This window comes from Equus quagga, chromosome 9 (genome assembly GCF_021613505.1).
Source record: "Equus quagga isolate Etosha38 chromosome 9, UCLA_HA_Equagga_1.0, whole genome shotgun sequence".
NCBI lineage: Eukaryota > Metazoa > Chordata > Mammalia > Perissodactyla > Equidae > Equus > Equus quagga.
This window is the reverse complement of record NC_060275.1, coordinates 14,150,699-14,222,787: the sequence shown is the minus strand read 5'-3', so window position 1 is coordinate 14,222,787 and position 72,089 is coordinate 14,150,699. Positions and strand designations below refer to the sequence as shown.

Below are 72,089 nucleotides of genomic sequence, written 5' to 3'. Positions count from 1 at the left end.
TTATTCTTTGCATTTGACACCCCAAAATAATGCAACAGCAAAGTTGACTATATTACAGAGACTGGTCTTGTCAGGACACAGCTCTGCACATCTCTGGTAAGTAAAGTACACATTAGTTCAGGTCTTCGTCAGCCTATAAACCAGTGATTCCCAACCTTGGCTGCACATCATCATCTCCTGGGGTGATAAAAATTCTGATGCCTGGCTCCCACCCCAGAGATGCTTAGTTGTCTGGGGACGGGGCTTGGGCATAGACACTTTTTAAAAAAGTTCCCCAGGAGATTTTAATGTGCATCCAAGGTAGAGAACCAGTGCTCTGAACAATTCTTTCCAGAGGATCCTGGATGCCATTAGTGATGAAGTCCCTCTCATGGTCTGTCCCTGGTCATAATTCATTTAACTGGGCCATCTGACGCAGCCCTTTGGTCCTGGACTGAGCTCCCGCTTTTAGTCTTATTTTGTTGTCTGGTTAATTTAGATCTCTTTATGCTTGGGTCCCCCAAAGAATTTGTAAGGGATTTTGGAGAAGATAGAATTCAAACTCTATTCCTCTATGTCTAAGATGCACACTTTCTGAGCTACAGTTCACAACCCAATTGCTGACAACTTCAATTGCATCATTTCATGGCCATAAATGAAAGAAGAAGGAAATTCAATGCTTAGTTTTGTCATAAACTTTGCCTGCTAATTTTTTTATTAGGGGAATCGTCATTGAGAAACCAAAAGTTGTCTCACAGGAAATGCAAATGATGATGAGTAGGCAGAGGGAGAGACAGAGCTATAAATTAAAAATCTCAACTAAGCACGTTACACATGCTTTCTGGCTCCTTGCCCAGCCACGTCGTCTCTCCAAAGCCAGGTAAGTTTTTCCTTCAGCTCCAACTTAAGACTTCAGTGTTTTGAGAACATGGATGCTTGTTGATTTGAAAGAAGTGTTCTTATTGTGCATGACTTTCCTTGGGATGGTTTTATTTAATTCAGTGCCTACATGGCTATGACAATGTATCTTCTTCATCTTGTTTGAAGTAAATGAATTCATTTTATCTGTAAGTTAACCTGCAAAGAATCCCTGAAAGGAAACCCGAGGTTGAAATGGGAGTTTTAACAGAAGATGTGAGATGCCTCAGCAAGGATGAGCCCTTGATAGCAAAAAGCCCTCAAAGTATGTAGCCTTTCAAAAAATTTTATTTTGCATTAATCTCATTCTTGTTTGAGGATTTTTCTAGTTGTAATATAGCAGATGACGAAGATAATATAAAATGTGTTCTATTTGTTTATTTTTGGTAAATATTCATTGCTCTTTAAAAATTAATTTTTTGTGAGATAAAAAAATTAATATGAACTCTGTGTATGTTGCCACCTACAAACATAGGTTCTTTACTCGCCGCACAAGAGGGGCCAAATAAAAACTGGAACGCCAGGCTTATGGCAAGGAAAGAGTTTTCATTTGGGATGATATCAGCTGGGAGATGAGAGTGAGCCCTCAAATTTGTCTCCTTTCATTTCATCTCCCTGAAAGATGAGAGGCCAGGGGTTTTAGAGGTTTGTGAGGAATGTGGCTGCTTGTAGATAGGGGGGAGTCAGAGGCCTTGCTGGTTGGAGCTTTCCCACCAGCCTGTGTTCAGCCTTGGGAGGCTGCTTGCAGGAAGGAGGAGGAGATGGTAAGGAGTCCAGGTGGACGACCTTGGCTGTCTGTCTCTGTAGCGGAGAGTGGATTCTGGAGCCAGGGAGCCAGGGAGTAAGCAGGGAATGAGTGCTTTGGTTTTAAACCTGTATATGCTGGGTTTAATGTAGCGGAAATGACATCAGGGCTGGCATGATGTACAAGCCTGCAACAATATAGAAAAGTATAAAGAAGAAATGCTTTTACCCCGACTTAGCAATCCAAAGCCAGAGATATGTCATTGCCCATTAGCGAAAATTCAGCCCAGGGTCAAGTTTTCATGCAGTTAGGAATTGGGATTTAAGAGAATTAATCTATCTTACCACTCCCTGCACTGGATTTGAATCAATTGAGAAGTTGAAAATATCAGAGAAAAATGTGACTGTTGGCTTTACTATCGTGAGGGCTCCATTGGAGAACACTGCTTGCACCTGAGGCCAATAGGGATTCCTAGCCTGCCCCTTGCCTGGTCATGAGCCTAGCAGCTGGACAAGCCCAATATTGCATAGCCAGAGATGGGCCTGCCTGAGGGAGCTTAGCGTAGGGAGGAGATGGCCTGCAGGCAGATGCAGGAAGGTTCTGATAGAGAACAAGAGAGAAGAAAACCATTTGAGGCATTAACCCTGCTCCCAGGTGAAATGAGAACTGAGAACCACTGGATGATGTCAGAATGATTATCTCTGTCAAGAGAGGGTCAAGAGAAGGGTTGAGAAGTGGGCAGCAGTGGCCTTTCACCAACAGGGTGAAAATCTCTATTTTCTGGATCAATGCAGGAAGAAGAAGAGAAGCAGGAAGGGTTCCTGTGAATAAAGCAATTCAAATGAGTGACAAGTGCTTGTCTTGTTTTGATTGTTGTTGCTGTTCTAGAGCTCACTAGAATCATCATGGATTCACTTGGTGCAGCAACCATTCAGTTTGCCATTGATCTTTTCAAAGAGCTGAATATAACAAAGGATGGCAACATCTTCTTTTCCCCTGCGAGCATCTCAGCTGCCATCGGCATGCTCCTCCTAGGGGCCCGAGGAGCCACCGCCACCCAGCTACAGAAGGTAAGATGGGCTTCCCTTGCTTTCCAGACAGAGAGTCATCTCCGGGGGCAGCCTTCTAGCATTACCTTGAGAATATGCTCCTCTTGACCGATGGGCCAGGAAACAGAGAAAGCATATGAAGACATGGAACAATTTCAGGTCTATTGGGGAAGTCCTCTTCCCTCTCCAAATACCGCCATGCCTTCTGCTCCCTGGTGCTTGAAATTGCTAAGAGCAGGGGCTGGGTGAGTGGCCTTGTCCAAAGCCATCAACCTCCTAATTAAGGATGAAGCATGAAGAAGAAAAACTACTGGGAGATGTTGCATAATCCCCACTAGGGTATAAATGACACATCAAAGATGAAGATCTGAATGGATAAACCAATGTAGGCTCCTCTGAAGAGATCAGTGGGCAACCCAGACTTTTTCATGGTTTTGCAAGGAGAGAAATGTTACCTGTGTACCACTGAGGTTTCTTTAAAAAACATCCAATTTCCTCTGAGTGATCCTGTGTGAGGTTGTCTCTGCTCTGATCACTGCCATAATATTTTTTGTCCCTTGCAGGTGCTTTGCTCTGAAAAAGACATAGAAAGCTCAAGAACCAAAGCTGAAGAAAAAGAGGTGGGACACATGTCTTACAACCTTCAGTATGGTTGCTTTGTAGAAATGGGCTCACTGGGGGGATGTGCAGAAGAGGTAATACTTCACGCTTATTTTCAAGCAGTCACTGCAGTCAAATAAAGTTGGTAGGATTATACAATAATAATAAACCCTTAATGTTAAGAAGAAGAAGAGACATTAACTTTAATGTGCACCAACCACTATGATATATGCTGGTACAGGCTAATAGACTGAAAGTCCCTATATCAGAGTAGATGAGTTTTGAAATTAAACAGATTTGGGTTCAAATCCTGGCTCAGCTATGCTACTTTGGACAATTTATTCATCTTCTTTGAGCCCCTGTAAAGTGTCCAGTGGAGTGTCTGGAATGCACCAGTAAGTCACCCAGTGGTTGTCATGGTAGTCTTAGGTGATATTATTCCTACATTTCATTTTTATTTTAAGTGCCCTCTGCTGATGTTCCACTTTAAAAAATACTAGCACAGGACCAATGACTTCCTGGGGTCTCTTCAAGCTCTAGGGTTGTAGTATTCCTCACCCAAAGGATAGTCTGTGCAAACATGGGGGAGGGATTAAGTCCATAGGTGAGGATTGGCATCCAAAGATGGTTAGAGCTCTCAGGAAGGGCATACTTGCCCTGACAGCAGTCCTAGTCCATTCCCAGGCCCTCATAAAATCATGGCTCAAATCACCAGCAATATGAGCTGTTCATTTCACAATCCCACATGGTCAGGTTGTCTGGGTGGTTCAGTTGCATATATGGAGAGTCAGCCTTCCTTCCAGAGTTTGTACAACAGAGTTGGGTCAGATAACTGCTGTGCTGTCCACTCAATCAAGGAGCACAGTTGTTTTCAGAGCACTTTCCTTTCCAAGCATGGTAGCCTATATAGAATCTTTGCGCAAATTAGAAAAAGATACACCCCCTAGGACAGATGCCCCTCCTGGCTGAAGAGCTTTGTGACTGAGGTGAGGGTTGAACTTCAGCTTTGTGCAGGGCACAGCCTGTATGACTCTGTGCAGTAGCTCTGTCCATTCCCCAGGATTTTTCTGGGAGTCACAGCGGTATGAAGAAGATTAGAATTCTTCCTTTTCTCTTTTCCTCTCTCCTTTCCTTTCCCCATTCCTCCCTCCTTCCCCTCTTCCTTCCTTCCTTCCTTCCTGAAATGACCTTATATAAGCCTTGTAGTTTACCTGGATGACAGTCTCTCTAGTCCTGAGCTATCAAATATGGTAGCCATTCAAGTGGCTGTAGAGTGCTTGAAATGTATCTAGTCCAAATTGAGATGTGCCATAAGTATAAAATATGCACTGAATTCAAGAACTTGGTATGAAAAAAGAATGTTAAAGGACAACTGTTTTTATACTCGCAACACTGACATCAAATGTGTGGGTTTTGTTGTCACATTAAATAATTCTGATGCTAACTACCTGGAGTTAGTGCAGATCCTACAGGTGAAGAGCTGAGTCCCACAAGACTTTCCCCACTTCAGATGCCAGGCACAAGCAGTGGGTTCCCAGGTTACCCACACTTCCGTCTGACTTGGCTGCAAATCTGAGGATCCTATGACCCCCTCCTCAAGTTCAATAATTTGCCATAATGTCTCTCAGAACTCAAGGAAACACCTTACTTTTGTTTACTGGTTCATTTTAAAGGATACAAATGAATTTCCAGATGAAGAGGTAGATAGGGTGAGATATGAAAGGGTCCCGAGCACAGGAGCTTCTGTCCCTGTGTTTTGGGGTGCACCACCCTCCCAGCACATGGATGTGTTCACCAACCTGGAAGCTCTCTCAACAATAAAAATAGGGATTTTTACTGAAGCACCATCACATAGGCATGATCGATTATTAACTCAATTTCCAGCTCCTCTGCATTCCCTGGATGATGAGGTATGAGGCTAAAAGTTCCAAACTTCTAATACTGGTTTGGTCTTTCTGGTGACCAGATCCTACCTTGAAGCTATTCAGGAGCCTGCCAAGAGTTGCCTCATTAGAACAAAGGGTGCTCCCCATGACTCAGGAAATTCTGAGGGATTTGGGAGCTTGGTGTCAGGAACTGGAGTCAAAACTCAAATATTAGAATACAAGATGTTCCTAGCACCCCTGTCACTCAGGAAATTATGAGTTTTAGGAGTTCTGTATCAGGAACTGGGGACAGAGACCAAATACATATTTTTTATTATGTCACAAATGTAAAAATCTCATTAATTTTTTTTTAAGGTTTTATTTTTTTCCTTTATCTCCCCAAAGCCCCCCGGTACATAGTTGTATATTCTTCATTGTGGGTCCATCTAGTTGTGGCATGTGGGACGCTGCCTCAGCGTGGTTTGATGAGCAGTGCCATGTCCGTAGCCAGGATTCGAACCAATGAAACACTGGGCCGCCGCAGCGGAGCGCGGGAACTTAGCCACTCGGCCATGGGCCAGCCCCAAAATCTCATTAATTTTTATCTGTAAATTTTGTTGAAATAATACCTAACACATTGTATTTTAATATATAATTATTATAGTTATATATTGAAATGGTGATGTTCTACATTGAGTTTGATAAAATGTAATATTAAACTTGATATCACTTATTTCATTTTACTTTTAATAATGTAGTCACTAGGAAGTTTAAGATTGTGAATGTAGCTCAGAATTGTGGCTCACGTTGTATTTCAATGGGACAACGCTGGTCTATAATATGCATCTGGGAGGTAGGGTGTATGCATGTTCAGCTTTATTGACTATTACCAAATTGTTTGCCAAAAGGATTGTACCAATATCTATCCCTCTCAGCAGTGTATACAGGCCCATTTCATACAGCTGTGCAGAGAAAGTGGGACCTGAAATCCCACTGACCTTGCAATCCCTAGTCATCCATATTCATACATACATACATACATATGTATATCTTTTCTGTATTGTTGATGACCATATGATTTTTTTCTCTGTTAATGAAGCAAATTATATTAATAGAATTTCTAATGTTAAGCCATTTTTGTATTTGTGGCACAATCAACTTGGTCATGAGTTTTAAAAAGTTTTACATTATTGAATTGGATTTGGTAATATTTCGTCAGGGTTTTGAAAAATCTCTGTTATAAACAAGATCAATCTGTAATATTTTTTCTTGTCCTGTCCTTGTCTAGTTTTTGGTATCAGAGTATCACTAAACTCCTAAGATGAGTTGGGGAATGTTTCCTCTTTTACTGTTCTCTGGGAGAGTTTGTATAAATTCAGAAACACACCTGATATTCTGGGAAGAATTTGGATTTAAAACTGCCAGCCTGTTGATTGTTGATTGACTGATTGATTTCTAATTTCTGTTTCTATGATTTTGACTACTTGCAGTACTTCATGTAAGTGGAATCATGCAGTATCTATTCTTTTGTGACTGGCGTATCTTGTTTAACATAATGTCCTTGAGATTCATCCATGTTGAGGTGTGTAACAAGATTTCCTTATTTTTAAAGGCTGCATAATATTCCATTGTAGGTATATACCACATTTTCTTTACCCATTCATATGTTGAAGAACAATTGGGTTGCTTCCACCTCTTGGCTGTTGTGAATAATACTGCAATGAACATGGAAATGCAAATACCCCTTTGAGATCTTGCTTTGAAGTTTTTTGATATATATTCAGAAATATGATTGCTGGATCGTATGGCAATTTCATTTTTAGATTTTTGAGAAACCTCTGTACTGTTTCCCATAATAGCTGAACCATTTTACATTCCCACCAACAATGTTCCAGGTTCCAAATTCTCCGCATTCTCACTGACACTTACTATTTCCTGTTCTTTTGATAGTGGCCATCCTAATGGATGTGAGTTGATATCTCCTTCTGGTTTTGATATTTGCATTCTTCTTGTGATTAGTGATGTTGAGTACCTTTTCACATGCTGTTGGCCATTTGTATATCTTCTTTGGTGACTTGTCTATTCAAGTCCTTTACTCATTTTTTCTTTGGATTATTTTATTGTTGTTGCTGAGTTGTAGAAGTTCTTTATATATTCTGGATATTAACTCCATATCTGATATACGGTTTGCAAATAGTTTATCCCAGTCCACAGGTTACCTTTTCAATATGTTGATTGTTTCCTTTAATGAGTAGAAGTTTTTTAGTTTGATGTGGTTCCATTTGTCTATGTTGCTTTTGTTGCCTGTGCTTTTGATGTCATACTTGATATATCATTACCATCCACAATCTATAAGCTTTTTCCTTATGTTTTCTTCAGGGTTTTATAGTTTTAAGTTTTATGTTTGGTTCTTTAACTCATTTTGAGTTAATTTTTATATATGGTATAATGTAAGGGTTGTACTTCATTCTTTTGCTTGCAGATATTCAGTTGTCCCAACATCATTTGTCAAAGAGACTATCCTTTCCTCATTGTGTAGTCTTAGCACCCTTGTTTAAAACCATTTGGTCATATAAGCAAGGGTTTATTTCTGGTCTCCATATTCTGTTCCATTGGTCCATATATCTGTCTTTATGCTGGTACCACACCATCTTTATAACTGTTGCTTTGCAGTATGTTTTGAGATCAGGAAGTGTGAAGTCTCTAACTTCACTCTTTTTTTTCCAGATTGTTTTGTCTATTTGCTTGCCTGAGATGCCATATGAATTTTAAGATATTTTTTCTATTACTGCAAAACATGCCATTGAGATTTTGATAGGGATTGCATTGAATCTATACATCACTTTGGGTAGTATGGCTATTTTAACAATATTATGTCTTCCAATCCATGAACATGGATTCTTTCCATTTATTTGTATCTTCTTTGATTTTTTAAAGCATTTTTTTGTAGTTTTCAGTGTACAAGTCTTTCTTCTTCTTAGTTAAGTTTATATCTAACTCTTTTATCCCTTTTGATACTATAGTAAATGGGATTATTTTCTTAATTACTTTTTGGATTGGTCATTGTTAGTGTATAGAGATGCAACTGATTTTTCCATGTAGATTTTGTATTCTGAAACTTTGATGAATTAATTTAACAGTTTTTTGTGGAATCTAGGATTTTCTACATATAAGATTATGTCATCTGTGAACAGACACGAATGTACTTTCTTTCTGATTTGCATTCCTCTTATGTTGTTTTATTCTCTAATTTTCTTCTTCTGGCTAAGACTTTCAGGACTTTGTTGAATATATTGAATAGTAGTGGTGAGAGTGGACATCTGATTTTATTATGTTGATTCCTTCTATTTCTAGTTTGTTGAATGTTTTTATCATGAAAGGGTGCTGAATTTTGTCAAAAGATTTTTCTACATCAGTTGAGATATTCATGTGGCTTTTGTCTTTCATTCTGTTAATGTTGTGTATTACATTGATTGAGTTTCATATGTTGAACCATCCATACATTCCAAGTATAAGTCCTACTTGGTTATGGTGTATGATCCTTTTAATGTGCTGTTGTATTTGGTTTGCTAGTATTTTGTTGAGGATTTTTGAATCAATACTCATCAGATATATTGGTCCATAGTTTTCTTTTCTTATAAGCTTTGTCTGGTATTAGGTATTTGTTCTGGTATTAGGGTACTGCTGGCTACATAGAATGAGTTTGAGAATGTTCCTTTCTCTTCAAGTTTTTGGAAGACTTTGAGGAAGATTGGTATTAATTTTTTTTAATTGTTTGGTAGAATTCTCCAATCAAGCTATTTCGTTCTGAGCTTTTTTGTTGTTGGAGGTTTTTGATTACTGATTCAATCTTCTTACTAGTTGTCTGTTCAGATTTTTTATTTCTTCATTATTCAGTCTTGGTAGGTTGTATGTTTCTAGAAATTTATCCATTTATTCTAGATTATAATCATTAATAGTAATTTCTCATAATCCTTTTTATCTCCATGACATTAGTTGTCATGTCCCCTCTTTGATTTCCAGTTTTAGCTATTGGAGTCTTCTATATTTTTTTCTTAATTGGTCTGGTTAAGGATTTGTCAATTTTGTTGATCTTCTGGAAAAAAACCCCAACTCTTGCTTTTGTTGATTTTTTTCTATTGTTTTTCGACTCTCTGTTTTGTTTATTTCTGCTCTAATCTTTATTATTTCCTTCCTTCTGCTAACTTTTGGTTTAGTTTGTTCTTTTTCTAGTCCCTTGAGATGTAAAGTTAGGTTGTTGGTTTAATTTGTTCTTTTGATTGGACCATGTTTCCATGTCTTTTTGTGCCTTGTTATCTTCTTTTGGGACTTTGGCATTTGGAAAATCAGCCACCTTTCCCAGTCTTTGTGGTTTGGTTTAATACAGGGAGAACTTTTTCCAATCAGCCTGGCTGGAAATTCTGGAGACCTCTTAAGCATTTTCTGGGGATGCCTCCTGTCTGGGCTTGTGCAGGTAATCTAATTGAAAACGTTTGCTGGTTTTTACTTGGGAGCTCCCCTTGGTGTCTCTCTGTGATACTGCAGACTCTAATGCTGCTGATTGCCTTTGTTGTCAGTGGTCAACCTGGTGCTCTGTTCCTGTCAGCAGTTTGATTGAGACAAGACAGAAACCAGTCTCTCAGGCAGCCTCCAGAAAAGCCAGAATGGTCGGTACACATTCTACTCTTCTGTTTCTCTCCCCCAGGAGAAGTTGGGAGTTTTCTCCCAGTCACACCATACTGTGTTGGGGGAAGGAGCTCTGGTGAATGAGTACCGTGAATCTTTCTACTGGGCCTCGATGCAGTTGGTTCTTGCTCATCTGGGGTACAGGGACCTTTGGACTGGTTTCTGGATCTTTTGCAAAGGCATTTGGTTCTTGTACTGGTGTTAAGTCAGCCTCTCCACTCAGGGAAGGAGGATCTGGGGCTTCTTCTTCTGCCGTCTTGCTTACATCTCTCCTCAAAACTTTCTTTAGTAAAGATTGACACATGGCAGATGCTGTCAGGTTATATTTGCCTTTGTTTGTTCTTGAATGAATATTTAACTGTATTTTGAATTCTAGATCGATATTTCCTTGCAACTCTTTGAAGATACCATTCCACTCTGCATTTCTAATGTTGCTGTTAAGTTTGTTTAATTGGCATTCCTTGATAGCTGATCTACCTTTGGCTGCATTTAAGTTTTGCTGCTTCTTCTTGCTGTTCTTGAATTTTACTGCAATGTGTCTAGGTGTGAATTTCCTTTATTCAACAAGACTGATTTACCATGTTTTCTGAATATGAAAATTTATACTTTTCAATTCTGGAAAATTCTCAGCCACTTAATTTTTTGAGTAATGCATTTTCCCCATTCTCTTCTTCTTGCCTTTTGGAAGGATTTTAGAATTCGTATTGTATTTTCTAGATTTCTTCACTTGTCATACATGTTTTTTATCACTTTTTGTCTTTGTGCTGCATTCTGAGAAAATTATTCAGCTCTGTATAGTTCACTAATTTAGCTATTCGTAATTGTCTATTTGTCCCATCTATTGAGCTTTTAATTTCAATGTTTACTGAATATTTATGTATAGAAGTTCTAGTTGATTTATAAAACCAACCTGAAAATTGTTGATAGTCCCTGGTTCCTTAACCATATTTTCAATATCTTTTCAGGTTGACATTCTCAATATATTGCTTTTTAAATGTGATATTTGATAATTCCAATATTTTAAGTCCTTGAGGGTCTAACATGACTGTTTGCTATTTTTGTTTCTGATTCTTGATGTAGGACTTATTTTCTAATGACGTAATTTTGGAATATGAACTAATATTTGGCTGATAATTTATGGGGGTCCAGTGAAACCTGGAATATAGTTATCGTTCTAGTATAGGTAATTTTTTTTTTTTTCTGAAATAAGATCCTGGGGTGTTATCAACCCAAGGTCACTTTAAGTTAATTTCTTAGTACGGGATTTCCCAGGCCATAGAGATGGTATAAATTCTAACCCCAGACCTGTTTGACAGTAGCCTTCCCACCCTTTCCCCATTTTTAGATCAACTCAGTCACAACTGGCCTACTGGAGAAACACTCCCATTACATCCTCCTCTTTATATCAATCTGTTATTCACCAAATGCTTCAATACTTTGATCTGCTCACATCACGTATCAGTTAAGCTGAGCAGCCATAAAGTGATCACTTGCCCTTTAAAGGCTCATAGTAGCAAGGAAAGAGCCAAAGGTCAAATTCAACCTCAGATATTTTTTTAGAGCAGCACATTTTTACATTTTCACTTTGAATGTCTTCAAATGTTGATTAATTATTCACAAAAATTAACTAATTGTTTTTTATGTGCCAGATACTACTCTAGCCATTGGGTAACCAGTAGTGAAATAAAGATATAAACAACAAAAACCCATGGCCTTCATATTCTGGAGGAAGAAAGCCTTTCTGTTCTCAGTGCAATCACGAATAAGCCTTTCAGGTCAAATTTAAAATGCCTCTCCCCTCTCCTTTGCAACCAGTGTGAATGGAAGCAGCCACATACATGTCACTCAACAGGCAATGCGACTGTGTTCCTCTTTGTTTCAGGGAAGTGTGCTGGGTCAGCTGGCTCTGCCATGGAGCACTCACTCCTCAGCCCTCAATCAGAAAACTGATGGAGTCTACAAAAAATGTCCAGAAAAGTTTCCTCTTTTTTTTTTTCCCCCGCAGAGACAAGGAAATCTCACTTCAGTCCAAAGTATAGCTCTGACAAATGGCTACTTATACCAGCAGGAGTCACTTTTCTTGTCCACTATCTGGAACAGAAATTGCCAAACTTTAGAGTGGATAAGAATCATCTGAGGAGTCATCTGCTTTCCTCAAGTAGTTAGCTTGTGGTTAGCTAAAAACAAGCATATAAAACATTTAGTGGGAAATTACAGCTGAGATAAAAATGCACCCCAAGCCAGAAAAGCAAGATCTGTGGCATTGGCCGGCAGAACAGGCTTCTTTGTGGAGCTGAGATGGATTGTGACTTACGTTATCACATGATTTGTGTAAAAGTCACCTGACATCCAGGGGCCACACCAAACTTGTGGGCCACTCTCAAGACTATCAAACTGAGAGAAAGACCTAGCAGCCCTGTCTCTGAGGGAGAATCTAGGCTCGCTTTTGACAACATAACTCTGAGGTTTTGTTTTGATTTTGAAGATTGAGAAGAGAGAAGAGATTCATCACCAATTCCAAAAGTTTTTGACTGAGACAAGCAAACCCACTAATGATTATGAACTGAAAATAGCCAACAGGCTATTTGGAGAAAAGACCTACCTCTTCCTTCAGGTAAGTTTTGCTGTGTCCACCACATCTGTGAGTGGTATTCATAAATGGCCAAATGCCCTTGTTAGGACTGTGGGTTCTGGAGGCATGCTGCCTAAGTTGACTGCCTGGCTCTGCCCACATCACTGGGTGTGCCCCCTGCCTGCTCTCCAGACATCTAGTTTTTTGGAACTTTTTAAAAATCCTGGCAGTCTAAATCTGATTTTTGCCTTAACCCTATTACACCTGCATAAAAATGTGCACGGAAGTACTCAAAATGATTTGCCCAGGTCCTAAAAATCCCTGATTACACTGTGAGTCATTTCGATGTACAGATAAATTTAGGCAGAGATGTTGCAAAGTATAAATCGAATTTTCAAACTCTTTCTGTTCCTTCCTTGTTTCTCCTAAAGAAATACTTAGATTATGTTGAGAAATATTACCACGCTGCTCTGGAACCCACTGATTTTGTAAATGCAGCAGATGAAAGTCGAAAGAAGATTAATTCCTGGGTTGAAAGCCAAACAAATGGTAGAGTATGGTCATTCATCATAAAAGCGCTTCTTGAGTACTCACTGTGAGTGAAGCCCTGTGCTTGACACTGCTCAGGGTGCCAGGGTAAGAAAGCTTTGGGAGGGGACTTGAGATGGAGTCTCAGGGTTGGAAGGGCAGGGCTGGGCATGGGGGGTATGACAGAGGGCACTGAACACGGTGGAATGTTCTCAGCAAATATATTGAGAGCCAAGGGGAACCAGGGAGGGGACCATAGGAAGCCAACTTCATGGAAACACAACACTTAGTGGAGAATTATTTGCACATGCTGTGGATTACAATGTTTTTGGGGATCCTGAAATTGGTTACATGTCTGTCTTGGGTTCACATTTTTTCTTTTATATCAGAGCCTTTCTTTCTGAGTCTGAGTCCCTAAGTGAGAGTGTCATAGAGGGTTTCCTTTCTCTTTGTCAAGTGAGAAACGTTCAGCTCTCCCGTCAAAGCCTGCCTTTGCTACCTACAGCGGAGCTTGCCTAGGCCTCATCTCCACCTGAGCACCATGCGGGATGATAACAACTTTCACCCCATCCGCAGCAGAGAACTTGGCAGAGGCCTCACTTCATCCTCCTCTCCTCATCTCCTAGTATGAGCCAAACACACAAGAAATACCAGAGAGGAACGCTGATATGGAAAATATTTTGGGGAGCAATACTAATACTTTAGTATTAGAGTTTCAGATTACATTTTTTATTCCAGTTATCAGGGAAGCATCTCTTATTTCAGATTGCATTTTTTTTTTTTTCACGCTTAGTCCAAAGGAAAAAAAGTGTCTTCAAAGGGTTGATTGAAGGCAGTATTCTCCAGAATTTAGTGCGAGTTGGGCTAAACCCAGAGCCCAAAACATCAGCTCCTTTTCCAATAAAATAAGTAATCTCTAAAGGTCAGGTGGTAACTATATTGAATGGGCAAAAATAATGATAGCTAACGCTTACTGAGCGCTTATTATGAGTTGGGTAGTGTTAGAAGTGCTTGACGTGTATTAAGTCAACTCTTTTCAACAACCCTATGAGGCAGGTTTTATTCCTGTTTTACTGATGTGGAAACTGAGGCACAGAGAGCTTAAATCACTTGCCCAAGATTCCTCAGTTGATAAGAGGCAAAACTGGATGCTAGCAGAGGCAATCTGATCCCAGAGCCTGAACTCGTACGTATCACATTTCAATGTATCCAATGGGATAAATAGGCATTGGGCGAGGTGAAAATGTCCTTACCGATTCTGCTAGCAAACGCGTTGTTGGCAAGGCCTTCAGGCGCTGACGTGGCTGAGTTCACAATGATCACTCAAGTCCACCTGCATTGTATGTGCCACGCATATTGCTCATAATTTTGAAGATGGGCCAATTTTTGTTGTTTGTTTGCAGAAAAAATCAAGGACCTGTTTCCGGATGGCTCTATAAGCAGCTCCACTAAGTTGGTGCTGCTGAACATAGTTTGTTTTAAAGGGCAATGGGACACGGAGTTTAAGAAAGAAAATACCAAGGAGGAGGAATTTTGGCTGAATAAGGTTTGGTCCTTTATTTACAACGTGTGCTGTGCTTACATGTGGGATGTAAAATCTAAAGTCATATTTGAGCAAGTGTACATGGTGGATAGCGAATGCTGATTCTGAGGCTCTGATCTTTAACATGATTTTAGACCAAGCTAATTATTTTGGTGCGCTCACTTGGTTGTCTTACGTCTCTGACATTGCGTGCCCTGTGCCTTTGTTGCAGAGTACAAGTAAATCTGTGCTGATGATGACACAGCGCCATTCCTTCAGTTTCACTCTCTTGGAGGACTTGCAGGCCAAAATTCTGGGGATTCCATATAAAAACAATGACCTAAGCATGTTCGTGTTGCTGCCCAATGACATAGATGGTCTGGAGAAGGTAAAACCTTGCATTGCTCCAATGTTGCTTTCATTTCCTGAGGCTTTGCATCCCAAAGCTTGTTCTGGGTGAGCCTGGAAACAGGGCTTCTGATTTGGAGCTGGTGTCTGGCAACACCAAGTAGAAAATATTTCTCACTCTGTGCAAAAGCAAAGACAGATGGGTGTCTAAAGAGGAACATTAAAAGTTATCAGGTTTATTGAGAACAACCAATACTAAAATATTTGAGGATGAGCTAAAATGAACGTTTAAGGACACATGGGAATTCTAAAGATCATCCACCATTCTGAGAGATGGTTGATCCGGATGGACCCTCTTTCCCAGAAAAAAATTACATACGCACATGCACAGCAAATTTTGCGTTCATGCTTATTGGACCTTTGGAATTTCTTTCTTAGACTTTTAATCTTTTTTAAAGGCAATTTTTTTAGAGCAGTTTTAGGTTTACAGCAAAATTGAGAGGAAGGTACAGAGATTTCCCATATACCTCCTGCCCCCACACATGATAGCCTCCTCCCATAATCAATATCACTTACCAGAGTAGTACTTTTTTTTTTTTTTTTTTTTTTACCAAGGATAAACCTACGTCAACACATAGTAATCACCCAAAGTCCACAGGACCCTTAATCTTGAGCCCCTGGATTTAGTCCCACCCACTTCGCAGTTAAAAATTGATATGGCTGGTATCCTGTAGTTTTGAAATTAGGAAGGCTTTGTTTCAAATCCCTGTTCTTCTAGTTAGTAGCTTTCAGTCCTTTGATGCTTAACTTCCTGGAATGCCAATATTTTCCCATCTATAAAATGGGCTCCATAGTTCTTAATGTATAGTGTTGTAATGATTAGAAAATATATAGAAAAAATATATATACAGAACAGGACCCAGTATTGTAATAATATAGCATTTATCATTTATTGAGTGCTTTCCATGTATTGGACCCATTCTAGGAGATATCTTAAAATAGGTCCAGGACGTGGAAATTACTCAATAAATGACAGATGTTATATTGTTATAATACTGGATACTGTTCTGCTACTGTGAATCATCTCTAGTAGCATTATATGTTGGAAAGTATTTTGTCACAGTAAGATGGCAGTATGTATAAAAGCTTTAAGAATATTCATACTCTAACTCAAAAACCCCAGTTGTGGGAATTACCCTAGGGAAATAATCCAAAAGAAAAAAACTGCCTTTCTGAGTGAAATCAGTAATCTCTGCATTAAATACACTAGGATACCTACTTTGAAATTCATGATAATATTATTTTTGTATCTACAGTATCTATCAGCATTTATCATAATGCTTAATGCATACTAGATGATTAAAGTGAATGAATGGATGAATGTTGGGTAAAATTTATCAACTTGATGAACAAAAGTTTACATTATAACAAGTAAAATGGACATCCACTGTGATTGCAACATGTAAATGTATATTACATATTTACATATATTATAATATATTATAAATTGTATAATATATATGCATATAAAGACTAGAGAGGAATAGTAAAAATGAAATAATATGTATTAGGTTGCTAGAATAAGAAATGTCTTATTTCTTAAATTTAAAAGTTTATTTAATACTATTGAATTTTCATATATACACAGATAGTTTAAGTAGAGAAATATATTATATTAAATGCTCTATAAAATGAAGAGTCTAATGAAATGAAATTTTTACTTTTGTTTGTTACTAAAATTAGTAATTTCCTAGTGATAAAATCAGTATTACACTGTTTAAATTTGTCTCGCTAATCATACCATTCTTCCCTCCCTTTTTTTCCTTAATAGATTTTGGATAAAATAACTCCTGAGAAATTGGTAGAGTGGACTAGCCCAGGGCAAATGGAAGAAAGGAATGTGAATTTACACTTGCCCCGGTTTGAAGTGGAGGATAGTTATGATCTGGAGGCCGTCCTGGCAGCCCTGGGGATGGCGGACGCCTTCAGTGAGCACACAGCTGACTACTCAGGGATGTCCTCACGTTCAGGGTTGCATGTCCAGAAGTTCTTGCACAGGTCCTTTGTGGTGGTAACCGAGGAAGGTGTCGAGGCTGCAGCTGCCACCGGCGTGGGCTTTGCTGTCACATCGGCGCCAGATTATGAAAATTTTCACTGCAACCATCCTTTCCTGTTCTTCATCAGGCACAATGAGTCCAATAGTATCCTCTTCTTTGGAAAATTTTCTTCTCCTTAGGACAGTCAATGCCTTGGCAGAAAACTGGTGTTGGAGTATCAATACCACTATGGAAATAGCCCATTCTTTTAAAATTTGTTTTACTTGTTTGCACACTGTCTTACCATCAAAACTGATGTGACTGTAGTAGGGTGTGTGCGTGTTTTAAATTTTCCTTAAAAGTGAAATGTCCTCTTGTTTGTGCCATGCACAAAGTGTGTTAAATCAAAGTTCATTAATAATCTCCTGTTGATTTCTTCTGAAAGTAAATCAATGTCCTGTAGTGTTGTGTACTAATGGAGAGAAACATCTCTTCAGTAGACTGTGGACTAGTGATTTTGGGAGTCCCTCTGGTTCTAAGATTTTGGCGTGTTATAATAAGCAAGTAAAATAAAACAATAATTTACTCAATTCACGTGTTACTTTTTTCTTTTTCAGCAGAGAGTGTTGCAAACAGCAAATATGAAAGAGATTTTAGAAACCTATTAGCAAAGCATAGATTAAAACTCAAGGGCCAGAACAAGATGAAACAGTATACCAGACCGAAAGGATTCCCGTATTTTCATCCTCTATTCCAACAGAGTATGTTATCCATTGTCCGTTGCATAAGCATTCTGATATTGTAAAATAAACATGGTATTTGAGAAGATAAACATTGTACCTGATACACATTCCTATTCTGTCACGTTTTTAGGTGACAGTAAATATTTGGAATGACTTTTAGAAGAGTATTTTCCTTTCTTTTTTTCCCATTTACATATTTCTGGTTATTTTGTGAGTGAGCTGTGGGTATTACCAAATGATATTTTCTTGCAGATACTTTTTGAAAGACTCTGAATCTATTGCTGATGCTCTTTATTGAGGGCCTGCTTTACTTTGATATTTTCAATTTTTAACAAGATCCCACTACTGACATTTTTTAACATCATCATTGAGCTATAATTTACCTACCAGAAAATCCACACATTGTAAATTTACAATGTAATGATTTTTGGTAAATTTCTAGAGTTGGGCCTCTATCACCACAATCCAGTTTTAGAACATTTCTATCACCTTAAAAAGTTTCCTATGCCTGTTTTCACCTCTAGTCCCAGGCAACCGTTGATTTGTTTTGTCTTTATAAATTTTTCTTGTATTTGACATTTCATATAAACAGAATAATAAAATATGTAGTTATCGTATCTGGCTTCTTTCACTTAGCTTAATGTTTTTGAGGTTTGTTCTTGTTGTAGCGTGTATTGCTGAATAGTATTCCACTTCACTGAAAGGATAAGTTCTGTTTATCCGTTTACCAGCTGTGGACATTCAGATTGTTTCCACTTTTTGGCTGCTATGCATAATGCTTCCATGAACATTTGAACAGAGATCTTTGTGTGATCATACGTTTTTATTTTTTTTGGGTGGATTCATAGGAGTTGCTGGGTCATATGATAAGTTGTTGTTTAGCTTTTTAAGAAACTGTCAAACTGTTTTCCAATGTGGCTGTATAATTTTACATTCCCACCAGCAAGTACAAAGTTTCTAGTTTCTCCACATTCTTGCCAACAACCAGTATTGTGTTTATGCTTATAGCAATTCTAGTGGGTGTGAAGTGGTATCTCGCTGTGGTTTTAGTTTACATATATCTAATGACTAATTAGGTTGAATATTTATTCAAGTGCTTACTTGCCATTTGTATGACTTCTTTGGTAAAATGTATATTCAAATCATTTGCCCATTTTTGAATTGGATTGTTTGTCTTCTTACTATTGAGTTGAAAAAGTTCTTAATATATCTGGCTACAAGTCCTTTATCAAATACTGGATATATGAATAATTCCTCCTACTTTATGGTTTCTTTCCATTTTCTTATTGGTGTCTTTTAACTTTTTGAAGGATAATTTACTTACAATGAAATTTCCTATTTGAAGTGTACAACTCAGTGGTTTTAGTATGTTTACAGAGTTGTGTAAACATCTACACTATCTAACTTTAGAACATTTCCAACACCTCCAAAAGAAACTCCACCCCATTGACAGTCATTCCCATTTCTTCCTCCCTCAACTCATGGAAATCATTATTCTGTCTTCTATCTCTATCGATTTGCCTATTTTGGACATTTCACATAAATGACATCATACAATATGTGGCCTTTTGTAACCGGATTCTTTCACTTAACATAGTATTTTCAAGTTTATTCCGAGTTATAATGTGAATCAGTACTTCGCTCCTTTTTATGACTGGGTAATATTCAATGGTATGAATGTTTCAGATTTTGTTTATCCATTCATCAGCTGATGAAAATCTGTATTGTTTTCATTTTTTGGCTATTATGAATAATCCTGCTATGAATATTTTGTATGGACACACATATTTTCATTTCTCTTAGGTATATACCTGAGAATGGAATTGCTGGGTCATATGGTATCTTTATGTTTCTCATTTTGAGGAAGTACCAAATTGTTTTCCAAAGTAGATGGATCATTTTACAATCCCATAGCAATGTGTGAGGCTTCCAATTTCTACTCATCTTTGCCAATACTTTTTGTGGTTTGTCTTTTTAATTTTAATTTGAATCACTACCTTAGTGATTGTGAAGTAGTATCTCATTGTAGTTTTATGGTATCTTCTTTTTTTTTGGTGAGGAAGATTGGCCCTTAGCTAACATTCGTTGCCACTTTTCCTCTTTTTGCTGAGGAAGATTGTCACTGGGCTAACATCTGTGCCAGTCTTCCTCTATTTTGTATGTGGGACACTGCCACAGAATGGCTTGATGAGCAGTGTGTACATCTGTGCCTTGGATCCAAACCAACGAACCCTGGGCTGCTGAAGTGGATGGAGCGTGTGAACTTCACCACTATGCAACGGGGCCAGCCCCCATGGTATCTTTTTAAGTGTAATTAGGGTCTAATTTATTAATATTATCTTTGAAAGATCATGCTTTCGGTGTTGTATCTAAGAACTCTTTCCCTAACCCAAGATTACAAAGATTTCCTCTTGTTTTCTTCTGGAAGTTTTATGGTTTTAACTATTACATTTAAGTCCATGGTCCGTTTGTGGTTCTTTTTGTTTGTTTTTAGTGTGTGTGTATGTGTGTGTGTGTGGTGAGGTAAGAGTCTAAGTCTAGTTTTTTGTGTATGGATATATAAACATCACACACATGATTTCCTAAAAAGATAATCCTTTCTTTATTGAATTGTCTTGGTACCTTTATCAAAAATAAATTAACCATATTATAAAGTTATATTTCTGGGCTCTGTTTCCTTCTATTGATCTATATGCCTACTGAAGTGTCAATACCACACTGTCTTGATTACTGTAACTTTATAGTAAGTTTTGAAATCAGTGATTGTAATTACTTTGTTCTTTTTCAAAATTGTTTTGGTTATTCTCAGTCTTCTGCATTTTCACATAAAGTTTAGAATTAGCTTGTCAATGCATTTAAAAAGTCTATTGGGATTTTGATAGGAATTGTCTTAAATTTACAGATCAATTTGCTCAATATTGAGTTTACCAATACATGAATATTGAATATTGACTCTCTCCATTTATTTAGTAATTTCATTTTTTTTTGAGTTCCAAATTCCAATTTTTTTTGTAGCAGTAACATTGGATTATAAGATTATATAACTTTCAGGTGTATGTTGTAATGTATTTCAAATTCTGTGTAGATTACATCATATTCACCACCCAAAAACTAATCAGAATCCAACACCACACGCGTGTGCCTAATCACTCCTTTTGCCCTCCTCCCTGCCTCCTTCCCCTCTGGTAACCACCAATCCAATCTCTGATTCTCTGTGTTTGTTTGTCTTTGTTTTTATGTTCTACCCATGAGCGAGATCATACGGTATTTGACTTTCTCCCTCTGACTTCTTTCATTTAGCATAATACGCTCAAGGTCCATCCATGTTGTCACATATGGCCAGATTTCATTGTTCCTTATGGCTGAGTAGTATTCCATTGTGTATCTATACCACATCTTCTATATCCATGCATCCCTTGATGGGCACCTAGGTTGCTTTCAAGTCTTGACTATTGTGAATAATGCTGCAATGAACATAGGAGTGCATGTATACTTATGCGTTTGTGTTTTCAAGTTCTAGTGGAATAACTGGATCATATGGTAGATCTGTTCTTAATTTTCTGAGGAAACTCCATACTGTTTTCCATAGTGGCCGCACCACTTTGCACTCCTACCAGCAGTGTATGACGGTTACCTTCTCTCTACAGCCTCTCTTACACTTATTGTTTCCTGTCTTGTTAATTATAGCCATTCTGATGGGAGTGAGGTGATATCTCATAGTATTTTTGATTTGCATTTCCCTGATGGTTAATAATGTTGAACATCTTTTCATGTGCCTGTTGGCCATCTGTATATCTTCTTTGGAGAAATCTCTGTTCAGATCTTTTGCCCATTTCTTACTTGGGTTGTTGGTTTTTTGTTGTTGAGACTTATGAGTTCTTTGTACATTTTGGATATTAACCAAACTAATAAATGGTCTGCAAATATCTTCTCCTAATTGTTAGGCTGTCTTTTCATTTTGTTGATGGTTTCCTTCACTGTACAGAAGATTTTAGTTTATTTATTTATTTATCTTTTTCTATTGTTTCCCTTGCTTGGTCAGACACGGTATTTGAAAAAACGCTGCTATGACTGATATCAAAGAGCATACTGCTTATATTTTCTTCTAGAAGTTTCATGGTTTCAGATGTTACAGTCACGTCTTTAATCCATTTTGAGTTGAGTTTTGTACAGGGTGTAAGAAAATGGTCTATTTTCTTTCTGTTGCATGTGGCTGTCCAGTTTTCCCAACCCCATTTATTGAAGAGATTCTCCTTTCCCCACTGTATGCTCTCGGCTCCTTTGTTGAAAATTAGCTGTCTGTATATGTGTGAATTTATTTCTGGGCTCTTGATTCTGTTCCATTGATCTGTGTGTCTGTTTTTGTGCCAGTACCATGCTGTTTTGGTTAATATGGCTTTATAGTATATTTTGAAATCAGGGTGTGTGATATCTCCAGCTTTGTTCTTTTTCCACAGGATTCTTTTGTCTATTCGGGGTCTCTTGTTATTCCATATAAATTTTAGGATTCTTTTGTTCTATTTCTGTGAAAAATGTTGTTGGAACTTTCATAGGGATTGCATTGAATCTATAGATTGCTTTAGGAAGTATAGACATTTTAACTATGTTAATTCTTCCAATCCAAGAGCACGGAATATCTTTCCATTTCTTTGTGTCTTCCTCAATTTCTTTCAACAATGTTTTATACTTTTTGGTGTACAGAACTTTCACCTCCTTGGTTAAGTTGATTCCTAGGTATTTTATTCTTTTTGTTGCAATTGTAAATGGGGTTGTATTCTTAATTTCTCTTTCTGCTACTTCATTGTTAGTGTATAGAAACACAACTGATGTTTTTAACTTTTTATTAAGATTATGAATGTTTACAACCTTGTGAAATTTCAGTTGTACATTATTGTCAGTTATGTTGTAGGTGCACCACTTCACCCTTTGTACCCACCCTCCCTTTCCCCTTTCTACCAATCAGTTCTCTTTGTCTATATGTTTAACTTCCACCTATGAGTGGAGTCATACAGAGCTCATCTTTCTCTATCTGGCTTATTTCACTTAACATAATACCCTCAAGGTCCATCCATGTGTTGTGAATGGGACGATTTTATCCTTTTTTATGGCTGAGTAGTATTCCATTGTGTATGTATATATATATATATATATATATATATATCCCATATCTTCTTTATCCAATCATCAGTTGATAGGCACTTAGGTTGCTTCCATGTCTTGGCTATTGTAAATAATGCTGCAATGAACATAGGAGTGCATGGGACTTTTCAAATTGCTGATTTCAAGTTTTTTGGATAGATACCCAGTAGTGGGATAGCTGGGTCATACGGCATTTCTATTTTTAATTTTTTGAGAAATCTCCATACTGTTTTCCATAGTGGTTGCACCAGTTTGCATTCCCAACAGTGTATGAATGTTCCTTTTTCTCCAAAACCTCATCAACATTTGCCACTTTTTGCTTTGGTTATTTTTGCCATTCTAACAGGTGTAAGGTGATACCTTAGTGAAGTTTTGATTTGCATTTCCCTGATGACTAGTGATGATGAGCATCTTTTCATGTGTCTATTGGCCACCTGTATATCTTCTTTGGAGAAATGTCTGTTCATGTCCCTGCCCATTTTTTGACCGGGTTGTTTGATTTTTTGTTGTTGAGCTGTGTGAGTTCTTTATATATTATAGAGATTAACCCTTTGTCGGATATATAACTTGTAAATATTTTTTCCTAACTAGTGGTTTCTTTTTTGTTTAAATCCTGTTTTCCCTTGCCTTGAAGAAGCTCTTTAGTCTGATGAAGTCCCATTTGTTTATTCTTTCTATTGTTTCCCTTATCTGAGGAGATACGGTGTCTGAAAAGATCCTTTTGATACTGATGTCAAAGAGTGTACAGTCTATATTTTCTTTTAGAAGACATTGTTTCAGGTCTGATCTTTAGGTCTTTGATCCATTTTGAGTTTATTTTGGTGAATGGTGAAAAAGAATGGTCAATTTTCATTCTTTTACACGTGGCCGTCAGTTTTCCCAGCACCATTTGTTGAAGAGACTTTCTTTTCTCCATTGTAGGACCTCAGCTCCTTTGTCGATGGTTAGCTGTCCATAGATGTGTGGTTTTATTTCTGGGCTTTCAATTCAGTTCCATTGATCTGTGCACCTGTTTTTGTACCAGTACTATGCTGTTTTGATTACTGTAGCTTTGTAGTATGCTTTGAAGTCAGAGATTGTGATGCCTCCAGCTGTGTCCTTTTTTCTCAGGATTGCTTTAGCAGTTCTGGGTCTTTTGTTGCCCCAAATGAATTTTAGGATTCTTTGTTCTATTTCTGTAAAGAATGTCATTGGGATTCTGATTGGGATAGCGTTGAATCTTTAGATTGCTTTAGGTAGTATGGACATTTTAACTATGTTTATTCTCCCAATCCATGTGCATGGAATGTCTTTCCATCTCTTTATGTCGTCATCAATTTCTTTCAGGAAAGTCTTGTGGTTTTCGTTGTGTAGGTCTTTCACTTCCTTGGTTAAATTTACCCCAAGGTATTTAATTCTTTTTGTTGCAATTGTGAATGGGATTGAGTTCTTGAGTTCTTTTCCTGCTAGTTCGTTGTTAGAGTATAGAAATGCTACTGATTTATATATGTTGATTTAAACCCTGCAACTTTGCTGTAGTTGTTGATTATTTCTAATAGTTTGCCAATGGATTCTTTTGGGTTTTCTATATATAAGATCATGTCATCTGCAAACAGAAAGAGTTTCACTTTTTCGTTGCCTATTTGGATTCCTTTTATTTCTTTTTGCTGCCAAATTGCTCTGGCCAAAACCTCCCGTACCATGCTGAATAAGAGTGGTGAGAGTGGGCAGACTTGTCTTATTCCTGTTCTCAGAGGGATGCCTTTCAGTTTTTCCCCATTGAATACGATGTTGGCAGTGGGTTTGTCATATATGGCCTTTATTATGTTAAGGTAATTTCCTTTTATACCCATTGTATTGAGAGTTTTTATCATAAATGGATGTTGGATCTTGTCGATGCTTTCTCTGCATCTGTTGAGATGATCATGTGGTTTTTGTTTCTCATTTTATTAATGTAGTGTATCACATTGACTGACTTATGGATGTTGAACCATCCCTGCATCCCTGGAATAAATCCCACTTGATCAAAGTGTATGATCTTTTTAATGTATTGTTGTATTCAATTTGTAACCTTGTGTTTGTGGGAGGTGGTGAGTTCAGATCCGCCTACACTGCCATCTTGATGAGATCTCTCAGTAATTTCATTTCTTTCAGCAATATTTTGTAGATATCAGTGCACAAATATTTTATTGAATTTATTTTGACAATTTTTTGATGCTATTGTGAATGGAATAATTTTCTTCATTTGTATATCAAATCATTATGTCCTAAACCTTAAATATATCTAATTTTTAATAAAATATAAAATAACTCTAAAAAAACAATAAAAAGAAGCATAAACATCAGATATTTTAAGGGAACTTAGAAAATGGGGGAGTATTAATATTTAATGGGTATTTTGTGGAGTGATATTTTCTGATCCTGAAGAACTGTATCAGTTGAAGAAGTGAGTACTCTGTATTCATAAAATCCCTGAGAATTTGGGACCAGACACCTTACTCAGGCTTAGGATAAGAAGGCCAAACCAGTTCTGCTCCTTCCAATCACCACCAAGATAACTACCTTTTTTCAGTTCATTTAGAAAGCAAGGAAGAAAGAAAGGAGGTGATTTATCTGAGTTATGAGTAATAAGACTTTAGGAAGTAAAATGACTCAAAATGTGCTGGGGATAGGCAGACAAGTAAACAGATATAATAGAGGTGTCACTAACACGGTTGCAGTTCAGGGTCTTGATTGTTGCTTGCCCATAAGATGCGGATATAGGGCCTCCTCACTCCACACACCCTTGACCAAATGTTCAAGATGTCTTTCTTTGGTTTTGCAAGTGTACTCAATGGAGCTGGGCATGTTTACATGTGGTCATGGAGCTGAGCATGTCCACATCCACATGTGGATGATAATGGAAAAAAGCCAAGTGGCACAGTTGAGCAACACCGTGTTTGGCAAACAGCAGCAGAGCTACTGGTAAGGCCCTCTCTGGTGCCAGTCGGTGCCAATCTGGGTAAGGTTGCTAACTATGATACCAAAGGCCCTTGAAAGGTAACATGGTCCAATGTTGGCCAATCATTGTAACTCACACCTTCAGGCAGTAATCTATATAAAGGATGAGAATGTGGCCTGGGACTTCATGTAAAGATAGGGAAGAGAAACTGTCTTTCCTTGGGGGTCACTAGCTGGAATAAGATAATCTAGGTATTAGCTGAGCTAGCTAAGCTAGTTTAAGCTAGGTTTTGTTGCTGGGTACCTGAAGAATCCTGAGGAATACACAACCTCCTTACATTAAAACTTGATAATAGCAGGCAAGTTGGGACCAATGCTTCTGCCGATGCCTGAAGTCCTAGTTGTTTTGAGTAATTGATTGAAAAAATTTTCATCTGCTGCAGCTACTGGGGGTGCCAATGGCACAGCTGACACATTTTAAGAGAAGAGAAATCTTGGCTTATATTCTTGCCTAAATAGAAAACTGTCTATTACTACAGGGAGAATAGAAGGAGAAAAATCTCAGAGTTAAATCTTAAAAAGAAAAATTCAACTTAAGAATTGCTTTTCAAATAAATCCTTTGCTTCTTGTTCTCATTTGAGATGGTTTATGAATTGGATAATTCATATCTGCTTCAAAGCAGGTAGGTTGGTAAGATTTCATTGGATGTATAATTGCAATTGATCAACTCTGTGTATAAGAATGTATTTATAGGGGCCGGCCCTGTGGCCGAGTGGTTAAGTTCGAGTGCTCTGCTGTAGGCAGCCCAGTGTTTTGTCGGTTCGAATCCTGGGCGCGGGCATGGCACCGCTCATTGAGCCACGCTGAGGTGGCGTCCCACATGCCACAGCTAGAAGGACCCACAACTAAGAATATACAGCTATGTACTGGGGGGGCTTTGGGGAGAAAAAGGAAAAAAATAAAATCTTTGAAAAAAAAAGAATGTGTTTATAAATGAACACAGACTCAAACAGAAGGAGCTCTGAGCTTATGCATAGGGGAAAAGAGACCTAAAATGACTGGAGTTTCAAGTATTCTTTTATGCAGGTCAATTCGGGACAATGTGATTTTGGCATCTATGGTGATGTATCACATTCGCAGAAGTATTTGGGTCAGATGTAAACTACCACCTATGTTACATTCTTTGGAAACTACCTGCTTCTGAGGGAAGAGCAGAGTGGATGAAGGATGTGGGACACATGGACTATGTAAGAGAGCAAAAGTGAGGCCATCGTGTTAGGCTAAATAGACCCAGGCCCTCCTATGTGTGACTACTCACTGCTTTGCACATACTGTAAAAAATCCAAGACTCTCCTGACTTACGGCCTCTGTTTACATATGTATTCTCTGATAGCTTGATAAATTAAAACTCTGTTCTATGAATTTCTCTCCAGGAACAGACTGGCCACAGGTGGGAGCCATGCCTCCAGGGTGTTCATCACTGCTGACAGAAGAATGAAATAATGTGATGCTTGGAGCTGGTCACACCTGGAGACCAACCTCACTGGACCATCTCCTTACTGGCCACTTTCCCTATATAACTGCCTCAAGATTCTGTAATCCTTCAACATGGGTTTTTGAGACATTAGTCTGCCATCTTCCCAATTATGCTGTCTAATTGAATTAAAACTTCCTTTCTCCATCCCTAACTCATTGTGATTAATTGGCTGAGATCATGGCAAGCAGAGTAAGCCCATTGCTCTGGCTCCCCAGATGGGACCATAGTCTCTGCCTGTGGCTAGTTGACTTGGAGGAAGCTGTTTTGGGATTTTTCCCTGCAGCTGCCAGTGGCTTTTTCTGCCTGGGGAATTCCCTTTGTGGCTTCCTTATTTGCCGCCTGCTCCTAAGGATTCAGCAATTGGGAAATGAAGGACTGGATCGGAAGTTGACGAGCTTGTGTCTGCAGCCAGGTGAGTCATCTGAAGTGCACTCTCTTGTACTATATTCCTTTTTCCTTGTCTGGGCGTCTTGGTCAGGCCGAGGTCCATCTGGTTTAGGTGCTGTTGTTTAGGGATAAAGGAAAGTACAGACTGCCTAGTATATTGTCCGGAAGACTAGTCTCTGGTTTTTCTGTGGTGCCCATGCCTGTATGGTCTGTTCTCCTGAGTGTGGGTGTTGTTCCACTAGTCTGTGTGCCAGTTTTTCTCTGTGTCAGATTCCTACAGCATATTTCCCGTGCTTGTTACATCATCTGCAGGGATGTGAAGTTTGCGACCTTTGCTGTCAAGTGTCAAGCCAGAATTGTACGCCTCAGTGTGGGCACTGCTGTTTGTGTGTTAACACCTTGGAGGAAGCCGTGAGAGCACAGCTTGACTATCTTTCCCTGCTCTTTGTCTATCTTGTCCAGCACCTTCCTTGCTGTCATTGTGTGGAAGTTAGGTTTGTGCTTAAAGTAAGCTGGACTCTGACTTCCTGCAAAATAGACGATCTAAAGGACTTTCTACCAAGCACCTGACCCCCTACGCCAGTGTTGGGAAACTACATCTTTACCCCACCTTAAGCCATTACCTCTTGTCTCTTTGGCTTATTCAGCACTGGTACAGAACTGTGTCCTCAGGCAATGTGGGATTTGGATAAGTCCTATAGTTATCGGGATGCCCGGAGTCACGCCCTGCACCCTTCTATGGGTCCACTAATTTTCAGGCACAAACTTTATTGCCATGGGTGCCAATCTGTCCATTCCAAAACAAGCCCACTAGGGTGCACGCTGGCTAATTGGACTGATTTCTGTTATGAGCCCATGACAAAGAAAAGGATCATCTTTTACTGTACTGTAGCCTGGCTGCAGTATACACTGGGCTCAGGAGAAAAGTGGCTCCCAAATGGGTCACTCAATTAGGATACCGTCTTGCAGCTAGAATTGTTCTGCAAGAAAGGAAAGGAAGATAAAATCCCCTATGTGCAAGCCTTTATGGTGCTACATCTAGGTCAGGTGAGGGGAGACAATGGACTAAGGGGTCCCCCGGCTCCTTCTCCTCCTCCCCCTTTTCCGGGCCCACTGCTTGCCCAGGGGAAAATGCCTGAGGGATTTCCAGGCCTAAGAGAGGGACTCTCTCCTCCTCGAGCCCGGACGGGACACAATTTTGTCAGGGGGCCCTTCCTGGAGCCAGGCAGTTTCCACTGCTACAATGTCCCATAGGCATAAATGGACGAGGGCAACTGGCTGGCTTCATTTGGATGAGCTCTCCTTTCTCTACTTCGGATCTTTTTAATTGGAAAAATTTCATATACCTGAATGCCCTGTTCGTCTCCTGGAATGAAACCTTCTATGTAAACTGAATGCTCAGGTGACTTTGCTCCAGGCCAGCTAGAGGTGCAAGTGCCACTGGAACTATCATCTTTATGGTTCCAGGTGGCCCTGTTAGGCGTTCAAACACCACTGCCAGACCCGCTGCCACCAGAGATTTTGAAGGAGGTAAAACCAGATGTGTGTGCAGGTGGGAAGCCTGGGAAAGCAAAGAATGTCCAGCCAATACATAGATCCTTAAAAACCCAAAAGATAAAGCCTAGCCTGAAACAATATCTGCTAAAATAGGGGGCTCAGAAAGGCATTCAGCCAGTACTGCAGAAATGCCTGGTGACAGGATTAATCAGACTTTGCCAGTAGCCGTATAATACTTCTGTTCTCCTGGTCAAGAAACCCAATTTAGAGAAGTATCGGTTTGTTCAGGACCTTCGTGCCGTAAATAAGGTAGTTCAGGACCTGCACCCTGTGGTGCCTAGTTGTTCGACAGTGCTCCCCAAGGGCTTCAAAAACTCCCCTAGGCTATTTGGGGAGGCCCTAGCTAAAGATCTGAGCCTTTTACAATTACAAAAAGGACTGCTGTTACAGTACATAGATGACTTTCTGCTAGCGAGCCCTACGTGTGAGCAGTGCGTGGCCAACACAATAAAGACCTTAAATCATTTGGCTGAATATGGGTACAAGGTCTTACGAAAGAAAGCACAGATCTGCAAACAAAAAGTTACCTACTTAGTGTTTACATTATCAAAAGGCTAGAGGGCACTGCTGCCAGACCAAAAAAAAGGGCTATAGCATGCCTGAGCTCTCCAACCACCTTGCAACAATTACATGGATTCTTGGGCCTGGCTGGTTTCTGTCGGATTTGGATTCCTAGCTGTGGTCTCAGAGGCAAGTCCCTCTATGAGGCTTTAAAAGGGCTAGAGTAGGAGCCACTAGAATGGACAGAGGAGTGTCAGGTAACATTTGATACCATTAAGACAAAGTTAATTTCAGCCCCAGCCTTGGGGCTTCCTAACTTGGATAAGCCCTTCAGCCTATACATACATGAAAGGCAGGGAATAAGCTCGGGGGTTTAAACTAAACAACTGGACATGACCGCCCCGGCCAATGGCTTATTTTTCCAAGCAATTGGATGAGATTGTCAAGGGCTGCCCTCCCTACCTCAGGGCAATGGCTGCTACCTGTGACATCCTGCAGGAAGCTAAAATATTCACCTGAGCAAATCCACCATGGTATATGTGCTACATCAAGTACTCGCATTATTAGAAAAAAAGGGGGATACTGGCTCACTTCAGGATGGATGGGCAATTATCAGGCCATCCTTTTGGATAATCCAAATGTATGGACTCAAGTACCGTCCTCCCTAAACCCAGCCACCTTGCTCCCTAAGGAGACATCAGAGGCCTTAGGACATGACTGCTTACAACTTATTGAGATGGTATATTCTAGCCAATCTGATTTGTTGGACTGCCTGTTAGAAGGGTCTGACTTGGAACTCTTCACAGATGGCAGCAGCTGCGTGGATCAAGGTAAGAGGTGTGCAGGATATGTGGTCATAACTTTACAAGAGACTTTAGAGGCTAAACCCACAGGGACATTGACTCAAAAGGTGGAAATCATCACCCTCACTTGGGTTCCACATTTAGCTCCAGGGAAAAGAATAAATATATACACAGATTCCCATTGTGCCTTTGCCATAGTTCATGCTCATGGGACAATCTGGAAAGAAAGGAGACTCTTAACAGCAGAGAAAAAGGAAATCAGACATGGCCCTAAAATCTTAAAACTGCTTGGTGTTATTAATGAGCCTGCTCAGGTAGCTGTCATATATTGCCCTGGCCTCCAGATGGATAATCTAATGGGTCAAGAAGTGCATCATAGGGCCCCACCTACAAAAGACTATACAACAGGTGACTAAAAATTGCATAATCTGCACAAAGAACAACCCCAAGACTGCTTCTGGTCCCCCACATCTGAGCATGAAACATAAAGGAAATTAGCCCACTGGAGACTGGCACATAGACTTTACCCAGCTGCCAGGGGCAACTAGGAATTTTAGGCTTTTCTTAGTGTTTGTGGACACCTTCACCAGATGGGTAGACGCTTTTCCCACTCAGACTGAGAAAGCATCAGAAGTCACTCTCATGCTGCTAAGAAATCATCCCCAGGTTTGGTCTGCCTAATACCTTGCAGAGTGATAATGGACCAGCTTTCGTCTCCCAAATAACCCATAAGTGTCCAAAAGCTTAGACATCTAATGGATAATACACTCAGCCTGGAGACCTCAATCAGCTGGAAAGACAGAAAAAATAAATTAAAAAAGAAAGACATAAAAAAGAAGACAATTGCCCAAATCTGTCAGGAAACACAAGTAACTTGGGATAAGGCGCTTCCCCTTGCCCTGTTATGGGTTAGAGTAGCTGCCCAAAGTGGACCTAAATTGAGTTCTTTTCAAAATTCTATATGAGAGACCCTTTCAAGTATCTTCTCCTGAGACTGAATCTCTGGACATTTTAAGGAATATTATGATTGCTAATTATGTTAAATCGTTAAGCTCTGTATTAAGTTCTGTCTATGAGTTTGCTTCTCATAGGTCTGCATATCCATCTGATGTCCTTCTACACGCCTTCCAATCTGGTGATCATGTTTTGCTGAAAACTTGGAGAGATCAGGGACCTGAAAACCAGTCGTTACCAGAATGGTTTGGTCCCTTTGAGATTTTTCTCACCACTCACTCATCTGTAAAACTTGCAGGTATGAAACCTTGGACACATCACTCCTAGACCAAGGCAGCCCCCGAATCACAGGAAAGTGTCCCACCTGTATCAAGGGGAAAATGGGTGGCGGAACCCCTTGGAGAGCTAAAATATGTCTTTAAAAGAAAATTTTGATCTCTTCTACTTAACCCTTCTTCTAATTCAAAAGGAAAGTAACTATTTTCCATGCTATGGTTTCCTACAACGTCCTGATTCAGCAGGAAGTAGCTAGAGAAAGTACGATGCCCTGTCTCCCCCTTGACCCTAAGATTGTGGGTTACTACTGACAGGGGCGAAATTGTACGTGAGCAAAAGTGAGGCTATCTTGTTATGCTAAGTGGCCCCAGCCTTTCTTTTGTGTGACTACTCACTGCTCTGCACGTACTCTAAAATATTCAAAAGGCTCTCCTGATTTATGACCTCTGCTTACATATGTACTCCCCAATAGCTTGATATATTATAACTTTTGTTCTATGAGTTTCTCTCCAGGAACAGGCTGGCCACAGGTGGGAAACACACCTGCAAGCTATCCATGACAGCTGACAGAAGAATGAAACAATGTGATGCCTGGAGCCTGACATGCCTGGAGACCAACATCCCTGGACCCTCTCCTTACTGGCCATTTTCCCTATATAACTGCCTCAAGATTCTGTAATCTTTGAAGATAGTTTTTCGAGACATTAGTCTGCTATCTTCCTGATTATGCCAGCTAATTAAATTAAAACTTCCTTTCTCGATCCCTAACTTGTTGCGATTAGTTGGCTCAGATTGTGGAGAACAGAGGCAGCCCACTGCTCGGTATTACTATGGCTGAGAGAGTGAATGGGGAAATGTTTCCTCGTGAGGACTCAGGAATCAGATTACCTGAATTTGACTCTCAGCTTCACCATTTAATAACTGTGTGGCTTTGAGCAAGTCATATTGTAACCGAACTCAATGGGTTCATCTCATGGTGAGGGTGGAGCCAAAAAGCACAACCAAGGCTGAAGTGGGTGAAGAAAAGGTTTATTGCACAAGAAATGGAGAACACTGGGGATAGCTCCCAAAGCAGCATCCCCGTGAGCCTAGTTTCGGTGGAGACCTTATACACGTGAGTGGAGAGGACTTGTTACAACTGTGTAACAGCTGGGCTCAATCAGGGTGCATGTGCAAGCCATTACATAACGAGTTCAATCTAACATGCCATTACATAAAAAGGTCAAGGTACCATTACATAACGAGGTCAATGCACCACGCCATAACATAGCTTCAAGGAACAAGTCATTACATAATGGATCCATGGTAACTTTTGGACACTGGGAGCTGGAACAATTTGCAGAGGTCTTGGTGCAACCATGTAAGTTTTACTGTAGGATGGCAACATCTGCAAAAATGGGGGACATCTACTTCTGAAAAATAGGACTTTTAGTTTTCTCCTTGTATGGAAAATATTTGACAGATCATATTAGTTATTGATCAGATTCTCAGTAATCCTTTCCTTGCCTGGTTCCCATTCACAACGTAACATTCTCTACTGCAATTTCCTCATCTGTACGATGGGGAGATTATGGCATAAAATAACGCCCTATAGGGTTGTTTATAGATTAAATAAGATTATTATATAAAGTGCTTAGGAAAATGCCTGGCGCTTAAATGCTCGATAAATGTTAGCTGCTGCTACTTCCTCTCCCTCCCTCTCCTCCTCCTTTTCCTCTTCTTCTTCATCTTCCTTCTTCCTCTATTGTTTTTGTTCCTCTATTGCTGCTCTATCCTGTAGATTGTTATTATTTACAGTATTTGAATATAGTAATTGTATCACTTGGTGTCCCGGCAGGAAAGAGATGACACATTTAACACTTCACTGGGATTTCTGAAGATAATTTTTTACATAAAGTTTTTATTTCGAATAATTTCAGGTTAAAAAAAAGTTGCAAAAATAGTACAGTGAGTTTCCATATACCCCTCATCTGGTTTCAGTTCCCCCAATGTTATTCTCTCATGTTAGTTTAGCACACTTGTCAAATCTAAGAAATCAATGTTGGTACATCATTGGTAGGCAACATTCTAACTTCCGGGTCCTTGGTGTACACCCAACCTCGCCCGGTTATTCAAGCAAAGACTAATTCTAGGTGTTACTGTGAAGGGATTTTGCAGAAGCAATTAAGATTCTAAATGAGTTGGCTTTAGGATAGAGAAACTGGTGGACCTGTTCTAATCATATGAACTCTTAAAATCTTGGTCTAGAGGTCAGAGATAGGGAAGTCAGAGAGATGCAAACCTGAGAGGTATTTGACAAAAGCAAGATTCTCTTGCCAACCTTGAACAGGGAGGGTGCCATGTGGCAAGACCCTGAGAGTAGCTTTAGGAGCTTAGAGTGACCCTCAGCTCACAGCCAGCTAGGAAATGAGGACCTCAGTCCTGTGAAGGCAACAAAATGAATTTGGCCAACAACCCAAATGAAAAGTTTCTTCCGCAGACCCTCTCAAAAGAAGCACAACCTGGCGAATACCCTGACTTCAGCTTTGTAAATCCCTGAAAGTAGGACTCGATCACAGTGCCTGAACTTCTGATCTACAGAACTGAGAGGAAATCTATTTGTGGTATTAAATTATAAAGTAATAGAAAATTAATGCAATTACTATTAGCTAAACTCCAGGCTTTATCTGGATTTTACCATTAATTTTTCCATTAATGTCATTTATCTGGTCCAGAATCCAGTACAGGATAGAACGATGTATTTTGTCATCGTGTCTCCTTAGTCTCATCTGACGTGGGACTGTTTTGCAGCCTTTCCTTGGCAGTTTTGAGTACTGGTCAGGTATTTTGTATTTTGGGCTTGTCTGACATTTTCTAATGATTAGACTGGAGTTATGGGTTTTTGGAAAGCATATCATATGAGGGGGCTCCTACCACCTATGTGACATCACTGGGGATCTTAACCTTGATCACCTGGTTAAGGGAGAGTTTGCCAGGTTTCTGCATTATAAAGTTGCTATTTTTCGCTTTCCATGCTCTATATTCTTTGAAAGTGAGTCACTAAGTGGGGCTCATCCTAGTAGGGGTGGGGAGATTAAACTCCACTTCCCGGAAGGGGGAGGGCATCGACATATGTTATTTGCGATTTTTCTGTAAGGAAGATTCAGAAGAGACTTAAAAGAGTTAATAGTTAATCACTTTATTGAGATATAATTTACATAAAATAAAATGCACCCATTTTTAAGCCTAGAACTTGGTGAGTTTCGATAAATGTAAATACCCATGAAAACACTACCACAACCAAGACACAGAACATTTTCATCATCTCCCAAGCTTCTCTTGTTCTACTTCCCAGCCAACCACCCCCATACAACCCTCTCCCAGGCAACTGCTGATCAGCCTTCAATCACTTCACTTCTAGAGTTTCATGTGAATGGATTCAGATAGTGTGTTCTCCTTTGCGTCTAGTTTCTTTTGCTCAGCACTGTTTTTTGAGATTCATCAATGTTGTTGGCACATCAGCAGCTTGTTACTTTCTACTGATGAAAAATATTCCATTGTATGGATAAAATACATTTTGTTTATCCATTTGCGCATTGATGCGCTTTTGTGTTTGGCTTCCCTGCAGAATGCTATTATGTACATTTGTGTGTACAAGTCTTTGTGTGAACATATGTTTTCATTTCTGTGGGTAGGCACTTAGGAATGAAATTACTGGGTCATATGGTACCTATATGTTTAAATTAGAAGAAACTTCCAAAATGTTCTCCAAAGTGGTTGTACCATTTTATTCTCTTACCAGCAATGTATGAGCATTCCGGTTGCTCTGCATCCTTACTAATGGTTAGTGTGGCCAGTTTTCTTCATTATGGACATTCTAGTGGGTATGCAGGTGGTATTTCATTGTGGTTTTAATTTATGCATTTCCCTTATGACTAACGACGTCTAGCATCTTTTCATGTGCATACTGATTATGTGAATATCTTCTTTTGTGAAGTGTCTGTTCAAATCGTTTGCCAATTTTTATTAGATTGTTTGCCTTCTTATTGACTTCTAATTGTTTTTAACATATTCTGAATAAAAGTTCTATGTCAGATGTATAGATTGCATTTTTTTTTTTCTGACAGCAGCCAGTTTATGCTGCCTTAGAAGGGTGGTCCTGAGAGTGCCAGGTGCCAGCTATCCCAGGCAGAGGGATGACCCGAGGGTCAGTTAAGGCCAGCAGGGGGAGAAGGGCATAGGGCACATAGCCCCTGGAATGCAGTGAGGCCAGGTTGAGGCAGGTGCCTCTGCTGCCCAGGGTGGAAGGCACTGGACTAGGACCAGGCCATGACTACAGGGCTGTGAACCTAGGCCATATGGCACCCTGGGAAGCTGGGCACAGGATCAGTGACACAGAACATGAAACACAGGCACACGGCTCACGAGTAAGCACATGAACAAGTGAACACAGATTCACTGGCAAGCTATGACCAGACACAGGGACAGAGTGGTGTTGTCACACAGACCACACGGCACTAGAGGCACATGGACTGGATGGCCAGAGGGTCAGACACAGGCCATGGAGGGCGAGGGCGAGGTGAAGGGGGCCTTTTGGCACACTGTACAGCCCCCACGCAGCCCCTCTGGGGCTCAGTCCTTCTTCCATGCTTTGTTGAGCACCTTCACCAACTCATAGTAGATGATGAACACAATGGCCACACGCAAGCAGGTCCAGCCCAGGAGGGGGACAGTGCCCTTCTAGAATGCCTGCAGCCGCTCATTCCTCGGGAGCGCAAACCGTAGCCCACGTGTTCTGGCGTTTGTGCACCGCCAGGTCCTGCATCCGGGTCTCGATCACGTCTGGAGGAGTGTTCTTGTAGACGCTGGCTGTACCCTGGATAGCTTGGAATGCCCGGTGATCAGCGGTTTCAGGGTTTGTTGGGGCTGTCCCCTCCGGATCACTTGTGTAGGGAAGTTGTGACAAAGAAGTGGATGGCCTGGTAAGGCCCTGGTATTTCCCCTTCAGCCCCTTTCCCCACTCAATCTCCCTGACTCCGTGGAAGAATCCTCCGTATTGGGGGTTGGGGGAGGTCTGGTCGTGGATGAACTTCACGTTGATGGTCTCCATGCGGCCTAGGACCGCCATGGCCTTGGCCAGGCTGGCGCCCAGGCCGTTCAGCAGACGGCCCAGGCTGTCCCATTTCCTTGGGCATCCGTGGGGTTGCTGAGGAACGAGAACATCCCTAAGCTGATGGCTGCCTTGGGGATGGAGCCTTGGGGCAGGGAGCTGAGGCCTCGATTCAGGCCCAGGATGCATGGCTGCAAACCGTTGCGGCACAAAGATCTGCATGCCCGGGTCCTGCTCCTCATGTGGGGGAAGTGATGCAGATTTCAATGCAACCCGCCAGGCCACCTACGGGGACGCAGGATCTTGGTCCTGAGCCGACCTGGAGGCCTCCTTCACCCCCCACCCTCCATCCCTATTGTCCTGGCAAGGCATGGAGGGGCGACATGCCCTGTGAGACCCTCTGCGCCAGCTGGGGACCGGGGCCCTGCCCCCGCACCCCCCAAGTCCGAAAGCAGGCTGGCTTGCATTTTCTTGATGGTGTTCTTGAAGAGCAGCTTTACATTTTGATGAAGTCCAATTCATTAATTTTTCCTTTTATGGTTTCTGTTTTTTGCCTTATTTAAGAAATCTTTGCCTATTTCAAGTTTGCAGAGACTGTCTTCTATGTTTTCTTTGAGAAATTTTATGGTATTAACTTTTACATTTAGACCTATGATTTATTTTGAATTAATTTTTCTGAAGTAAGGCTTGGGGCTCATTGTTTTTCATATGGATATTCACTTGTTCCAGCATCATATGTCCAGAAGACTATCCCAAGCGGGATGAATTAATTACATTGGAAACTTCATGACAAATGTATGTGGGTCCGTTTCTGGATCTTCTGTTCTTCCACTGATCTATCATGTGTCAATACCTCCTCATCCTTGATGATAGTCCTCGTCTTGAGGTTTAATTTGTCTAGTAATAACATAACCACTCAGGCTTTCATATGACTAGTGTTGGCATGATATGTCTTTTTCTATCCTTTTATTTTAACTTAAGTGTGTCATTATATTTAAAGTGAGTTTTTTTTTTTTAATAGGCGTCGTACAGTGGGATGTTATGGTCATCCCATGGAGGTAGAATGGACTCTCTCCCCCCAATTCCACCCCCTCAAATTGTTTGGATGTTGAGACTGATGTTGCCACACATCCACCAAGAGGGTATGAGGAGATTTATTACTCACATAATGAGACTTTCTGCGGGAGGGCATGGCAGGGTCCCGATGGCTTCAGAGAGCCAGGAGGGCTTTTGTTGTGGTTAGGAGTTGTTCCTGTGCATGGTCAGTGCTTGCTTTGTTTGTACTTCCTGAAAGTGCCAAGGGAGGGAGCTCAAGGGTTTTCTCATCAGCTAGCCCAGATGTGGATCAGAAAGAAAGAGAGACCTGGAAGGAGAGAGCCGTGGGACTTGAATGCAGGCAATATCAGAATGGAGTCAGACTTTATTGTATTGGGTCTTGCTTTTTAATGCAGTCTGACAATTTCTTTTCTTTCTTTCTTTTTTAATAGAAAGACTACGTGCTTTATTGACTATAGGTTGTATGGAATGTAATCACTTGAAAAATACTGAATATGGAGACATTTCCAGGCATGACATTCTTTAAATATGTTTAAGGACAGAATCATGAATTATGTACGTTGTTAAGGGCTTCCTTAGCCTTACCTCGTGTAGGGTAGAGGCCTGATTTCTGGAAGGTTTTCCCCATGTTCTTGCTCCACCCTCAACTTTCAGCCTTCTTTATGCACTTGACCTCAGAGGGGGCCTTTCTGCCTGCTTGGAGCTTGCAGGACTAGCCTGGGTTGAAGGGAAGCAGGGGGAGTGGTTTCTGTCTTTCCCCAGAGGAAGGAAATCTCTCATGGTCGGGGCCTGGGACAGGATTGCACCCCCCAGGAGAAGAGGGTGTTTACTTTTCCCCTTACCCAGTCACGTGAGTCTTCTCCTCTGCTTTGGCAGTGACAGGGTTACTGCCCTGTCTCATCCACTCGGGACATTTGTTTCTTGGGGAGAAGAATCAGGCGTGGCTTCTTCCCTTTTCTGCCTTGGCCGTCCCTTCCTTTCTCTGGACCTACACCGCTGAGGGTGCCCTGCCCCTGGTCTTTCTCTTCAACACCCAAAGAACTTCTGGAGAAGAGTGAGTGGGCATCAACTCGCCTTGTGTCTGCAGCTCCCAGGGTTTTAAACGCTTGTGCTATCTGCACTTGATCATCAACACTTGTCTGGGGTCCTGTGTTCTGCTGTGTTCTGCCCCAGGCAAGTCGGCGCTCAATCTGTCTCTTCTTGGAGGGACTTGTTTTCCCTTAGATTTCAGGCTGGGTGGTGATCTCAGGACCGTGGCCTTCTGATGGTTTCAAGAATTTGAGTATTACCCCAATTTTTCTGTTAGAGTGGAGCAGCACTATTCCAGCTTTCTCCATCACAGCTGAAGCTGGAAGTTGTGTGAGTCCATGGGTGACCCACTTCCTCCATGCTCCTGAGGCAGATCAGGTCCAGGAAGCTGCCTGCTGCCAACCTGGTGTGCTCAGGTCCTGTGCAAGTAATTTCCAGAGAAAACGTGGTGTTTTCTGTATTCAGGGTGAAGTTCTTTCCTGTAAGACATGTATTTTTGCTGAACTTTCTGAAATCTGCTGCTGCTGAGCCCTCTTGTCTCTCTTCTTGCTTTTCTCTTCTCTTCCTCCAGGGCCTCCTGCTCACCTCCAGCTACTTTCACCTTTGGCAACCTTGCCATGAATCGTAAGACTCGGAATTATAGCTGCCTCCGAACTTCAGTGAAAAAGGAATTTACAGAAATATTTTTATTTTTTATTTGTTTATTGCGATTTGAAAAGGAGAAGAGGGAGAAAGATACTGATATACAGAGCCATCTTCATGCTGGAAATCCCATTTTGATTTTTTCTTTTCTTTCATTGACTAAGCAAGTTTCTCATCTACAGCTTTATGTGTGAACTTAAACAATAGGAAGGAGTTTCCAGGGGTAACTTGACATAATTTATGGTATGGTGCTCTTTATAAATCAATACATTAACATCCTGGATTTGAAATATGTAAAGCAGACACTTCTGGGTTTGAGTCACATGAAACCCTCCTCCAGGAAGCATTTTCTGTGCCTCCCAAACTATCCCACTCAGTTCCGTCTTCAGAGTGCTTCATGAACCTCATTTGTACTACTAACTCTATTGTATTGATGTTTTCTGTTTATATGAGTCTCCATCTCTAACCGTAGTCATCTTTGCATGCTCAGCATTACATCAACTTTGGAAATGCAAGTGCTCAAAAGTGTGATTAGTTCCTGGTTCCCCCACATCTTATATCCAGTGTTTTATCCATCACCTTTTTGGGGGAGCAAGGAAAAGGCATCTCATGGCAGCTTATCAATTTTATCCTAAAGAAAGTGGAAATGTGTAGCTCCCACATAATCTGTGAGGCATGAACTGCAGTGCAATCAGCAGTGCGCTTGTTGATCATGGCCAAAGGGCAGTGATCTGGGAATGGGTACCCCCAGCCTGTGCAGTCAGTGCTTTCTGAGGGTGACAGATCAGTGCCTGAGTGGGCAGTGTGACATGTAACATTAAATTGATCAATCTGGTCGAGGGAAGGAAGGAAGGGGAAGAACACCAGGCCTGGAGTCAGGAAGCTGGAGTTTCTATCCCAGCTCTGCCCTGACCTAATTATTATCTCAAGGATGACAATTAATGCCTTTGGAATTTTGTTTCTTTATTGCTTAAATGAAGAGAATTGTATACATGATCTTTACTATCACTTCTAACATTATTTTGGTGGCTACTCTCTATGATATGATCCTACCTAATTATAATGGGAAATAATTAATTCAGACATAAAGAGGGAGTTAAGGCCAACAACTACAGTAACAAAAACCAATTTTGTTCATGTCCATGTCTAAATCCTCCTCCTATGTGCCAGCCTTAGTGTCAGACAAACTGAATGTAAATCTGGGCTTTGGGAATAGATATATGGCCTTGGCAGTTAGGTCAACTTTCTGAGCTTCAATTTCTTCCCTTTAAAAATGGGTTTTATTAAAGTTCTACTTTATTGAGCTATTATGAGGATAAATAGAATATGTGCTTATCAAAGACTGTGGAACAAGGTATACATCCAGTTTGTGTAAGCTGCCATTTTCTTTGCCATCACCATCATCATACCACCACCACCTTCATGTCATCATCATCATCGTCATCAACAGCAGCATCCTCTAACTTTGCTTGGCAACCAAATCGTAGGCATCTTTCCTTAGCTACCATATTAGAATCTGAGTTGTTATTTTATCAGTCCCAAAATGTTGGTGGATTCCAGATCAGAGAGACATTTTTCTCCCTCTTTGATTCATGTCTCTATGTCAGTATTTGGAATGAGTGTTCCAGGAAGCTGTACACCAATGTGTGTATTAAGCCCATCAAAGGTTTTCAAAAGTTCTGGCTCCTAAGCTTGCACAGACAAATCCTCTGGTTTTTGAAAATATTCATTTATGATCCTATAGTTTTGATGCATTCTGCATCTCCAAGACAATTTCATGTCATTGTCACACACAAGGCCTGTCACTGAAGGAGGTGTCAGCAGAATAACTGTTTTTGAAAGGGACATATATACAAGTTTCTTTTCCATGCCCCGCCTCTGGGGGTCAGCAGAAGGTCCCAGGACCTCTGAGCACTTATCTAACTGTCCGTATTTATGCAGATGTGTATTTGGAGGAGGGAGGCTTGGGATGGAGAAGATGACCTCCCCAGCATCACCATTAGTGCAATCCAGGATGTGCTCTGGAGAATAAGGGATCAGGGATGTTGTGGTGCATGGGTTATGGGTGTTGGGATGTGGAAATCCCTAGTGTTGGAAGTAGAGGGACTCCAGGATCCTGTGCAGTAGCTGCTTCCGCATTGCCTCTGGGGTCACTGATGTGCCACCCCTGGAATGGGCATCAACAGCACTGCAGGGAGGTGAAAATGCAGACGTTGCTTCATTTGTCATGTGCAGTTTATCTAAAGGTGAATTTCACTTTCGTCTGATCAATGTCTGACTAGAGTGTACTAAAAAAATGCAAGTTTTTGTTTTTCTTAAAAATATTGTTAGACAAAAATATAGGTAAAAAATTTCTTAAGGAGAAAGCAATTGCATTCTTAATCTCAAATGAAACATACATTATCTTAGGCAATATATTGGGATTTGAGTGTTTCTGGTTTCCACCCATCTGGGCAGATAATTATCAGCAACAGAGACAATATAGTCTTAGATGTTAAGATTCTAGATAGGAAGGGCCTGGCCCTGGGTTCCTATGTCCTGGGATAGCCTTATCTTCTGTGGAATCACACTCACACACGCACACACACACACAGCCACTTGGGAGGGCAGGACCCTCAGTGAGTTCCGGTCCCTTGTGTCTATTGCTAGATGTCCTCCTGAATTTCTGAGTTTGCCTCTTTTATGGGATCCTTAGGTTTTGTGGATTTCTAGTTTTCTGACTGCCCACCCGCTCAGCTCTTTTCTGACTCATCTCAGGTACTTCCACATATATGTTGCATCCATACTGCTGCTCTTGTTCCAGCCCTTGAAGTCTGTCTTGACCATCAACATTAGGGCATTTTTCCCAGTTCTGGCCTGCTTGTGCTCCAAATTTGGTTCCTCTATTCTGGTCTTCAGGATGCTTGGTTTATTTGTCTTTTTTGTCACACTATATCTGAGAACCCACTGCTTAATCCTTTATTGCATGTAATGGGCGCAGAATAGTTGTTTCTTGAATGGCCTACACTACACTATACACAGTGAGGCTGATCATGCATTTTTTGGATGTTTATGATGTCTTTTATAACAGAAACATAAATGAATTCTTACAGGAGGAATGATAGGCTCCCGTGTGACTTATGGGGAATGACTCAATCATTCATTCATCATGTAGTTGTTGACCATGTGTGTGCAGTCAAGATATACAATAGAAATAATTCTGACAGAGCCGTGTTCTGATTGAGCTGACCAGATTATACATTGAGGGCTTTTCCCAAAAGAGGATTGTTTCCCAAGGGAAGAAGGTGTCTATCTTCCATTTATATGATATAAATGGTTTGTCTTTCATGTTTGGCTATTGAAAATTGTACCAAAAACTGACACAGAAATAACTCTAAATATCATATTTTATTCAATGACATTTAATGGAAAATTATCTGGACATGAATTTTCTTGTTCAACTCTTTTTCATCTCAAACTAAAATTTAAATATAGTTATCTTTTTAACTCTTGATGGTCCGTAAAGGCAACTTGGTAGATTACAAATGGCAGAATTTTTTTTTTTTCTCAAAGATTGGCACCTGGGCTAACAACTGTTGCCAATCTTTTTTTTTCTCCTGCTTTTATCTCCCCAACCCACCCCCCCACCCCCCCGTACACAGTTGTATATCTTAGTTGCACGTCCTTCTAGTTGTGGGATGTGGGACGCCGCCTCAACGTGGCCTGACGATCAGTGCCATATTCGCGCCCAGGATCTGAACCCTGGGCCGCCGCAGTGGAGCGCACGAACTTAACCACTCGGCCACGGAGCCGGCCCCCAAATGACAGAATTTTATTTTATCTTAAATTCTTTTCAGAATTGTGTTTTTAAATTTACAGTTTCATGAAGTTTCTTGTTCCATATGACAAGGATATTGGCATATTATTAAATAGGCTTAAATGACTGGCCAGAAGTTGATAAGAATGGAGTTGCTCTTAAAACTATATTTAATTAAGAAGTGTTCTTCACTCAGATATTTCCAGTGGCAAAGTAACTATGTGTCTTTCTTACCATTCTCTACCTCCTCTCCTGTCTACTTTATTGAGACATAATTTACATAAAACCAAATTCACATGTTTTAAGTGTACATGTCAATGACTTTTGACAAATATAAACACCTTTGTAACCACCACCTAATCAAGCTGTAGAGCATTCATCTCAACCAGAAATTTCTCGTGGACTCTGTTACAATCAATTTCCTCCCACACTCCAGCCCCAGGAAAGCACTAATCAGCTTTCTGTCACCACAGGTTGAACCTCATATATGTGGACTTATATAATCTGTGCCCTTTCTGTCCAGCTCCTTTTGCGCAGAATAGTGTTTTAGAGGTTCATGCATGTTGCTGCAGGATTCAGTAGTTTCTTCTTTTCCATTGCTGAGTACTATTCCATCCCATTGTTTGTTTATCCAGCCGCCTGATGATGCAAATTTGATATATTTCCAGTGTTTGTCCAGTGTGAATAAAGCTACTATGAACTTTGGTACAGTGGTGCATTTATGGGCACGTGTTTTCAATTCTCTTGGGTAAATATGAAGGAGTGGATTTGCTGGATCATACGGTAAGTAAAGGTTTAATTTTATAAGAAATTCCCAAAGTATTTTCCCAAGTGGTTGCACCCTTTGCATTCCCACCAGTAGTGTGTGAGAGTTCTTGGTGCTCCACATTCTCTCCAGCACTTGACATGGCCACTCTTTTTAATTTAAATTTAAATTTTGGCCACTGTAATAGGTGTAAGAGGTATTCTGTGGTGAGGGACATCGAAAGCACATAAATATCCACTTTTTAAAAAACTTTAATTATTTAGTTATTTTATATCAGTATGGACTCATTGTATTCTGTTTTATTAAATAAATTACAGTCTGTCACTTTAAAAAAAGTTACAAGATTTGAATGTCTCTTACATATGGCCACAATGCAGGGGTAGTTGTCTCTCTGACCCCCCTAGAATGTACGCAAAGCTTTTCAGTTCTCAGAACTAGATGTCAGCCATCTCCTCTACTCGATGCGAATCAAATGCCTATGAGCCTTTGTCTTAACTTGTTGGCTTCTATAAAGTTCCTTTTGAAAACCCAACTGAAATAACAAGTAGTTGAAAGTTTTGGTCTAAAGGCATTCTAACAATCAGTTCTTCAAACTCCCCAAAAATCTATACCAGTTTCAACTTCATTGACCAATTAGAAATGAATTCACACCCATAGTGACACTCTGAGCTTATTTATTACCTACAATTTTCGATTTTAAAATACACTTACACTGGGCCAAACTTCTAATCCTTTGATAATTCTCACAACCTCATTCCCATCATTTCTGTTGTTTAATCTCGTTAACTACTTGACTGCCTTTCAGTTCATCAAGGCACCTGCCTCGTGCCTTGCCTTCTGTTCCCAGCCCATTCACTGCATGATTTACTCATGTTACCCATTCTGTTGCCAGTCTGTCAGTTCGCTTGGTCAAATCTCACACGTACATGGTGAAACATCTCCTTCTTCTTCTCTGTTCTTTGGCTGTCGAATTCTGATGAAGAAAATTTCAACCTTGCTCCAGTCCTCCAAAATTCAAGGCTTATGAAATAAGCTGGGATTCTGTATTGACTGGGAAGGATTTGGAATGAATACAGTCCCCTAAGGAAAACTGTGTTCCAGAAAATAAATTTTGTCAATTCCTAACCTTTATATATTGACATACTTCAAGGTCAGTGCCAGGCCCTCCTTTCTTATCACCTTATACTCTCTCTCGGATCTCATTCTTGACTTTAGCCACCTTTTTTTTTTTTTAACTAAGTTCTAGAGTTACCATATTTATTCAGTAACTCTAAAACTTTTATATTGAGCATCACAAATTTAGAGCTTCAGATCATATCCTGCATCTAGCTCTAGCCTCATTTAAAGTGCTTACTAGACAACTCCATTTGGACATCTCAAAAGAAATGAAAACTCAACAAGTATAACCCTCAACCTGAGATCTTCTCTTCTCTCCAAAACAAAATCTTCTTCCATCCAACAAATTGGTTAGGCCAGAAACTTGGGGCATCATTCTTGGCTTCTGTCTCTCATTTCTGCCATAGATAATGTGTTGGCAGAATTCTGTGGATTTTGCTTCCAAATAATCCTCACAAATATCTGTTTCTCTCCATCTCCACTCTTGACATTCTAATGGTTTACTCTAATCTCACTGTATCTACACTGTGGTTTCTTCTCCTCCATTTACACCATAATAGCCAGAGATATAATTTAAAGATTTATATGATGATCTCATTCTCCACTTTGGAGGGCAAATGAACAAAAGCTATGATGGCTTTCCACTCATTTTAAGATAAAATAGGAAGTTCTTAATGTGGGCTACAAAGCCTTTCATGTTTTGGGATGAGCCTACCTCTCCAACCTCATCATGCACTACTTCTATTTTGAATTTTCTTTTTATATGATAATATATTTCTAAATTATCTCTCCTATGTGTGGTGGGCCACTTGCACTTTCTTGAGAAGAAAAACCAAAAAAAGCACCAAATAGTATGAATGTCCTTGTTTTATTGATAATGTCTTTCATAAAATCAAAAAATTTGGAAATTCAAGGTCCCAGCTATCACCAAAATCAAATAAATTTCGGTGTCTAGGTTAATAAGTTTGAATAGTGGTTGTAATTTTTGAAATAGCAGATATGACATTTCAAATTTGGATAAGTTAGAGTGTTGAAATATCCTTTTACTTTATCTTGAACATTTTGTCCCAAAGGGAATCATCACGGGGAAATGAAGTAGGTTTTATATGTGTTAGTAGAAAGGGAGAGATAGACATGTTAGTCCAACCATTACATTCTCAGTGATGATTGTGAGATTGGAAAGGAAAAAGAGCTAAAGAGAACCTGTTATTTCCAGCAATCAATGTCCTGGAACAACTGTGAACTTGCCCCTAAATTAGTAACAGGCTAATTGCCTCTAAGGGGAAGAGACTCTGCCCAAGAAGAGGATGCTGTTGGTCTTATTGTGCTTGATGAAGAACAGGAAAGGGTGATCACAGTGGAAACTGTAAATTGGCGGTGATGAAAATTTAGTTACTATGCCAGTAGCAGCTGCAGCCTCTGTGCCCTCCTCATTCACCTCCACAAAGGACTTGTGTAGGATTTTAGACACTGCGAGACCTCGGCTCCCAGTCATGCCAGAGAAGTCGGCGCCCTGCGGACTGAAGGCATCCAGCATCCCCAGGGATATCATCGTGTCCTTGAGGTCATAGCTCTCTTCCACTTTGAACCGAGGTAAATGTAAATTCACTAGGCTCTCTCTCATATTCTGTGAGCTTGTCCACTCTATTAATTTCTCAGTGGTGAGTTTATCTTCAAGCTATAAAAATGGAAAAATGCAACGGTTCACATGATCCTCGGTGGACATCAAACACAACTGTAACATTGGATTGAATCACGTGGAAAGCCTTTGTTTTAATAGTAAATATAATTACAGAATATTCAGTTTGTTAGATTTAATCCAAGGAGGTTAAAATAACACAATCATGAATATACATTATACAGTAAAATAAGTATATGTATATATTCATGATTGTGTTATTTCTCTGTATATATGTACACTAAATATATGCATGTTTAAACGTATATATATACATATGTGTATACGTATGGCCATATATACAGCAACAGAATCACTAAATAAAATTATTTTGTAAGAGATGAATTGCATATCTGCATTCCTTATGCTTCCAGCCTATTGCATGCTTCATTTTCAAATACACTTTTTAATGTCTTTTGTGTACCTAAGTTTTTACATTGTGCAGTTCTAGTGTACACATTATTTTTAATCCTTTTTCTTGCTTGACCTGTTTGTAAACTTTCTAATATAATAGATATATATTTCTCTAATCATGTTTAAATTGTTACATAGTACTAGTATTAAATTGATATTCAATGTATATATTGAATATTACTTAATATTTTTTAAGCATTCGCTGTGTGTCAGTCCCTAAGCTAAACCATTGGTAATACGAAGATGCAGCATTGTTCCTTGTTTTAAATTTTTCATTATTTTGAGCCACTTCTATCCAAAAGCTTTTCCCTTGTTTACATTAGTTAACTTAGGATCAAACCCCAGGACTGGGCTTCCTGATGTCATTGATAACCAGGATTGATGAGTTGGCGTATGAATATTGTAATGGTCCTTCACATATGTTGCTGTATTACTTTCCTGAGGATCACCAATTTCCAGAGTTACCACAATATATATTTTGAATGTGATAGGTTCACTGCAGCTTCAGCAGCATCATTGACTATCATAATAATTGCAGATGGCCATTTTTGGAATGGCCTTAATATGCCAGATACTGTTATTGGTATTTTTACATAATAACTCTAACTATTATCGCAGTGCTAGGAGAGAAATTCCATAATTCCTTTTTTTAACTTCCATCAATTAGGCTCCAAATGACTTTTGAACTCCTAGGGACAGAATACTTCTAAATTGAAAAGTATGGATCAAGATAATTCTATTTGTCTACTGTATGCTTTGTTGTTTTAATTTTCTTATTTTGTTTATGAGTAAGCTTGCAAAGATTTCCATTTTCACCTACATATGAGTGTTAATTTCCTTGTCTTCAAATGAGTACACTGGAATATACCAGGGGTTCTCCTGGTTGCAAAATATAATGTGTATGCCTAGATATATCTTTTTCTGAACTGACATTTCATAGTTTCCTCAGAATATTAATGGAACCTGTCATGTTAAGATTTTCTATATATTCTTTCATATCACACTGCAATGCATAGGCTATTTACTTGTTAGAATGCGACATGTTGTCAGGTTCTCCTTAACAATTCTCTTTTAGGCTATATGCAGAGAAGGAATGATGTACTCTGTACTTGAGCTCTGCCAGCCACCACCTGTGAGCCTGCTTCCACGAACAATGCATACAGGCATTGTGTTACTAGGAAATTAGGCAAAAGAAGGAAGAATTGGCGGCAGAAGCTATTACCTTCTTCAGACCATCCACTTCATTTGGCAGCAGCAACATCATGCTTAGATCTTTGCCATTGTATGGTACTTCCAGGATCTTGGCCTGCATGTCCTCCACTTCAGTAAAATTAAAGAAACTGGTTTGTCTCATCATCTGCACGGATTTGCTGGTATCCTGCAGTAACAAATGCCAAGTGAGGCATAAGTCAAAGAAAGATAATACTGTTGAGATACCAAACACATCCTCTTTCTATGAGATGATCTGGGAAATTTGTGAATTAGAGAGAAGAGTCTCTTCAAGTAGTCCCAACTAAATAAAGTTAAAAAAAATGAAACAAGAAAATACACCCATGACAAATTCTGTTTTCTACCTGCAGCTGTACCTTCTATCAAATATGAGTTTAAATTAACATTCCAGGTATAACTACATTATCATAAATAAATTATAGACAACACCTTGTTCAGCCAAAATTTTTCCTCCACAGTTCTTTTTTTATCAAATTTCTCGTCCCATTGCCCTTTGAAATAGACTGCGTTCACCAGAACCAGAATGGCGGAGATGAGCGAGCCGTCGGGAAACAGATCCTTGATTTTTCCTGAAAAAGAAAGAAAAACAAAGGTCTGTCGTGAAAGTACAAGTGGTTTGTCTGAAAGATGCTTACTCCTCCCTCTGTCCTTTCCTTTCTGCTTTTTTGACTTTGGACCCACTACTTAGAGGAAGTAGACATAGATTGTTCTTTAGGACAAACGGCATGAACTCTATTATCTGAAACACATACCCTGTGCTGTGAGACGCTACTCCCTGTGGTGTCTTCCTCTTCCTTCTTCACTTTGAATAGCTATAGGTTTGGATTCTAATGGGAGTGGGGGGTAGGATAGGGGTTCATAGGATGGAGAGTGAGTCAAGCTCTCTGCCCTGGATGGGGAAGACAGCTGAGGAAGTCTCTGCAGAATGGGGGGATGGAGAAATGGGCAGGCAGCTCCAGCTGCAGCTGGCAAGGAGGGGAGTTTATAGGAGAGCTGCTTGTTTGCCAATTAACAAAGGAGATGGGAACCCTTTCTGATGTTTCCCTTAGGAGCTATATACAGAAGTTAAGGCTCTGATTTAAAGTAAAGGATGTGAATGTAAGAATGGCTCTGATCAGAGACTTGGGATTGACAAAGATAGCCATCCATGGCCATGAGCAAACACAGATCTCCTGTGTTTCCACATAGCCGGTGCTGTGACCCTCCTGGGTTCCCTTTGTTTCTCTCCACATTTACTTGGAACATTCCATCTGCAGTGCCCCGCCATCCTCTGCAAAGTCGTCTCATTTTCCTCTCCTGGCACCCCACACAGTGTCCAGCACAGGGTTCATGCACAGTGGAGACTCAATGTGTTTCTTTATGGGTGATCTCCCATACTCTACCATTTGTTTGGCTTTCCACCCAGGAATTAATCTTCTTACGACTTTCTTCTGCAGCATTTCCAAAATCAGCAGATTCCACGCTGGCGAGGTAAAATTTTTTAACTTTATCTATGTATTCCTTTGACATGGGAAGGAAGAAAGGAGGAATTGAGTAAATTATTATTAACTATGTATTCCCAAGTTAGTTACTTTAAAACTTGACAAAATATGAAACAGGGACCCAGACCCTGAAGAAATCTACTTTTTTTTACCCGTGCGTATTTTAAGACTGGTGCCTGTGGGTAACGTGTAAGGGAAGTACAGGCTGGCACAAGATTGAGGTCTCTGAAAAGCAATGCCATCTGACAAAGGCAGGAGCAGAAGGGGCTGTGGGTTGCAAACTGCAAAGCTTGTTGCTCTGAAGGAGATGGTGTGCTTCTGGGACTCCTCTTCAGTAATATCAACTCTTAAGGTTCTGACCTTTGCTTCTATCTTCCATCCTGGGCATTCAGTATTCCTTGGTACTTCCCCAGCTTTCCTCAGAGACTCATCAAGCCTGCCCATCCTGTCAGTATACCATTAACCATACATTTCCTGGGTTATTGTGCTATGTGACTGAATGGCGTCAGGTCATTAGGGGCATCCCCTGACTTAGTCTGCTACTGAACCTGCTCATTGGTCATAAAGTCATCCCTAAACCCACACTTTCTTGGTGGATGGTCAGGCTCTAGGACATTCCTTTGGGTGTAGTTGTGGCAACGGAGTCTTGCACCCTGGGTAAATGCTCCCCATGGGGCTCACCCAGGCTCATCTGTTCACTCTCCTCTATTTGGTGATTGGGAGACAGAGACCCTAGGATGCAGATTAAAGGTGTGGCAGGCCGGTGAAACTTACCTGAAGAAACTGAAACTTCTTTTCTCCATAGAGCCTGTTGGCGATGCTCAGCTCATAGGCATCAGTGGGTTTCTTTAGCTCAGTCAGAAGCTTTTGAAATTGGCGATGTACATTTCCCAACTTTTCAACCTTCAAACACCAAAAAGTGAGCTCATTGCATTCTCTGTCAATGTAAGTACTAAGCCCACATAAGTCTGTTAGATGTATACCTAAAGTTTGTCAGTCCCTTGGATGACGTTTGTTGTTCTTCCATGCTACATGTGTACTTTATCTCAAATGTTCTTCAGAAGTTTTACATTCACTCTCTTCCAGGAGATTCTTTGTATCTGCTCTAAATAATAGAATATTTTCCCTTTTGAACTACAGATGCAGTGCCATTCTATCATTGGATTGTTTTCTAATTGGTACATATGGTTAGGTCAAGCTTACCAGCTAAACTTAGCTCCTTATGGGTTAGAACCATTTTCATTGTAACTGCCATCAAGGTATGAAAATGTTGAATTTGTGTATTTCAATGATGTTATGACATGAAGCCCTGTACACTCCTAAGTGGGATTCTCTTGTAAGACTTGTTGGCTGTGATCTATGTCTCTGCACTCATGATTGTCATACTCCAAGTGCAGGAAGAATGTGTGCCTGATACACTGCTAAGGCTTTACATTGGTGTCTCTAAGTCTTTAGCCCAAGTCAGAGGAAAACAAGAAAGTTCAGAGAATTAAATAACCTATCCGAAGAGACACAAGGAGGTAGAGCCGATTTTTGAACCTAGGTCTGTCTGAACCCAGAAGCTTCCATTTGTTAGCTAAAGCTTTTGGACCATTAAGGCTATAAACTATGTATGTCATACAATTATTTCTCAAAATGTACTTGGATGTGTACTTAGTCTTGTTAATCCCATTTATGAGTTAATTAAAATCATATTATTTTATCAACATTATTGTGATTACTATAATTATTTCTGTTCTGTAATAATAACACATAACATTTATTAGGGTTTCCTGTAACCCAAGCACTGTTGTGATGTTGGCATGTATGGAGGCAGATCTTTCACTATTGCTAGTTTACTGGCATGAGATCAGTGTGTCTCAGAGCAGTTGTGCCTGCACATGTCTCCTGTTCATGAACAGCAGAGCAGGAATTTGAAGCTAGTGTTCCAGTTCCAGACTCCATGCTCTTAAGCAAATGCTGATCTCTCAGGAAACAAAAATATGAAATAAGTAAGTATGTAATATGACATGAGAAACAGCTCTGCTTCTCCAGTATATTTTGCCCAAAATTTCCCCTAAAAATGAACTTTTCACTGAAGTTCCCAGTTTAAACCCTGACCCTCTTGGATATGTGTTTCTCCTTCTACACCCGAGTGCTCTGTGACTCACCTGAGCTGTTGTAGGGCTTCCTCTTGTGTTGTCTGTGACGTCATTAAAGTGAAGGACCTGGAAGAGAAGGGAAGTGTGACAAGAAAACTTTACTCAAAAGATCTGTCCACATTAGGAAATTTTCAAGAAAGGAAGAAAAAAAGAAGGAAAGAAACCCAGAAATAAACCCAAACTAATAAACAGAAGGAACTTCCAAACCAACCCAAAATAAAAAAAAAAACAATGAAAAATGAAGGAAAAAGAATAAAGAAAACTTCAGTGTAAGCGTTTGCTCGTTGAAAAGCTACAGCTGAACTGGTTGATCACCATTCACTGTAAAGAATACTGATTTATCATTCAATCAAGGCCGAGGAATCATGTGAAGATGTTTCCCATGGATTTAAGTCAGTGCATCACTTCTGCAAGTGTTCTGGCATTTAAACTCCGCCTCTTGTTATTGGGCAATTGTAGGAGTTGATCCCAGCTCCCAAAGGGAATCTAAGCATGGGGAAGCAGATGGAGCAGAGCACTAGGGGAGGGCACATGCCCCCCCACAGCCCTGTGCTCATCCAGTTATGGGAATGCTTGCTCAGTCTCCTGTGCTACCTCTGGGGGCAGCAGATCTATGAGGATCTGCACAGATGCCAACAGAGAAATCAGTCTAAACAGGTGAATGTAAAGGGAACTGACACCTACCTTGCCCATTTGGAGCGCAGTGTTTCCTTGGGCCCCTAAGTACATCATGGCTAATGCTGATGTGATGCTGAGAGGGGAATAGAAGATGTTGTCCTTCTTTGATTTTTTGAACTGTTGGAACAGATCAAGTGCGAAGTGGGTGTTTGCTTCACTGAGTGAATTCATGGCGGCCTTGGTGTGATCTGGAACTCCTGCAAAAGCATCAGGTTCATTGGATAATGAGTTTACTGAAGAGAAGCTTAGTCTGTAATGAAATTTTCTTAGAAGAAATGACATATTTTGCTTGTGGGAATCTCACAGGTAAAGTTTTCCGTTGTTTTACTTTTCAAGCTGTTTTTAATGTACATATATACATTTTGTGATTAAAAGATCATCAAAATTACTATTTAAAAAAACTTTTGTGAAAAATTAATGGAACGTCTTCATGTTTCTTTCATTGCCAGTTGTACTAGGTCTGGGTAGAAAATGTTCTATAATAGATAGTAAGACCATGATCCATGTGGATCACATCCAGCCAGCTCCCATGACGCACTGCTCTGCTTTTTCCTTCAAGGCCCCATGGGTGTCAGACACACTTCCCTCCACCACATCTGTTCCTAAATAAGCATTTGCTTCATCAGAAATTATTACATTAGGTAAAGGATAAATCAGATGAAGAAGATGTTTCAATTTGCCCTAGCAGAAGAAGTAAAATACAATCAAACAGAATGAATAGATGCATGATATAAAAGACATCGTTATTATTTTCAAAAATGATTCATGCTGTTAAGCTGGAGCAGCTGGAAGCTCTTACCTGTGTTCCTGGAGGAAGCAGAGGTGGGCAGGGAGCCTGTAAGCCTGTGTGTGGTGACTGGTAAGATCCTGAATATATACCTCTCTGTTGTCACCTCCCATTGCTTGGTGCGGTTGGTATTTCAAGTAAATCAACTTTTGATTTCTTAACCAGGCTAAGTGTCACCTTCATGAACATCAATATTTATGAGGAAAAAAATGCTATTGTTCTGTTCCTGTACTTCCTTTTCACTTGCAGAAAACATGGTGGACCTGCCATCATTGGCAATCGTTGGCTCATATGAAATTCATGGAGGTGCCTTTCTAGTACTAATGAGAATAAAGGTAAAATCCAACTATCTCTCATGCTCCAAGCTACACTCACCCAGAAATAACCCTCTTCCTTCTTTTGGATGTTGAATAGTCTTTAAGGCCCACTCAAATGTAAACAATTACAAAGCTTACGTTTTTTATTTAAATTTCTAAAAGGGCTGTTCAACCTATTGATTTCATTAGTAGTTAGTTTGCATAACTAGGAAAATAACTCAAATTCTCAGTTTAGAGAGATACTGATAATATTTTGCAGCAGTACATAGAGAACAGGAATCCATTGCCTTCCCCTAAAGGCTGTACCTTGGCCAAGGTCCTCCTTGTTACCTCTCATGTCCCCGTGCAGCTGGTCCTTTATTTTCCCTGCTTTTCTAAGGTCAGTGTGAAGCTGATGCAGCTTGCCATGTTAACATGCTCACAAGGAGAAGAACAATTGATACAAACAGGGGCCATTTGCATGGCAGCAGTCTAAATTTTGTTTTAATATGAGACAGAAATAAATCGTTTCATCTCCAGAATCATGACATTTATTTGTCATCCTGTACTTTAGCACATCACCTCCAGATTCCTGGAATGAACATTTGGGTCAAATGCTCATAAGAAAAAATGTGAACAAGGTGTTCTTTGAATGCTATGGTTAATTTCTTTCTTTATAAAATTTATTGAGGTCACATTGGTTTCTAACATTTAGTAATTTCGGGTGCACAGGTGATCAGGTGTTCAGACTTCTGTATAGACTGCAACGTATTCACCACCAAAATTCTAGTTGTCAGCAATCATCAGACATATGTGCTCCTTCTCTCCTTTTGCCTTCCCTCACACCCTTCCCTTCTGGTAACCATCAATCAGTTCTGCTTGTCTATGTGTTTGTGTGTTTATCTTTCACATATGAGCAAAGGCAGATGGGAATTGTCTTTGTCCATCTGATTTATTTTGCTTAGCATTATGCCCTCAAGGTCCATCCATGTTGTTGCATGGCATGATTCTGTCTTTTTTTTAATGGAGGAGTAGCATTCCCTTGTTATATATACCACAACTTCTTTATCCGTTCATCTGTTGATGGGCATTTAGGTTGCTTCCAAGTCTTGGCTGTTGCCAATAATGCTGCAATGAACTTAGAGGTGAATTTTCTTTTCCACTTAGTGTTTTCATGTTCTTTGGATAAGTATACAGTTATGTTCATTGTCACGGGAGCCTTATTCTCTTCACTTTCATGCTGTTCCAATAAAGAGAATAATATTAAAAACTATTGGCTTTTATTGAGCAGGGCTATCTATTTGCTCATTTACATCTTAACAACTCTTTAAGGCAGGTCCCTTTGTTGTCCCCATTTTACGGATGACCTAAGTGAGCCACAGAGCGGTTGAACAGAAGCCCAGGTTTCTACTGTTGTGCATTGCACTGTGAGATATCCAGGCAGACAGTCTGGCTCAGGACCCTGCGTGCAGATCCACCATCCCAACTGTGTGAGACAGACTCTGGGTTTACAAAGACGCGCATCTCCTTATGTTTAAATGTAGAGAACAGTTTTCTTCTGCACTCTCAGCAGAGATGATTCCTCGGCAGAATCTGAAAGGGTGGGAATGGGTCAAATGCTCAGCCCCTAAGTCTCCTCTGTGGGCCCCACAGTCACCAGGAGGATAGGCTGGCCTTTCAGGTGCCATCTTAGGGCTCCATCCTTAGAAAAACAAGGACTGTAAGTGGGAATGGAATCGGGGTTATTTCCTCTGAGTATGGGGCTCAGAGAGAGCGTGAAATCATGCACAACCTTCCATTCCTGTTAACAGCTCTATCAAGCTGGGATTGAGTACATGAGAAACTCTGAGAGGGAAATAAGGCAGACAGAGGAAGTGTTTTTCCCCAGATTTCACTGTCCCTGGAGGCCTGGCTGTGGCCGGGGAGAGGGCTGTTGTTCCAGGGCATCCAGCCTCTTGTCTCCCTTACCAGGGGTAAGGATGTGGGTACCGGGGACCGACTTTTTAGTTGAGATGTAATTCGTATACCTTATGGTTCACCTTTTAAAAATGTACCGGTCACTTGTTTTTAGTACTTTCACAAGGTTGTGCAACTGTCACCATGGTCTAATTCCAGAACAATTTAATCCTTCCCCAAGAACCTGCCTCCAAAGTTCTCCCTTCACCCTGGTCCCTGGAAACCACTAATCTACTTCTTCTCTCTCTGGACATTTCATATATGCATCAGCACAGCATGAGGCCTTTTGTATCAGGTTCCTTTCACTTAGCATAATATTTTCAAGGTTCATCCATGTTGTAGCATGTATCCATACTTCATTTCTTTATGTGACTAACTATAATGTTCTGTTGTATGATATACCACTTTGTTTTTATCCCTTCATGTGTGGACGTACTTTTAGGTTTTGACTACTGTGTGGCTATTGTGAAAATGCTGACATGAACTCTCTTGTAGGGATTTCAGTGTGGACAAATGTTATAATTTCTTAATTTCTTAACTGTAAACCTGGGGATTGAAATCACTGAATCATGTGGTAAGTCTATGTTTGATTTTGAAGAACTGCCCAACTGTTTTCCACAGTGGCTGGGCCATTTTATGTTCCCTCCAGCATATGAAGGGAAACTGTATGAGAGTCTGATCTCTGTACCCTATCCAACTCTTTTTGCTCTATTGGATCCTTTTAACACCTGCCCTGAGCAGGGTCTCTTGTCTCAGCACATCATGCATTCACAGGAAGATTCACTGACTACAAGTTCCCAGAATCACAGAGGATGGAGGTAGAAGGTGAAGGGTGAGAGGATCTTTGTTTGTAAAACTGAAAGCTTTTTCTACCTGAAACCACACCCCCAGGCCATGCTGCCTTTGGGTCTCCTTTATCAACATGTGTTTAGTGAATCCCTGAATGAGACTGTTATGTAAAAGATCCTTGAGTTGAGATGAGGTGGGGGTAAGGAAGGATGTAGACTATTGGAGATTTGATGAAGGAATACGTCCAAAGGTAGAAGAGCATGACAAGAGAAAAGACGCAGGATGAAAAATTAGAAACGGAAGGAATAGGAGCTTCTCAGTCGAGGCTGCATCACCGGCCATAGTCTCCAGATAGAAGTGGAGGTTCCTAGAGCAGTGGCAGGATGAGTTTCTTTCGGTTCAAAGAGAAAGAGGACCTACCCTTATAGGACTGAAGCAAGAGGCTCAGCCTGGCTGTAGAAAGAAGACATTTAGTGAGAAATTAGGATAAAGTGGGCTTCAAGGGAACTTCTGACTAAGGCTGAATTCTCCTGAGACTACACTACCAAGATTTCTCATGCAAATGTTGATTGATTTTGAGGAAAAGACACTCATTGATAAGGACCAAGTGTTTGCTAAAACTTAGAGAAAGCTTAAGTTACTTCAAATGAGAAATCATTTCATAGCTCTTTTCTGTTACTGAAAAGTGCTCCTGGCATGTAATAGGCAGGATTATGACATCCTGATGTCATACAGTGTCATAGACAACTCAGAAGTTTCAGAAGTTTTTGCATGTGAATACTTGCCAACCCTTGTCTTTGGGTATTTCTAAATATACACCAACAACATTTGTTGCGGGGATCCAGATGCCCAATAAAACTCAAGAGGGAATTATACTTTGAGGAACCACCCTGCTATTTGTTAAGAAATATCTCCTTGGTTTTCCCAAACTATACTTCCTTGTGAGTGTGTGAGGATTTGTCAGCATTAGTGAGTTGCAAATCCTGGAGGCATTTTATTTCTTCCTTCTTACAAAGTATGTGATTGTGTCTGTGTACATAGAAACTGGTAAATGGAGAAGACCTTTCAAGCATCCAATAATAGAATATCAGCCAGTTCCTATATTTCCTGTAGATACAGACATAGATATAGTTATGTATGCATTGAATAATGTGGGAATGGGGTTAATTAGTATTTCTTTTTAATTTTCACAGGGAGACCCACTCCATGAAGGTTTGAAAAGATGTTAGGGAATTGGTCTCACATGTAGGCAAATCATGGAAGACTGTGACAAATTCATATTACCTCCTCCCTTTCCCCATTCCCACACCTACAATACCAGCCAGGACAGTCCTCTTACTTGATGCTTTCAACCAAATCCAACACTGTCATTCATTGAGTTCTCTTTTTTAAAAATTATTGTTCTTTTTTTCCAGCTGTATCATAGGTTTATAACGTTATATAAATTTCAGATGTACATCATTATATTTCCTTTCTTATGGAGATTACATCATGTTCACCACCCACAGGTTAATTACAGTCCATCACCACTCACATGTGACTAATCACTCCTTTTGCCCTCCTCCCTTCCCCCATCCTCTCTGGTAACCACCAATCCAATTTCTGTCTCTGTGTGTTTCTTTGTCGTTGTTTTTATCTTCTACTCATGAGTGAGATCATATGATATTTTCATTTATTAGTGTCTTCTTCAATTTCTTTCAACAATGTTTTATAGACTTCAGTGCACAGATCATTCCCTCTTTTATTAAGTTTATTCCTAGGTATATTATTATTTTTGTTGTGATTGTAAATGGGATGGTATACTTAATTTCTCTTTCTGCTACTTCGTTGTTAGTGTATAGAAATGGAACTGATTTTTCTATGTTGATTTTGTATCCTGCAACTTTACTGTATTCACTTATTATTTCTAAAAATGTCTTTTTGGTTCTTTAGGGTTTTCTATATATAAAACCATGTCATCTGCAAATGGTGCCAGTTTCACTTCTTCCTTCCAATTTGTATCCTTTTTATTTCTTTTTCTTGCCTGATTGCTCTGACTAGGATTTCCAATAGTATGTTAAATAAGAGCTGTGAAAGTGGTTATCCTTGTCTGCTTCCTATTCTTAGAGAGATAGCTTTCCGTTTTTCTCCATTGAGAATGATGTTAGCTGTGGGTTTGTCATATATGGCCTTTATTATGTAGAGGTACTTTCCTTCTATACCCATTTTATTTAGAGTTTTTATCATAAATGGATGCTGTATCTTGTCAAATGCTTTCTCTGCATCTATTGAGATGATCATGTGATTTTTATTCTTCATTTTCTAATGTGTATAACATTGATCGATTTGTAGGTATTTAACCATCCCAGCGTTCTTGAAATAAATCCCACTTGATCATGGTGTATGATCTTTTAAATGTATTGTTATATTTGATTTGCTAGTATTTTGTTGATTTTTGTGTTGATGTTCATCAGTGATATTGGCCTGTAATTTTCTTTTTTTGTGATGTCTTTGTCTGGTTTTGGCATCTGGGTAATGTTGGCTTCGTAGAATGAGCTAGGAAGCTTCGCCTCCTTTTCAATCTTTTGGAAGAGTTTGAGAAGGAAACCATTAAGCTTTCTTTGAATGTTTAGCAGTATTCACCAGATAGCCGTCTGGTCCTGGACTTTTATTTTTTGGGAGGTTTTTAACTACTGTTTTGATCTCCTTACTGGTGATTGTTCTATTCAAATTCTCTACTTCTCATTGATTCATCTTAGGAAGCTTGTATGATTCCACAAATCTATCTATTTCTTCTAGATTGGTGTATAGCTTTTCATAGTATTCTCTTATAATTTTGTGTATTTCTGAGATATCCACTGTAATTTTTCCTCTTTAATTTCTGATTTTATTTATTTGAGCCTTCTCTCTTTTTTTTCTTGGCGAGTCTAGCTAAAGGTTTGCCAATTTTGTTAATCTTTTCAAAGAACCAGCTCTTGGTTTTATTGATTTTTTCTATTGTTTAGTGTCTATTTCATTTATTTCTGCTCTGATTTTTATTATTTCCTTCCTTCCCCTGATTTGGGGCTTAGTTTATTCTTCTTTTTCCATTTCCTTTAGGTGCACTGTTAGATTGTGTATTTGGGATTTTTCTGGTTTGTTGAGGTACGCCTGAATTGCTAGAAACTTCCCTCTTAGAACTGCTTTTGCTGTATCCTATAGGTCTTGGCATGTCGTATTTTCATTTTAATTTGTCCCCAGGTAATTTTTGATTTCTCCTTTGATTTCTTCATTGACCCAATCGTTGTTCAGTAGCATTTTGTTTAATCTCTACATTTTTGTGGCTTTTCTGATTTTCTTCCTGTAGTCGACTTCTAGTTTCATACCATTGTGGTCAGAAAAGATGCTTGGTATTATTTGGATCTTCTTAAATTTATTGAAACTTGTTTTGTGGCTTAATATGTGATCAATCCTGGAGAATGTTCCATGTGCATTTGAAAAGAATGTGTATTCTGTGGTTTTTGGATGGAATGTTCTGTATGTATCTACTAAGTCCATCTGGTCTAACATGTCCTTTAAAGCCAGTGTTTCCTTATTGATCTTCTGTTTGGATATCTATCATTTGGTGTAACTGGAGTGTTAAAGTCCCCTACTATTATTGTGTTACTGTCTATTTCTCTTTTTATGTCTGTTAATAATTGCTTTATATAGTTAGGTGCTCCTCTGTTGGGTTCATAGATATTTGCAAGTGTTATATCCTCTTGTTTGATTGTTCCCTTTGTCGTTATGTTGTGACCTTCTTTGTCTGTTGTTACAGTTTTTGTTTTAAAGTCTATTTTGTCTAATATAAGTATTGCTACCTTAGCTTTTTGTTCATTGCCAGTTGCGTGGAGTATCTCTTTCCATTCCTTCAGTTTCAGTTTGTGAGTGTCTTTAGGTATGAAGTGTTGCTCTAGTATTCAGCATATATATGAGCCTTCTTGTTTTATCCAATTGGCCACACTATTCCTTTTGAATGGAGCATTTAGTCCACTGACATTTAAAGTAGCTACTTATATGTATGTACTGATTGCCTTTTTGCTACTTTTTTTATGAGTGTTTTAGTTGTTATTCTCTGTTCCTTTCTTCTTCTCTTACTCTCTTTCCTTGTGGTTCGATTGCTTTCTTTAGTATTAAATTGGAGAGTGCTATGAATGAATGAAGAGGAATAGGGGTGAATTATTCATTCTAAGAGGACAACATTACCTTGATGTCAAAGCCAGATAGGCACTACAAGAAAAAAAACTTCAGACCTATATCTCTTATAAATATTGATACAAAATTCCTCAAAAAATACTAGCAAACTGAATCGAGCAGCATACTAAAAGGATTATACATCATGACCAAGTAGGATTAATTTCAAGAATGAAAGGATAGATCAACACATGAAAATCAGTCAATGTACTATGCCATTAACAGAATGAAGGAGAAAAACACCATGCGATCATCTCAAATGATGTAGAACATCATTAGACAAAATTCAACAACTGTTGATAATAAAAACATTCAAGAAACATTCAAAATACATCCAAAATTCTAGGAGTAGAAGGAGATTTCCTCAACATGATAAAAGATATTTATGAAATACTGCAAGTAACTTAATACTGCATAGCAAAAGACTAAAAGCTGTTACCCTAAGAACAGATATCTGCTTTTCCCACTTCTACTCAACATAGTATTGTAAGTTCTAGCCAGAGCAATTAGGAAAGAAAACCAAATAATAAGCCCTCAAATTGGAAAGGGAAAAGTAAAATTGTCTCTATTCATGGATGACATGATGTTATATATAGAAAATCAGAAAGATTCCACAAAAATTCTCCTAGAACTGATAAATAATTCAGGTAGTTTGTAAGACAAGAAATCAACAAACAAAAATTCTTTGGATTTTAATCCCCTAAACAAGAAAAATCTGAAAAAGAGATTAGGAAAAATATATCCACCTACAATAGCATCAGAAAGACTTAAATACCAGGAATAAACCTAACTAGTAGGCAAAAGATCTGTATACCGACAACTTCAAAATGTTGACGAAAGAAAATAAGAAGACATAAAGAAAGCGAAGGATACCCTGTGTTGGTGGATTGGAAATGTAACATTGCTACTATGACAACACATTTCAAATCCATGGACAGGTTCAGTGTGATCCCTGTCAAAATTCCAATGACTTTTTTCTTTTTTTCAGGAATAGAAAAAGTCACCCCAAAATTCACATGTAGCCTCAAGGCATGCCCAGTGGCCAAATCAATGCTGATAAAGAAGAACAAATTTGGAAGTTTACATTTTCTGATTTCAAAACTTCCTACAAACTTACAGTAGTTCAAACAGTGTGGCATAGAGATAGACTATATACCTGTGGAGTAGGGTAGAAAACCTGGTAATAAACTCTTGCACGCATGGTCAGATGATTTTTGACAAGGATGCCAAGACCATTCAGTGGGAGAAAGGACCGTCTTTTCAATAAATGGTGCTGGTAACACTTGATTTCCACATGGAAAAGAATCAACTTGGATCCTTACCTTACACCATATTCAAACATCAAGTCAGAATGGATGAAAAGCCTAAATGTAAGAGCTGAAACTAAAATTTCAAGAAGAACACATCGTAGAGAAAGACCACATTAGTTTTGGCATTGGTCTATTTGATATGCCACTCAAAACATAGGAAACCAAAGAGGAAATTGATAAATTGGACTTGATCAAAGTTTAAAACTTCTGTGCATCAAAGGGAATTATCTTGAGAATGTAAAGCAACCCACAGAATGGGAAAAAACATTTGCAAATCCTGTATCTGATAAGGGATTAATATCCATGACACATGTGGTACTCCTTCAGCTCAACAACAAAAAAGGAAAAACATAATTGAAAAGTTGCAAAGGATGTGAACAGACATTTTTCCAAAGAAGATATACAAATGCCCAGAACAGAAAACAAGTGTGGCAAATATGTGCAGAAAATGGAACCTTTGTGCATTGCTAATAGGAATCTAAAGGTGTAGCTGCTGTGGAAAACAGATGGAGCAACCACCATACTGGTGGTGGCTGCACAACAATGTGAATGAACTTAATGCCACTGGATTGCAGAGTTACACATGATTAACATGGTAAATTTCGTTGTATGTATATTTTAAAACACTCACACACACACAGCCATGATTTCTGACTTAAGCTGTTCTTTTTATTATCTTGCTTCAACTCCCTTCTGCATTCCTATCAAAAGTTCTTTAAATTTTCTTTTCCTTTCCCAAACGCTCTAGTCATTCCATAGCTTTATCAGTTTCAGTTACTTTCTTTCCCTATCTCATTAAAGAAAAAAAAGAAAAGAATATTATTTTGTACTTCAACTTTTCATCATCCGCTAAACTTCAGGCTTAAGTGCCTTTTCACCCTTCTTTCTGCTCCCTGTCCTTTTATCCCCAGCTTCCATTTTCTCTAGAATCTTCCTCCATCAATAACACACTTTTTCTAAATGAACCTCGCTATCTTTAGTGGAGCCCTCTCCTGGCATAAATACACTGAAACTCTCATTCTTAAGCAAGCAAACAAATCACTTTCTTCTAGTCTCTCAATGCATATAAACTTCTTTTGACATTCAAGTTGCTGAGAGTCTAGACTCCATATTTCTCCTTGTTCACCCATTGCAGTGTGGCTTCTTCCTCAGTATTTTCATGGCACGGTTTCTCTGGAGTTCCTTATTGACTTTGCGAGTTCCTAATCCAGTAAATGTTTCCAGGGATCGCATCTGAACAAAGGATTCTTCTTGTGTGATCTGCAGACCCTGGGCGTTCCCCAGACCACAGAGTCAGAACCAGTTTCACAAGAACCCACGACATTATTTGCCTTTCCCATTGTGTTGATATTCATACTGTGTTGCAAAAGCCATGGTTTCTGAAACTGCTGGCAATTTAGCATGAATCAAGGCTGTAGCCCCAAACCATATTTGCACATGGATTCTCCACTGCCCCCCTCCCCCCACACACACCATTTTCAACTAATGTCCTTTATGAATCAGTAAAAATATTTAATTGAAGGTTTATTTGAATCTTTCCTATCAGTGCACATCATTTAAAATTAGGCGAGCTGAAACTGGAAGTATGTATAATGCATCTTTTAAGTTTTTTTCCTAAGTATGGGATTATTCTAGAAACAGATTTTATTAAACAGTGTTCCCCCACCGCATCTTTCCAAAGACAATAGTTACCATGTGTGCTTTATACAAATCTTCTCCTCTTCCTCATTCTTTATCAATTTGATTGAGGTGTAATTTACATGAAAGCATAAAGCACTTGGCTGGGCCCCATCTTCTCCACGTTCTTCTGCGTGCAAGTCAGTGCTCGCGTCTCTCATCTGGAGGCATTTGTCCTCCACACATCGCATCATAAAAGTACAATGTTTTTGACAAATAAGCACCTCTTTGACCACCACCTAATCAAGTTGTCAAGCACTCATTGCAACCAGAAGTTTTCTTTGGACTCTTTTACCATCAATTCCCTCCCTAAATCCAGCCTTGGGAAACCCCTAATCAGCTTTCTGTTGTCACAAGTTTGTTACCATGAGTTAGTTTTGTCTGTTCTAGGACATTATATAAGTAGAGTTACCTAATATGGACTCTTTCTGTCCAGCTCCTTTTGCGCAGTGTAAAGAGGGATGGTCTGTTCTGCAGTTAGTGTGGGATATGGAGTCGTTCTAGACATGATTTGAGCTAAGCTTGAATTTTGGTGTTGCCATGGTTGCCTTCAGTGTGGTCCTGGCTTTAATTCCTTAGTGTTACCTCGTGTAGGGTAGAGGCCTGATTGCTGGATGCTTTTCCCCATGTTCTTGCTCCACCCTTGGCTATCAGCCGTTCTTATGCACCTCGGCATCAGAGGGGGCCTTTCTGCCTGCTTGGTACTTGCGGGGCTAGCCTGGGTTGAAGGGAAAGGGAGTTGTTCTGTCTCTCTCCTGAGGCAGGAAACATCTCCTGGTTGGGGCCTGGGAGAATTTCATGAAGCCCCCAAGGAGAAGAGAGTGTTTACTTTTTCCCTTACTCAGTCATATGAAATCATCACCTCCGCCACGGGAATGACAGGATTACTGCCATGTCTCAGTGGCTCAGGACATTTGTTTCTTGAGGAGAAGAATCAGGTGGGGCTTCTTGCCTTTTCTGCCTTGGCCACCCCTTCCCTCCTCCACTCCGACACCACTGAGGGTGCCCTGCCTCTAGTCTTTCTCTTGAACACCCAAGGAATCTCTGTGTACTTGCCCTGTGTCTGCAGCTCCCAGGGCTCTATACACTTGTGCTACCTTCATTTGACCTTCAGCACTGGTCTGTGGCTCTGTGTCCTCTGTGTTCTGCCCCAGGCAAGTCAGTGCTCCTGTGTGTCTCTTCCTGTAGGGACTCGTCTTTTCTTAAATTGCAGGTTGGGTGGTGGCAGTGGAACTGCGGCCTTCTGATGGCTTTAAGAATTTGTGTATTATCCAGATTTTTCTGTTAGAGTGGAGCAGCACTCTTCCAGCTTTCTCCATCACAGCAGAAGCTGGAAGTTGTGTGACTCCTTGGGTGACCCATCTCCTCTGTGCTCCTGAGGTGGATCACGTCCAGGAAGCCACATGCTGCTGACCTGGTGTGCTGAGGTCCTGTGCCAGCTATTTCCAGAGAAGGCACATTGTTTTCTGTATTCAGGGTGAAGTTCTTTCCTGTAAGACGTGTATTTTAGCTGAGCTTTCTGAAATCTGCTGCTGCTGAGCCCTCTCGTCTCTCTTCTTGCTTGTCTCTGCTCTTTCCCCAGGGCCTCCTGCTCACCCCCAGCTGCTTTCACCTTTGGCAGCCTTGCCATGAATCATGAGACCATGAATTATGGCTGGCTTCAAAGTTTCCTGAGAAAGTAATTCACAGAGATATTTTTATTTGTTTACTATAACTTGCAAAGGAGAACTGGGAGAAAGATACTGAGATTCAGAGCCATTTTCATGCTGAAAATCCCACTTTAATTTTTTCTTTTCCTTCATTGACCAAGAAAGTTTCTCATCTATAGCTTGATCTGTGAACTTAAGAAATAAAAAGGTGTTCTTGGGGATAACTAGACATAGTTTATGGTATGATTCCATTTATAAATCAACACATTGACATCCCACAGTTGAAGTATGGAAATCAGACACTGCTGGGTTTGAGTCATGTGAAAGCTTCCTTCAGGAAGTATTGTATGCCCTTCCCAAATTGTCTTACCCAATCCAGTTCTCCAAGAGTGCCTGATGACCCTGATTCATACTACCACCTATGTTTTAATGATGTTTTCTGTTAAATGAGTCTCCACTAGTAACTGTAGTCATCTTTGCATGCTCAGCATCTAGCTCAATGTCTGGAAATGCAAGTGTTCAAAAGTCTGATCAGTTCCTGGTTCCCCCACATCTTATATCCAGTGACCTATCCATCCACTTATTGGGGGAGCAAGGAGAGAGCATCTAATGGCATGTTATTCAAGGAAGAATATGTGTCCTAAAGAAAGTGGAAATGTTTAATTCCAACATAATCTGTGAGGCATGAACTGCAGTGCAATCAGCGCTCGGCTTGTTGACCATGGCCAAAGGGCAGTGATCTGAGAATGGATACCCCCGGCCTGTGCAGTCAGTGCTTTCTGAGGATGACAGATCAGTGCCTGAGTGGGTAGCATCAGATGTAACATTAAATTGATCAACCTGGTGGAGCGAAGGAAGGAAGGTGAAGAACACCAGGATGGGAGTCAGGAAGCTGGAGTTTCTATCCCAGCTCTGCCATGACCTAATTATGATCTCAAGAGTGGCAGTTAATTTCTTGGGGGATTTTGTCTTTTTCACTGTTTAAATGAAGAAGATGGTATAAGCGATCTCTACTATCACTTCTAACATTATAGTGGTGGCTACTGCTTATGAAATGATCCACTTCCTAATTATAATAGAAAATAATTAATTCAGATTCAAAGAAGGAATTATGGTTCAATATTTAAGCATCAAAAACCAATTTTGTTCATGTCCACGTCTAAATCCTCCTCCTGTGTGCAAACTTTAGAGTTAGTCAAACTGAAAAGAAATCTGGGCTTTGGGAATAGACATATGGTTTTAGGTGGTTTAGTTCATCTTTCTGAGCCTCAGTTTCATCTTCTTTTTTAGGAAGATTGACCCTGACCTAACTTCTGTTGCCAATCTTCCTCTTTTTACTTGAGGAAGATTGTTGCTGAGCTAACATCTGTCCCAATTTTCCTCTGTTTTATGTGGGATGCCGCCACAGCGTGGCTGGATGAGCAGTGCTATGTCCACGCCCAGGATCCAAACCTGCGAGCACTGGGCCGCTGAAGTGGAGTGTGCGAACCTAACAACTACACCATGGCGCTGGCTGCTTGGTTTCTTTATTTTAAAAGTTGGTTTTCTAAGAGTAACTTCTTTATTGAGCTATGTGAGGATAAATAGAGTATGTGGTTATTAAAGAATCAGGAACAAGGTATGTGTCCAATGATGTTATCTGCTGTTTTCTTTGCCATCACTATCATGTCACCACGACCACCACCACCAATATCGTCATCATCATCATCACCATCATCAACAGCAGCGTTCTCTAACTTTGCTTGGAAACCAAATCATGGCCATTCCGTCCTTAGGCCTCATATTAGAATCTGAGCTGTCATGTTCTCAGTTCCAAAATGTTGGTGGATTCCAGGTCAGAGAGGCATTTTTCTCCCTCTTTGATTTATGTCTCATGTCAGTATTTGGATTGAGTGTTCCAGGAAGTTGTACACCAATGTTTGCATTAAGCCCATCAAAGGTATTCAAAAGTTCTGGCTCCTCAGCTTGCACACACCAATCCTCTGGAGTTTGAAAATATTCACTTATAATCCTATATTTTTGATGCATTCGGCATCTCCAAGCAGATTTTATCTCATTGAGCCACACTCAAATTCTGTCACTACAGGATGTGACAGCAGAATAACTGGTTTCAAAATTGACATATGAACTAACTTCCTTTCTGTACCCCCCTCTGGGGGTTATCAGAAGGTCCCAGGACCTCTGAGCTCTTATCGAGCTCTCTGTATTTGTGCAGATGTGTATTTGGAATATGGGGGCTTGGGATGGAGAGGTTGACCTCCCTAGCACCACCATTTGTGCAATCCAGGATTTCCCCAGGAGAATAAGGAATCAGGATGTTGTCATGCATGGCTCATGCGCATTGGGTTGCAGAGATCACCAGTTGTGGAAGTAGAGGGATGCCAAGATCCTGTGCAGTAGCCACTTCAGCATTGCCTTTGAGGTCATTGATGTGTCACCCCTGGAATTGGCATAAACATCACTGCCAGGTGGTGAAAATGTAGACATTGTTCCATTTGTCATGTGCAGTTTATCTAAAGGTGAACTTCACTTTCGTCTGATCAATGTCTAACTCAGAGTGTATTAAAAAAATGCCTGCTTTTGTTTTTCTTAAAACTATTGTTAGACAAGAAATGTAGGTAAAAAAGTTCTTCTTAGGGAGAAAGCAATTGCATACTTAGTCTCAAATGAAAGATAAATTATCTTAGGCGATCTTTTGGAATTTGATTGTTTCTGGTTTCCAGCCATTGAGCAGATAATTATCAGGAACAGAGACAATATAGTCTTAGACATTAAGATTCTAGAAGGCAAGGGCCTATCCCTGGGATAGCCCTATGCCCTGGGATAGCCATATCCTCTGGGGAATCACATTCACACACACACACACACAAACACACGCACACACAGAGCCACTTGGGAGGGCAGAACCCTCAGTGAGTTCTGGTCTCTTATGTTTATTGCCAAATGTCTGCCTGCATTTCTGAGTTTGCCTCTTCTATGGGATCCTTAAGTTTTGTGGATTTCTAGTTTTCTGACTGCCCACTAACTCAGCTGTGTTCTGACTGATCTCAGGTACTTCCTTGTATATATTGCATCTAGACTGCTACTCTTGTTCTAGACGTTGAAGTCTGCTTTGACCATCAACTTTAAGGCATTTTTCCAAGTCCCGGCCTGCTTGTGTTCTGAATTTGGTTCCCCTCTTCTGGTCTTCAGGATGATTGGTTTATTTATCCATTTTTGTCACCCTTTATCTGAGAACCCACGGCCTAATCCAGCATTGCACATAGTAGGTGCAGAATAAATGTTCTTTGCATGGCCTACACCAGACTACATACGGTGAAGCCGATAAGCATTTTTGGATGTTTGCAATGTCTTTTGTAGTAGAAATACAAATGAGTTCTTTTTTTTCCTGCTTGATCTCCCCAAATCCCCCCAGCACATAGTTGTATATCTCAGTTGCAGATCCTTCTAGTTGTGGCACGTGGGACGCAGCCTCAACGTGGCCTGATGAGTGGTGCCATGTCCGTGCCCAGGATCCGAACCGGCGAAACCCTGGGCCGCCGCAGTGAGCACACGAACTTAACCCCTCAGCCACAGGATCGGCCCTGATAAGTTCTTATAAAACAAATGATAGCCCCTGTGTGACTACAGGGAATGACACAATCATTTATTCTTCACATAGTTGCTTACCACCTGTGTGTGCTGTAGGTATACAATAGAAATGATTCTGACAGAGCCAGATGGAGCCAAGAGAGTATACCCTGAGAGTTTTCCCCAGAAGAGGAAAATGTCATTTCAAAGGGAAAGAAGGTGTCTATCCTTCCGCTTGTATGATGTAAGTGGCTTGGCTTTCATCTTTGACTATTGAAAATTGTATCAAAAAACTGAGATAAACATAGATTTCAATACCATATTTTATACAATGACATTTAATGGAAAAAATATCTGGACATGAATTTTCTTGTTAAACTCTTTCAAATCTCAAACTAATTTTAAATATAGTCATTTTTTTTTTTTTTGAGGAAGATTAGCCCTGAGCTAACTACTGCCAGTCCTCCTCTTTTTTGCTGAGGAAGCCTGGCCCTGAGCTAACATCGTGCCCATCTCCCTCTACTTTATACGTGGGACGCCTACCACAGCGTGGCGTGCCAAGCGGTGCCATGTCCGCCCCCAGGATCTGAACTGGCTAACCCCAGGCAGCCGAGAAGCGGAACGTGCGAACTTAACCGCTGCGCCACTGGGCCGGCCCCTAAATATAGTCATTTTTAACCTGTGGATCAGTAAAGACAACTTGGTAGATCACATCACAAAACTTTCTTTTTTAATGTGCAGTTTCATGATGCTTCTTGCTCCATATGACAGGGATGTTTGCATGTTATTTAATGTGTTTAAATGTTTATGAAGAAATTGAAGGTTGGTCAGAAGTTGGTAATAGTGAGGTTGTTCTTAAAAACATATTTAATTAAGAAGCTTTTTTCGCTCAAATGTTTCCAGAGGCAAAGTAACTATGTGTGATTTGTCCAGTTTTCTTTCTCTTCCTCCCCTTCCTCCTACTCTGTCCTCTTTACTGTTGCATAATTTACATAAAACAAAATTCACACACTGTAAGCGTACAGGTCAATGACTTCTGACAAATGTAAACACCTGTGTAACCACCACCCGACCAAGTTGGAGAGCATTCATCTCAACCAGAAATTTCCCTCAGGCTCTGTTAGAATCAATTTCCTCTGCACCTCCTGCCCCAGGAGAGCACTAAGCAGCTTTCTGTCCTCACGGGTTGAACCTCGTATACGCGGAACTACATAATCCGTACTCCTTCTGTTCAGTTTCTTTTGCACAGAATAGTGTTTGAGAGGTTCCTCCATGTTGCTGCAGGATTCAGTAGTTTCTTCCTTTTCATTGCTCAGTCCTATTCCACTGTTTCTCTATCCATTCACCTGCTCAAGCAAATTTGAAATATTTCCAGTGTTGGCCATTGTGAATAAAGTTACTATAAATTTTTGTACATAAGTCCTTCTGGAGACACACATTTTCAATTCTCAGGGATAAATATGAAGGAACGGAATTGCTGCATCATATGGTAACTAAAGGTTTAGTTTTATAAGAAATTTTCCAACTGATTTCCCCAGTGGTTGCATCCTTCATAGTCCCACCAGTAGTGTATGAGAGTTCTTGGTGCTCCACATTCTCTCCAGCACTTGATATGGCCAGTCTTTTTAATTTTAATTTTGGCCACTCTAACAAGTGTGAAGAGGTATTCTGTGGGGAGAAACTTTGAAAGCATATAAATATCCATTCCTTTTAAAACTTTAAATTTAGACATTTTATATCAGTAAGTTCTCGTATTATGTTTTATTCAGTGAATTATAACTTATACCTTTAAAAATCAAGAAACAAAATTTGAATTTCTCTTCAATTTCTGTTACACGTGGCCCCACTGCAGGAGTAGTTGGTTCTCTGACTGGCCTAGAATATTGGGAAAGCTTTCAGGTCTCATAGCTGGATGTCAACCATCTCCTCTACCTGATATGAGTCAAATGCCTGTGAGCCTTTTTCTTAACTCGTTTGCTTTTATAAAGTTTCTTTTGAAAACCCAACTAAAATAACAAGTAGTTGAAAGTTATAGTCTAAAGACATTCTAACAATAAGTTCTTCAACCCCCAAAAACTCTATACCAGTCTTAACTTCATTGAATCATTAGAATTTAATTCACACCCATAGTGACACTCTGAGCTTATTTATCACCTACAATTTTCTATTTTAAACTACACTTCAAAACCCCAGGTCCTGGGCCAAACTTCTGAACCTCCAATCGTTCTCACAAACTCATTCCCATCATTTCTGTTCTTCAACCTCGTTAACTACCCCACTGCCTCTCAGTTCATCAGGCAACTGCCTCCTGCCTTGCCTTCCCTTCCCAGCCTGTTCACTGCATGGTTTACTCATGTTACCCACACTCTTGCCAGTCTGTCAGTTCCCTTGACCAAATCTCACACTTAATGGTGAAACATCTCCTTCCTCTGCTCTGTTCTTGGGCTGCTGGATTCTGCTGAAGAAAATTTAGAGCTTTCTCAAATCCTCCAAAATTCAAGGTTTATGTAATTAGCTGAGATTCAGGACTTATTGGGAAGGATTTTAAATGAATACAGCCCCCTAAGAAAAGCTGTGTTCCAGAAAATAAAAATTGTCCACTCTTGACCTTCATATATTGACATACTTCAAGGTCACTTCACTGGGTGCTCTTATCACTTTATACTCTCTGCCTAGGACTCCATTCTTGCCTTTAGCCACCTTTCCTTTTTTCTCCAATTTTTAAAGCTACTACTTTTATCCATTAACTCTGTAAGTTTCCTGTTGAGCATCACAAGTTTAGAGCTTCAGATTATATCCTGCATCCGAGCTCCAGACTCATGTTCAAGTGCTTACTAGACAACTCCATTTGGATATCTGAAAAGAAATCAGAATTCAACAAATGCAAACTTAAACCTGGGTTCTTATCTTCTCCCCGAAACAAAATCTTCTTCTGTCCTACTGTTTGGTTAGACCAGAAACTATGGGCATCATTCTTGGCTTCTGTCTCCCATTTCTGCCATAAATAATATGTTGCCAGAATTCTATGGATTTTTACTTCCTAAATAATTCTCACAGATAACTGTTTCTCTCAGTCTCCACTC

General features: G+C 39.9%; 2 protein-coding genes and 1 pseudogene across 2 annotated transcripts; 1 reads left to right on the top strand and 2 right to left on the bottom strand.

Annotated features, from left to right (window-relative positions):
- Positions 1-773: 773 nt before the first annotated feature.
- SERPINB13 (serpin family B member 13) lies at positions 774-17,438 on the top strand. The gene is made up of 8 exons (XM_046671705.1): positions 774-859; positions 2,531-2,712; positions 3,255-3,311; positions 12,328-12,456; positions 12,846-12,963; positions 14,346-14,488; positions 14,697-14,852; positions 16,644-17,438. Exons 1-8 carry the CDS (start codon positions 814-816, stop codon positions 17,046-17,048), a joined length of 1,236 nt encoding a protein of 411 aa, XP_046527661.1. The 5' UTR covers positions 774-813; the 3' UTR covers positions 17,049-17,438.
- Positions 17,439-36,276: 18,838 nt separating this feature from the next.
- LOC124244423 (tricarboxylate transport protein, mitochondrial-like) lies at positions 36,277-36,950 on the bottom strand (annotated as a pseudogene).
- A 9,058-nt stretch (positions 36,951-46,008) lies between these two features.
- On the bottom strand, positions 46,009-53,652 carry LOC124244811 (serpin B3-like). The gene is made up of 8 exons (XM_046671707.1): positions 53,581-53,652; positions 52,788-52,978; positions 52,113-52,169; positions 50,737-50,865; positions 49,864-49,981; positions 48,911-49,050; positions 48,474-48,629; positions 46,009-46,837 (listed from the first exon to the last, which is right to left on the bottom strand). The coding sequence occupies exons 2-8, from the start codon at positions 52,950-52,952 to the stop codon at positions 46,436-46,438; spliced, it is 1,167 nt and encodes a 388-aa protein (XP_046527663.1). The 5' UTR covers positions 52,953-52,978; positions 53,581-53,652; the 3' UTR covers positions 46,009-46,435.
- Between the last annotated feature and the right edge of the window lie 18,437 nt (positions 53,653-72,089).

What these genes read in the sequence shown, in the direction of transcription:
- LOC124244811 (XM_046671707.1), bottom strand. Translation starts at nt 52,952, where the DNA reads ATGAATTCACTCAGTGAAGCAAACACCCACTTCGCACTTGATCTGTTC. An exon ending in CTGCGCTCCAAATGGGCAAG is followed by an intron (nt 52,170 to 52,787) that starts GTAGGTGTCAGT and finishes CTTCTCTTCCAG; the next exon opens with GTCCTTCACTTTAATGACGT. An exon ending in AAGTGGATGGTCTGAAGAAG is followed by an intron (nt 46,838 to 48,473) that starts GTAATAGCTTCT and finishes CCATTTTTATAG; the next exon opens with CTTGAAGATAAACTCACCAC.
- SERPINB13 (XM_046671705.1), top strand. Translation starts at nt 814, where the DNA reads ATGCTTTCTGGCTCCTTGCCCAGCCACGTCGTCTCTCCAAAGCCAG. An exon ending in CGTCGTCTCTCCAAAGCCAG is followed by an intron (nt 860 to 2,530) that starts GTAAGTTTTTCC and finishes TTGCTGTTCTAG; the next exon opens with AGCTCACTAGAATCATCATG. An exon ending in CCGCCACCCAGCTACAGAAG is followed by an intron (nt 2,713 to 3,254) that starts GTAAGATGGGCT and finishes TGTCCCTTGCAG; the next exon opens with GTGCTTTGCTCTGAAAAAGA.